Source organism: Triticum dicoccoides, chromosome 2B, assembly GCF_002162155.2.
Source record: "Triticum dicoccoides isolate Atlit2015 ecotype Zavitan chromosome 2B, WEW_v2.0, whole genome shotgun sequence".
NCBI lineage: Eukaryota > Viridiplantae > Streptophyta > Magnoliopsida > Poales > Poaceae > Triticum > Triticum dicoccoides.
In genome coordinates, this window is record NC_041383.1 from 178,478,571 (window position 1) to 178,548,496 (window position 69,926).

Genomic DNA, 69,926 nt, shown 5'->3' on the forward strand with positions numbered 1-69,926 from the left:
TGGATATAGTGTAGTAAAAAAATATTTTCTTTAAAAATAAATAATCTTATGTAAATGTTTCTATAAATGGACCACCATGGCGTATTGGGTTGGCTACGCCACTGGGTTCAACCTTCCTTCCATAGATATAAACTTCTGCACCCAATAAAAATGGAAGATGTTTGGCCAGCAAGGAGCTCAAACTTTTTCTATTTTCATCTAAAAAACTCTTTCTAAATTTTGTAAAGCGAAGTTTGAACAAATTCACCTTTTAGTCATGGTCAGATCCATCATTAACTCCGACTTACACTACAGAAATCGCAGTCGAAGTCAAGTACCCAGTATTACTCAACTAAGACACAAAATATGCTCGACTTCATATAAGTCGAGTGTTACACTTAGTCTACATGGACCGGCTTACACCAGGCGGCAACTAGGTGTAAGTCAAGTGTAAAACACAGGTGTTCGGTAAAATAGTCGGTTCATGGCTAGCAGTCGATAACGGTCTTGCCATGTGGCACCAACCGTAAGCCGAGTGTCATGTTCTGATCGTTGTCTAATATAGAAGCCAAGTGGTTGTGAGCAGGTGATCGTCTTGCTTGTTGCCGACACACGCGAAGAAATCGACTGTCGGCGGGAGGCGCTCGCCTGCTAGTGTGTTGACAGTTGTATATACTCCGAGTGTCCTACTCTTGCTTATGCGTCCATCAGGAGCTACCGGGACCTGCCACGTCGTGTGTGTAAGCCGAGTGTTTGCCGTTGATGCTCGGTTTACTACTGCACTAGCAGTGCCAAACGGTCATGAGTTGCCTAGATCATACCATGTGTCATAGAAACCGAGTGTTGAACTCGGCTTAGAGCATCTCCAGCCGTTCGGCCTTTCAGGGCGCCCAAAAAGAGCGGCCTGTGGGCAAACCGGCGCTAGATTGACCCCTGGGGTTCGTTTCTCCCCACTTCCCCAGCCACGCCCCTAGGTGCCGGCCCCAAGGCACCCCATATTCAAACTCGTTCGTTCCCGCTCCAAAAAAAAGACACAATCCGGCGATCATCGCAATAGTTCGGCGATTCGGTGCCATAGTTCGGCGATCAAATGAAAGGATACGCAGTAGTTCGGCGCACAAAAAAGGAAGGACGCGGAAGGAATGCATCAAACGTCAAGCTCGACCTCCGGCATCGTCGGCGGCGTATGCGGGCTGGGAGGAGTCGGTGCGGCTTCCGGGCTAGTCGGCGCGGCTTCTGTGCTGCTGGGCGCGGCGGAGGCATCGTCGGTGGGGCTGGGCGTCGCGGAGGCATCGTCAGTCGGGCTGGGTGGCGGCGTCACCGGTATCTGGTTCAGGATGAGGTCTCACTCCGCCAAGAACCACGCCTTGAGCTTCTCGTCACCGCTCTGGAGCATGTCGGCGCCGCCCATCAAGAAAGCCAGGTCGTTGTTCCTCTTTTTCGCAGCGACGTTGGACCGGAGCAAGTCGAGCTTGACGGCGCTGTTCGTCATCAAAGCAGCCCACCTCGCCTCAGTTTTCTCTTCCCACTGGGCGGCCCTGGTCTTGGCGTCGACGAGGCAGTACTCGATGGACTCTTGCACGCGTGCGGCAGCCGACTCGGCGTGTTTCGTCTTCTTGGCCCCTTTGTTGCCGTCCGGGCGCCGTCGGCCGCGCCAGGGGTCGGCGCGTCCGGCCTGTACGTCTCCTTGGCCTTGGCGAGGGTGCGTCGGACACCCGCCCACTTCTCGCACTTGTCGATTCGCTTGAAGACGTGAAGTTACTTGAACTCTACGTCGCTGTTGTCATCGCGGAACATGGCGAACATGCGTAGCAGCTGTGCCGAGGAAAGAACATCAGTCGGCTCAAGCGCACGCGCGGGCGCGCATACGGCGAAAAGCAATAATGAGAACGGCGTGCTATACCTGATCCTCGACGCTGGTGCCGCTCTCCGGGCGAGCCGTGACCTCCTCGATGATCCCATGTGATTTGTTGCACGCCGTTTGGATGAACCCCCAATGGTTCGCCATCGCCTTCGACCCACGCTTCATGTGAACGCCTTTGAAGTAGGGGTCGACGAGCTTGCGCTCGTCAAACTCGGCCTTGATGCGGGCCCAATACGTCTTGATGCTCTGATTCGTGTCGGTGACCGAGTCGAGGCAGACGACCTTCCGCGCTTTGGTGAGGCACTCCTCTTCCTTGGACGCTCACTTGATGCGCGGCTCGCCGGTCTTGGCCGCCGTGTTCTTCTTCTTCTTCTTGCCTTTCCTCGTCGGCGCTGGCTCCTCCTCCTCTTCCTCCTCCTCATCCGGCTCTTCCTCGCCGTAATCGAGCTCGTCGTCCATGTCGCCGAGATCAATTGAGTCGTCTTGGGTAGTGAACCCGGGGGAAGCGGCGGCGGCAGCCGAGCCGGCTGCGATGATGTCTTCCATGTCGGCCTTCGTCGCGTTGGCATCGCCAAGATGCAACGAGGAGGAGGCTTGTGAGTAGAGGCCGCAGCGGAGAGGTGGCGTTGGTGAGGTTGCGTAGTCCAACGGCGAGTACGTGTACCGGGGGTACTGCACGCCGGCGAACGCGGGCGAGGGCGTATGCTGGACTGGGCGCCCATTGGGGAAGGTGATGTTGGGGTTGAAGCCACCGTGGGCGTCGCCATCGGCATAGCCCGGCGACGGCGTGCTCCATGGGTGTGGCGACGACGAGAACCCGGCCGGAGAGCCAATGCTTTGCTGGCTCCAGGCCGCGTATGGGTGCCCATCGGGTGGATTCATCATTGCCGCGCGCGCCACCTCAGCTTGTTCGGCCGCCACGCGCTCCACCTGCTCCGCCGCCACCGTGGCGGCCGCATGCGCCGCTCTCTCCCTGGCCTTCTTGGCCCTGTTGCGCCTGTCGGCGGTGACGGCCTCCCGACGCTGCACATCCACCTTCTAGTTGGCGTTGCTCATGCCCGGGGGCTTGGATGGCTTCCTTTGTTCCGGCTGGGCGACGGCGGCGGTTGTGGGATCCGTCATGGCACAGGGCATCACGTACTTCTTCGGCGGCATGGCGGGCGGAAGGGTAGGGAGGAGGCAGAGTTTGGCGGGAGGAATGGAGAAGAGAGGGAAGCCGTGGGGGGAAGCGGGAGAAAACAGTGGTAAAAGGGCCTCCTCTTGCTGACAGAGCGGCCCCACGCCGTTTTTGGCTTTTGTCGGCGCCCCCAGGCGACTCCCGGTTGCTTGGGTTTGGGGCGGGATCACGGCTCTGGATGTGGCCCAAACCGGCGCTAAACAAGGTCCTGGGGGCGCGACTGGGCCGATTTTCGGCCACCGGCGCTAAAAATTCGCCTCGGAGGGCCTGTTGGGGGTGTGGCTGGAGATGCTCTTACACCTAGAAGTCGAGTGTAATACTCGTCTTTCTCCCCATATGGATTTTTTTGTTTGCTTGTTGAACCATCCCTGCAATTCAGGACATGTATAGATAGCACACATATAAATATACTCATATATTCTAGGAAGCACCATATATCAAATCAAAATAATTAGCATATAACAATCTAATGACCATACCGGCATATCCATACTACCACATATCCATATGCAGACTCATAGAAGCACATATGGATGGTATATTGAAGCAACAACTCGTGACCAACAAGCATGAAAACAAGCATAAGTGACATAAGGAGTTCATGGCCAACAAGCATCCTCTCTGAAACTGGTAGAGACAATTTTACATCTCAGTTTCTTGGCACCTTATCAGGAGGAGTCAATTTTGATTGGCATTGCTTACCCCCAAGAGGAAGATCCGGTGGGATTTTACTTGGGGTGAAGTGTGACACGTTGGAGGTTCAGAATGTTGTCACGGGGGACTTCGCGGTTAAATTTTGAGTCCGATCAAAGGTTGACGGTTTCCAATGGGCACTCGTGGCAGTGTATGGAGCCGCACAGCCTGAGCTCAAACCTGAGTTCTTGGCTGACTTAGTTCGTATTTGTGAAAATGAATAGCTTCCCATCCCGGTGGGGGGAGATTTCAGCATTGTATGACGTCAAGAAGAAAAGAACAATGACGACTTTGACGGCAGATGGTCGTTTATGTTTAACACAATTATTTAAAGCCTAGATCTCAGGGAGATCGAGCTTTCTGGTCGAAAATTTACCTGGGTTAATACCTTGCCAAACCAACATATGAGAAGTTGGATCGGGTTCTTACCAGCGTGGAATGGCAGCAGAAGTTCCCCTTGGTGACGGTCTAGGCGTTATCAAGAGGGATATCTGACCATACCCCATTACTTGTTGACTCTGGGGAGGCAACTCACGTGGGAAATAAGAATATCTTCTCTTCTGAATTAGCATGGTTTGAGAGAGAGAGGGTTTCCGGGATCTGATAGCAACAGAGTGGACAAAAGATTCAGGAGGGAGATCGAGCATAGAAAGATGGCAGACTAAGATTAGGCATTTACGTCAGTTCCTACGCGGTTGGGCCAAACATCTGAGTGGTGTTTATAGGGCTGAGAAGGAAATGCTCCTTAACCTTATTAGTACCTTATATCTAAAAGCCGAGTCATCAATTTTAGATCACAGAGAGCTGGAAGCTAAAGTGGAGGCGGAACTAAGACTGAAAGCACTGCTTCGAGAGGAAGAGTTGAAGTGGGCTCTCAGAGCTAAAGTTCGAAAGGTCGTCCAAGGGGACGACAATACTCAATTCTTTCATATGATTGCAAATTGCAAGCATAGGAAAAAGAAAATATTTCAGCTAGAGCAAGATGAGGGGACGATTGTGGGTCAGGATAACCTCAAATTGTACATCACCAATTATTACAAATAATTGTTGGGGCTCCTGAAGATAGTTTTGTATCCTTAGACGAGTCGAGGGTTGACGATATACCTCAACTTGTGACGGATGAGAACGAGATCTTAACCGCCCAGCGATATACCTCAACTTGTGACGGATGAGAACGAGATCTTAACCGCCCAGCGATATACCTCAACTTGCGATGGATGAGAACGAGATCTTAACCGCCCAGTTTTCAGAGAAAGAGGTGTTTGACGCTATTTCACAGATGAAGAATAATAGAGCTCCTGGACCGGATGGATTTCCGGCTAAGTTTTATAAAAGATGTTGGCATATTATTAAGGGTGATTTGCTTCCAATGTTCCATTATTTGTTCTCGGGGCATTTGCAGTTATTTCACTTGAATTTCGGAATGATAACTCTGCTCCCTAAGAAAACAGATGCGGTACAGATTGAACAGTTCTGACCGATATGTTTTCTCAATGTCGGTTTTAAAATCTTCACCAAGGTAGGGACGAATAGGCTAACACAGATGGCACATAGTGTTGTACAGCCATCTCAAATAGCCTTCATGCCGGATAGAAACATCCTAGAAGGGGTTGTGGTCCTTCATGAAACGCTTCATGAGATCCACACACAAAAACTAGATGGAGTAGTTTTTAAGGTGGACTTTGAGAAGGCGTACAATAAAGTTAAATGGACATTTCTTTAGCAGGCCTTGCGGATGAAAGGATTTAATCAGTGCTGGAGACAACAAGTAGACTCCTTCATGCAAAAAGGCAGTGTCGGAATCAAAGTCAATGATGCATAGGTCATTATTTCCAGACACATAAGGGTCTAAGACAGGGAGACCCAATGTCCGCTATTTTGTTCAACATAGTAGTGGACATGTTGACGATTCTAATAGGGAGAGCTAAAGATAATGGCCAGGTAGGTGGGCTCGTTCTGCATCTAGTAGACGGAGGAGTGTCCATCCTACAATATGCTGATGATACTATCATCTTTATGGAGCATGATCTGGCGAAAGCAAGAAACATGAAGCTTCTGTTATGCCTATTTGAGTAGTTATCGGGACTTAAGATTAACTTCCATAAGAGTGAATTGTTCTGCTTTGGGAGAGCTAAAGAGGAACAAGAAGATTATAAACAACTGTTTGGTTGTGAATTGGGGTCGATGTCGTTTACCTATTTTGGTATACCGATTCACCATCGCAAGCTTTCCAATAGCGAATGGAAGTGTACTGAGGATCGACTTGAAAAGAAACTTAGTTGCTGGAAGGGCAAACTAATGTCATATGGAGGAAAACTAATTCTTATTAATTCTGTGCTCACGAGTATGCCAATGTTTCTTTTGTCCTTCTTCAAAGTCCCAGTTGGGGTTCGGAAAAGACTGGACTTCTATCGATCTCGTTTTTTCTGGTAGAGCGATGAGTTAAAGCGGAAGTACAGACTTGCTAAATGGGATATTATCTGTAGGCCGAAAGACCAAGGTGGGCTTGGAATTGAAAATTTAGAGGTGAAGAACAGATGTCTTCTCAACAAATGGATGTACAAGCTATCTGTAGAGACCGATGCCACTTGGGCCCAGATTCTGCGTAATAAGTACCTACATTCTAAAACCTTGTCTCAAGTGACGGTGAGACCGACCGACTCTCCGTTTTGGATAGGACTGATGAGAGTTAAATCAGCATTCTTCCATAGGGCAAAATTCATTATCGGTAATGGTACTTCCACGAGATTCTGGGAGGACACGTGGCTAGGGGAGACGCCTCTAGCTATCCAATATCCTTCTCTCTATAATATTGTTCAATGTAGAGATGCTTACATTACAACAGTACTACAGTCCATTCCCCTCAATATTCAATTCAGGAGGACTTTAGCGGCAAACCGTTGGGAAGTTTGGCTCCATCTTGTGAGAAGATTGATGGATGTTAACCTCTCTCAATAGCCAGACCAGTTGCACTGGAAACTTACTTAGAATGGAGTGTTTTCGATAAAATCCATGTATATGGATATTATTAATTCTGGCTTGATCCCTTAATATTTGCATATTTGGAAAGTCAAGGTGCCCTTAAAAATTAAAGTATTTATGTGGTTTGTTCACAAGCAAGTCATTCTAACTAAGGACAATTTGGCTAAGCGTAACTCGACAGGATCACGAAGATGTAGTTTCTGTGATCATGATGAGTCTGTCAAACACCTCTTTCTTGATTGCCCAATGGCAAAAAAAATATGGCGGTTTGTGCACATAGCTTTCAACATTACTCCTTCGAATATCATCCATACGTTATTTGGGACGTGGCTGGATGGAGTATAACCTGAAACCGTGAAACTTATTCGTGTAGGAGTGTGTGGTTTATTATGAGCTATCTGGAATTGCAGGAACGATTTGGTTTTTAACAGAACAACACATACTAATTTCTTGCAGGTTATTTTTTGGGCCACTACACTGCTCCGTATGTGGTCGCTACTCAGTCCAATGGATGCCAGTGAGCGTATGGTTACTGGGTCTATCTATTGGGAGACGGTAGCACGGGCTATCTTCAACCGGTTTGGATGGTGGTCATGTAATAGGATAGGTGTTTAGTTTCCTATCTTTCTTTATTCTGCCGATTGTGGCTATTCCGTTTTCTTTCAGTTAGCTCTTTGTGAGCCTTTTTGTATTTCGAGACCTGATGACTTTTGTTGGACTATTTGCTTTCTAATAAGATGGCCGCATGCATCTTTTTGATGCAGGGGCCGGGGGATAACCTCCTTTTAGAAAAAATGGCCAACAAGCATAAGTAAGATAAAGAGTTCTTGAGCAACAAGCACCACACACTCTCGGAGTAGAGGATGAGCTCCATGGACATGATCTCTTAGATATGCTTAGTCGTAGCATTCATACTTTGCCGGAGCAGCTACAAAAGCATTCTAGTAAACAATTTTAATGGATAATGGTGTTCGGTATGTACTATAGAAAAGAATAAACATTCGCCTCAATGTACTAACCTTGCACACGATAACAACAACACCACAGTTAAGACAAACTGGACGAAGTTCTTCAGCACACTTAACCCGATCTAACATGCACCTTTTCCTATTCCAATATTGCTCTTTGCTCTGAGCATGAACTTAGAGTAATCATCCTTTGCCTCCTCACTAGTGTTAAACCTTTCATAGCAGCTGCCCTTGTAACTATACACTTGTTTATGATACGTCTGCCATGAATCATACACTCCTGGTTACCTCCCTATGTACACCACATACCACTTCATCTACAAAGACAGAAGAACACGATTTCAACAAGCAGGGGAAGCAACACAAGGTTAGAAGAACAGACGGAACATAAGCAATAATGATCCATATACCCAAAAACATCATAGGTTATACTCAAATTCTACTCCCAGTAGACATCAACACAACTACATTCACTACATTGACATCAAACTACCTAGCTAGGATACTCCAAGAATGGAGCTCTACTCAGACTGGTAGTTGATGAAGCCGGTCATCGTGGAGTCAGACCAGGTGGGTCTCTCCCACCCCCACTCCCACCCCTAGCCGCGCCAATATCTATAGAACTGCGGGGAGATGAAGGGGGCATGTGGGTGCAAAATTAAGCCGAGTGTTTCATTTCAGATACTCGGCTTACAGGCAGGCGAGTTTTTTAAAAGTAAAAAGTAAAATTAAAGCCGAGTACGTCGTTAATGGATACTAGACTTCATGGAGAATTTGAGCTCTGGTTGGATGGACACGTGACAGCCAACCAACCACAATGTCGAGGCTCATCTATTAGTCGAGTGTTTTCAACTAGATAAGCCAAGTACTCAATGTAAGTCGAGTGCATTATTAGTTATGATCGGCTTGTATCGTGATATGTCGAGGTTCTCACTGTTGGCGTGTGCTTTTATCTTGGTACTCAGCTTACAGGTGTATAACTAAGTCGAGTATCTGACAAATGGCAGTCGCGTGTGCTGAAACACTCACTACATGTGTTTTTCCCGTAGTGTTAGCAAGTATTCATATGAAGGAGTTTGCCAACTGCTGCCTCCTTTCTAGTTTGTAAGGTCAACACGTATGTTTAGATCAACAATTTAATCACCATAATATGAGGTACATATCACAAAAATATACCATTAAAATTTTGAATGTTTTATTTTCTAACGGTATAAGTTTTGTGATATACAATTTGTATTTCATTGATTGAATTGGCCATCCATTGGTGAACTTGAGACTTACATATTGGAAATATGGGGAGTTGAAATCTCAAGCTAGGATGATGCGTGCGTCTTACCCGAGATGAGCGGCAATATTTACACCTTTTACCGAAGCAAGAGCAGGATTTCGCCCTGAAAAAAAGTAGGAATAAGAATGGTTAGATTGGATCGGTTGAGTCTAAGTTGTCGTGGTTCTATCAGTGCCAATCTGATCACGTTCGGCACAGGATCTACGATAGTTGGTGTAAATGGATATTAATGCAATTATAGATGCCGGTTTCCCACACACCACATATTATTTTACTGTTAGTGTTTGTTCGGGACGGAAGACTTGTGAACCAAACACATATATGGTCTTTAAAATCCGTGTTTGGGTCATAAACAATTTGTCACATCAGGCAGCTACTTTTATCATATCAACAAGTGTTCAAGTTGTTAAGTGGCTTGCTCCGAGCAAGCAAATCACAAGCATATAGCTCCTTTTGTTGCTATATTGACGCATCGTTATTCTTGCACACAACAAGTCGCATCATAGAAATTTTAATTGATGTCTACTTGCCAAATTGGTTGTCTAGGACAACTCAGCTCAAATAAACCATCCTCGGCTATCTCTCTTTTTTTTCCCGAAAATCCTTGGACCATGTTTATGGCTAAACCTTACTTGAGGCACCAAATATGTGCAGAGCACATTGCTGCAGTGGACAGTCTCAGCGAAAATGGGACCAAAACAATAAGTGTAGCTATATGAGATGATTTTTTCCAGAAAACATGCAATCAGATGCTCGGACCGGGTATTCAGGATAAAAATCCTTGTCACATCTATGTATGGCTGAAAGTGAGTATGTTCTTCCTTCTTGAAGACCTTGCCATGCAAGAAGACAATTTAGTGATAGGTATGTTATCATATTCTGTGATGGTTTGTATCATTATTATCCATGTTATACCCTACTACTTGTTAATGATTTTTTTTGGCTATGTTGCCTTGTATCACCTTCAATAATATTAGGATCACATCAAATAATTTGTGCCTAAGTTGCCTTATCACCTCTAACAATGATGCAGGGACGATTGAAAAAGATCATGAAACTTTTCCTTGTCATCCCTAGCCCGGCGTCGCTCCTCCCCGTTGTCCCTGGCCACGAGCTAAGCTGCACCACGAGAGGAGGAGCGCCTATACAGGAAAAGCTCAGGTACATGAATAAGATGTACACATAAAAGTGGATGTCTGGCCACCGTCGCCAATTCCGATGAATCCTTGCGTTCCGGACAACGAAATTGCGCCCCTAGGAGAAGGATGAGGGAAAGAACTCATTCAGATGAGGAAGTGCCCTAGCTATGGCCCAGCGAGGATGAATTTCGCCTATTTTCTCGACTACTTCATCTCATGCCTACATTGCACATGGCGAGTCTCTGTCAAATTAATTACTTTTGCGGAGCATCGTCTATCCTAGGTCCGAGCTAGCTCATGAAATCATCTAGTGGCGCGAAAAGTCGATGTTGTCAATGTCGAAGAAGAAGAAGGAAGATGGAAGAAGAAGGAGAGAGGCTTCCATGTGGGGTATATATAGTTCGTTGGAGGAGTTAAATTTGAGAGTTCGGTTAGGTTAGCATTTTCTTTAACTCCTTAAATTTGAGGAGTTAAAACTTAGGAGTTCCGTTAGAGATGCCCTAAGGGTGTGCGGCTTATTAAGCGAACTGGCACTCTACGGTTGGTGTGAGAGTCCAACACTTAAACGGGGTAAAATTTTGAAATTTTCGTGCTAAGTGAGGTAACTGGATGAACTCTTGTTACATATGGGGTAATTGTTGTTACAAGTGCAAAAGTAATTGATAAAATATGGAGTTCACTCAAAGATGAATATTTTTATATATTGTGCTAAAGGACAGGAAGATATTCTTTTGCTAATTTGCATCAAGATGATGCGAAGATCAAACCTTCAGCCTCTGCCCTTGAGCACACAGCCAACTAAAAGTGTCGAGAGTGAAGTAAAGGTGGCACAAACGGCAGAAAATGAGCACACGGCCAAGTTACATGTAATACACACCGGAAATAATAAAAGGGCTACAAATCTTAACGGATGCCAAATATGAATGACAAATACAATTATATATTCTTTTTTTTTTGAGGGGTACAATTATATATTCTAGTAGTATCCAAAATAGAATTGCAGAGGGTACGATTTCCATGTATGGAAATTTGCTAGACTGTCTCGAGAAATGGTAATCGCAGGCAGCAACCAACAATGACAGAGAATGGAAATGCGTCAAATGCGCCAGCACTTGGTGCCGTCGCCGTAAAAGAGCACCGGCGTGCTGTTGCTCGGCGGCGGGAACCAGAGCCAGCAGTCGTACTTGTAGAAGAAGATGTCCTTGATGAACAACACCTTGTACATGAGCGTGAGCGACACGGTGACCCTCAGGTGCACCGTCCCCGCCGCGCGCTCCCTCTCCAGCTCTGCCACCACACCGGAGTCCACGGTCACCACGCCATTGAACGCTGGATGTAACACCTGCATGCACTCAATCAGGTTTAGCTCCTCTAGCTAGCTAAGCCACCCACAACTAATAACCTATCAAGTCAGGGGTCGTGTAGTGTACGTACAATTGTGTTCTTGGGTCCCTGGCGGAAGCTCGGGAGCGCGTCGTCGGTGGGGCCAAGCCTGGTACCGTTGTAGTACATGGATGCCGCGACGTCCAGGTAGAGGATTGAGACGCGCTGCGTGTTCCGGAGGCTGAGGTCGACGGCGAGGTCATACCGGAGACTGTCGTTGGTGATGTGGAAGGTGGCGAGGACGGCGGAGTCCGTGCGTGGGTGGAAGCGATCCGGGCGGTAGATGAGCCAATAGATGAGGAAGGTGGCAGTAATCGGGGCCCACATCTCCACGCAACACAATCCGCAGCTGAAGCAGCATTTCAAGCAAAAGAAAAGATCCGTGAACTTTTTTTTCAAATTCTTGAAGTGCTCTTTTAGGCCACCCTTGCTTGCAAATCTCGCCGGTTGTCTGTTCTTGCTGCTCCGAGTCCTCACTCCCCATGGTTGCCGCGGCCTGTGCTTGCTGGTCGCCTTGCTCCATCGTGGTTGAGGGCAGAGACGGCATGTCGACACCGACGGGGGTCGAGGTGGCCATGGCGTAGAACCCCCGTCACGATGCGCCGCGGTGGTAGCGGCAGGCTGGTGGTCGATCTCTAAATATGTCTGTAGTACTCGTGTACTGTATGTGGAGGTGGGGGTGGGGGTGGGGGGTGCTGTTGTTACCTTAATCAGGTGGAGATAGATAAGATGTATATATAGATTTCTTTTTTTTTTCAAATAGATGTATATATATAGACTAATGGGCAAGTCCATTTGTTTATCCATTTCTGAGGTGTAAATTAGCTTGATCGGTAACAGCATCGATCGAGATCTATATATAGTCCTCCACGTCCACCAATACTAAGCACAGCGATGGAAAACCAAGTTTAGCTGTCAAGTCAGGAGTGTATATAGTTAACGAGCACTCGCACCTCCTCAATCAAACCTATCTATATCTCGATTGTTTGTCATAATTGTGCGAGAGTGGAAATGTCTTACCTCGATGTGAGGCGACGTGTTGCGTGTTATATGCAGGGGCGCAGGTTCCCTGGATAGCGCATACATGCGGTTTGAAGAGAATCAGGAGTACAACTTGGAGAGGAAGAATAGAGGAGATAAGGCTAGCTAGTTACAACAGAAAAGAGATAACAAGCCCGGCTCTAACAGCCTCTATATGTATCTACGTTGATCTCCTGCACATATACGCCGCACATATACGCCTTGTTTGACACCCTCCCTTAATCACAACTTCATTAAGTTGAGATTATGCTTGAAGTCTTCAAAACTCCTTACGGGCAAGGCTTTTGTAAACCCATCTGCCACTTGATCCCGTGAGTGAATAAAGCGAATGTCCAAGAGTTTGCCAGCAACTCTTTCCCTGACAAAATGAAAATCTATCTCGATGTGTTTTGTCCTGGCATGAAACACTGGATTCGCAGACAGATAGGTGGCACCAAGGTTATCACACCATAAGCATGGAGCCTGAGAGCTTTTCACACCCAACTCCTTTAAGATAGACTGTACCCATATGATTTCTGCCGTTGCATTGGCCAAGGCCTTGTATTCTGCTTCAGTACTAGACCTGGAGACTGTAGCTTGTTTTCTGGCACACCATGATATGAGATTGGGTCCAAAAAATACTGCAAACCCACCAGTTGAGCGTCTGTCATCCAAGCATCCTGCCCAATCTGAGTCAGAAAAAGCACTGACAAGAGTAGATGGTGACTTGCTGAAATTCAGTCCAACATTCAGAGTGTATTTAACATATCTGACAATGCGCTTGGCAGCAGTCATGTGAACTGTAGTGGGTGCATGCAGAAACTGACATACTTTGTTAACAGCAAAGGAAATGTCTGGCCTGGTCAATGTTAAGTACTGAAGTGCACCTACAAGACTTCTGTATTGTGTACTGTCTTCTGGACTTAGGAGTGTTCCCTCTGCAAGAGATAATTTTTCTGTACTAGAGAGAGGAGTGGGTGTGGGTTTACAACCTTGCAAGCCTGCCTTCCTTACCAAATCTGTTGCATATTTTTCCTGAGAGAGACGTAGCCCATCCTTATGCTGCTTCACCTCAATTCCTAGGAAGTAATGTAATTCTCCTAGATCCTTAAGAGCAAATTCTGCACCTAAGTCCTTCAGGAGTCCTGATATTGCTTCATCAGATGAACTTGTGACAATAATATCATCAACATATATAAGGACAAAAATAGAGGTGTTGAACTTGTTATAAATGAACAAGGAGGTGTCAGATTTGGAAGGAACAAAACCAAGTGTCTGCATCTTTTTACTGAGACGAGAATACCATGCCCTTGGAGCTTGTTTCAGTCCATATAATGCTTTATCCAACTTGCACACATGAGAAGGTGTACGTTTGTTTTCAAACCCAGGAGGTTGTTTCATGTACACTTCCTCTTCCAGAACACCATGGAGGAACGCGTTCTGTACATCTAGCTGGCGAAGGCTCCATCCCCTGGAAACAGCAATAGACAGCACAAGACGAATGGTAGCAGCTTTTACAACTGGACTAAAGGTGTCTTCATAATCTATGCCATACTGTTGTTTGAAACCCTTCGCAACAAGTCTAGCCGTATAACGATCAATGGTTCCGTCAGACTTTCTCTTAATTCTGAATACCCACTTGCAATCAATGAGGTTTTTACCTTGCTGTGGAGGAACCAAATGCCATGTTTTGTTTTTCTCAAGAGCCTTATATTCTTCACACATTGCCTTTTTCCACTTTTCATCAGTGAGAGCTTCTTCAACTGTGTTGGGCTCACCTGGTTCGCCTGTGGAACAAACTAGACCATATTTGATTAGATTTTTATAATTTTTCGGTTGAAGTAAACCTCTCTGTAGCCTTGTGCGTCGTGGCGGTGATGCAGCAGGATCAGCAGCCGCAGAGGATCCCGCAGGAGCCAAGTCAGCGGCGGGACCCGAGGAAGATCCGCCTGCCGCTGCCAGTTCGAGGCGAACAGGATCTTCTGTGGCGGCGGCTGAAGGCGATGGTGAGGAAGGAGGCACAGAAGATCCGGGGCAGCCTGTCGGCTCATCATGAGCCCATGATGGCGCGGGCCCATTAGAATCAGCGGCTAGTCCCGCGTCCGCCTGACGCGTGATGGCGCGCCGCCTGTAGCAGACCGGTTGGTCCGCGAAGCGCTTGCGATCCGGGCCATCATCACGCTGCCGCGTGGCAGCAGGAGATTGGCTCGGGCTGGGAGGCGTGTCTTGTCCTGTCGGGGAAGGCCGCGCGTCATGCCGCGGTTCGCTGGCGCCCGTGCGCCCGACAGCGCCTGGCGCGTCTGGCCCGTCTGTCACAGGCGTGCGGTTGGCGGCTGGAACAGATCCCGAAGACGATCGCCTAGGCGTTTGCAGCTCCGATCCCGAGGGGGATATGCTCCCCAAGCCGCGGCACATGTGATGAGGCTCATTTGAGTTGATTTCTTCGCCATTTTCATCTCTATTTCCATTGTTTTGTGCTCCTGTAACATCACCAGATGACTCATGCGCAGTGTTAAGAGGGTTAGCCAACATATGATCATCACAATTATTAACGCCCCCTTGATCATATCCAGAAAGACTAGGAGGAAGCAGAAGAATTTATTTTTGAAGGAGAGCACCGGCATTAGGATGAAGATCTGAAAAAAGGGAATTTGGTCTCATCGAAGACGACATCTCGTGAGATGTAGACGCGACCAGTGGAAATGTCAAGGCATTTGACACTCTTGTGTTGGGCACTGTACCCAAGAAAGACACATTGCATGGACCTAAACATGAGCTTGCGCTTGTTGTAGGGGCGTAGGTTAGGCCAGCACGCACAGCCAAACACACGAAGTGTAGAGTAGTCTGGTTTAACATGAAGAAGCCGTTCTAATGGAGTTTCATTATTGATGACTCGACTTGGGAGCATGTTAATAATATGAACAGCAGCAAGAAATGCCTCATCCCAAAACTTGAGTGGCATGGACGCATGAGCGAGAACTGCAAGGCCAACTTCAACAATGTGACGGTGTTTGCGTTCGGCCGAGCCATTTTGTTGGTGAGCGTGGGGGCATGACACATGATGGGAGATGCCAAGGGTTTGGAAGAAGGAATTTAACTTCTCGTACTCCCCACCCCAGTCGGATTGGACAGCAATGATTTTTGAGTCAAATTTACGCTCAACAAGTGCTTGGAAATTTTTGAACACTTGAAAGACGTCGGATCTTTTCTTAAGAAGATAGATCCAAGAAAATTTGTTGTAGTCATCAATAAAGCTTACATAATATGTGTGTCTACCAACGGAGCTAGGGGCAGGCCCCCAAACATCAGAAAAAATTAATTGCAATGGCTGAGTAGAAACACTAGTAGAAATTGGATATGGCAATTGATGACTTTTAGCTTGCTGACAAGAATCACAAATAGTTTCAACATTGCGCTCACCAACATACGGGAGCTTATTTCTCCTAAGGAGTTTTTCAACTAAAGCAAAAGAAGCATGTCCTAAACGATCGTGCCATCGTGTTGACGAGAGTTTGACAACACCAAAAGCTTGTTTATTGAGTCTTGTGTGCTCCGGAATCAATGGGTAAAGCCCTCGAACACATCTACTGCGATAGAGAATTCTCCTGTGGCCTGATCCTTGATCAAAAAGAAATATGGATGAAATTCAAGAAAAACATGATTATCAAGGGCAATCCTATGAACAGAAAGGAGACTTTTATTGGCACTAGGAACATGCAAGATTTTCTTAAGATGAATTTTTCTACGGGGAGTGTTAAAAATTGAGTGACCAATGTGGTTTATCCTCATACCTTCACCACTAGCTGTGTGGATTTGGTCCTTGCCGCGGTACTTCTCCTTCATGGTCACTTTCTCAAGTTCATTGGTGATGTGGTTGGTGGCACCACTGTCGACGTACCAGTTGGTGTCGATCCCATAGGAGCCATCCGCAGCAGCAGCAACTTTGTCTTCATCTTGAGAGGAGTCGCCGTCGTCGTCGTAGCGGTACCAGCAGTCTTTGGCCGTATGCCCTAGCTTACCACAGATTTGGCAGCGAGGAGCATCCGGGCGTGACCTGGTGGAACCACCACGGCGGCCCTTGTTGTTGCCAGATGAGGAGCACCCGCCGCCACCGCGAGTGTTGCTGTTGCCGTTGCCGCCGCCAGAGTTCTTGCCCTTGTTGCGCGGTGGCTCGCGCTGATGAGAGGAGCCGCCGCCACGGCCGCGGTAGGCGGCGTTGGCAGACGACTTGAAGCCGCCCGAGGACTGGAACAGCGCCACGCGCTGATCAAAATTGCTCATCATGGAGAAGAGCTCGTCGATGGAGACCGGCGTGACGCGGGCGTCAAGGGCAGACACCAGGGGCTGGTAGTCCATGCCCAGCCCATGGAGAAGATAGGAGACAAGTTCATCATCTGGCAGCGGCTTGCCAGCCGCGGCGAGTTCGTCCGCGAGACCGCGCATGTGGGCGAAGTAGGTGGAGACGGACTGCGTCCCCTTCTGCGCGTTGATGAGGGCCATGCGAATATTGTTCACCCGGCTGAGCGACTGGGATGAGAACATGCCCGCCAGAGTAGCCCAGAGCACGGGCGACGTGGTGATCGCGGTCACCTGCACGAGGACCTCCTTGGACAGGTTGTTGAGCAGGTAACCAAGAACCTGCTGGTCCTCCCTCACCCAGATTGGGTGGAGAGGGTTGGGCGTCGATGACTCCTTCCCGTCTTTGTCCTTGGTGACGAGGAGTCGGGCCGGCTCCGGTGTGGTGCCGTCGGCATAGCCGAAGACACCGGCGCCCCGCAGCTGTGGCACGATCTGGGCGCGCCACAGAACGTAGTTCGTGCGGGTAAGTTTCTCCGTGACCTGCTGGTTGAGGTTTGGGTGGGAGGAGCCGGAGGAAGACATGGCTAGGGCACTAATGGAGATGAGCTAGGCTAGATGAGATTGGAAGAGGAGGCTCTGTATACCATGTGCGAGAGCGGAAACGTCTTACCTCGATGTGAGGCGACGTGTTGCGTGTTATATGCAGGGGCGCAGGTTCCCTGGATAGCGCATACATGCGGTTTGAAGAGAATCAGGAGTACAACTTGGAGAGGAAGAATAGAGGAGATAAGGCTAGCTAGTTACAACAGAAAAGAGATAACAAGCCCGGCTCTAACAGCCTCTATACGTATCTACGTTGATCTCCTGCACATATAGGCCGCACATATACGCCTTGTTTGACAATAATGCGTCCTGACGAAGAGACACGGGATATATTGTGCGCTATCCCAAAGATGTTCAGTATGTGCGTGATTTCGGCTCCCTTATTCAGAGAGCACCGACTCTCTGTATGTACTAATGTACAGGTATGTTTATCTTTGATTTCTAAATGATTGACCATTTTCGTACAGGGGGGGTATACTGGAGGTTGCAATTAAAACATCATACGAAGACGATGGGGAGAAGATGCCGTTGAAGGGCAAGGTGGCCTTGTTCTCCTGCAAGATGATCGTCAACTACTTGTACTCCACGTGGCTCTTGTCGCTCCTCTATGGCATCTACCTCCGCCCGTACGCTGTCCGGCCAAACGTGGACGCCGCCGCCCTCGCGGCCTTTGACCTCGCCCCGGACAACATGCTCCGCTACGACCTCGCCGCCAACATCACCTTCTTCAACGACCACCGGGTCTGGGCCATCCGCTTCAACCACTTCTCCGCGAGCCTCTACTTCAACGGCACCAAGCTCAGCCCGCCCGACGACACCTTCCCAAAGTTCAAGGGCAGACTGCGCCGGCACCGCACCGTGCACCCCGTGCTGCGCGGCCGCGCCAGCAACGTCAGCGCCGCCGTGGCGGAGGAGTTCTCCTGGCAGCGAGCGCAGGGGTGGTTCACCGTCGAACTCAGGCTCAGGGCCACGTTGACTTATCTCGTATGGCCCACACGGCACGTCTACTACTATGAGTACGACTGCTGGCTACCTTTCCCAAGCAACACCACGCTGGCGGTGATCGGCGGCGTCAAGTGCAGCAAGGGCAAACGGTTTGGGCTTTCCTGATTTATCTTGCACAGTATGTCGCGCGGCTAGTTTTTTGGTTTCAATGCTAAGTCAGTACTGTCGGCAATGTATCGCGGTGAAAACAAGCTGCTCATATTATATTTCGGTATTGCTATTTCTAAGATTTCTCGGTCAATTGATTGTTCTTGCTCATGGCTGTGTTGAGTTTTATTCATGATAGTTTATGGTGAACAAGTTCGGGGTTTCTAATTCTCAGTCAATGCTATACTCGTGAGATCTTACGTGAAGATCTGTGCAAATTTTGGTTTCAATTTTTTTTATAAGTCACCCAAACAATTTATACCTTCTATTCATACCTACCAACAAAGTGTTCACTGTGATTTCTATTTCTGTTCACACCAATCAATGTTATTCCAAAAACGAGGTTAATTAGAACCCTGACATCTACCTCGTTACGATTCACACAATCATCTTTATTAAAATTGATGTAAAGCAACAAGGCCAACGATATTCAGCAAGCAGAGATAAGAAAATACGGTATTTCGGTTCTCAAATTTTGTTCAGGGTGATACCCTTTTTTACTACTGAAAACCCCAACTTAGCCAAGTATTTGGCTTTTTGCCGAGTTCATTACATCGGGGAACTCAGCAAAAGTGTTTTTTGTGAAATTCCTAAAAAAAACTACTCGGCAAAAAAGCAAAACTCGGCAAACAGACACTTTGCCAAGGGTCATGGACAAAACTCTCGGCCAAAATGCAAAACTTGGCAAACAGGCCTTTTCATAGTGCTACACTCGGTAAAAGAGCATCTCACTACGATGCACTGTTTTAGCTGTCGAGGTTGCATACGACCTCGAAAAGAAGGTCAGAAAATCAAAGTTGTTCATTTTGACGAGACGGAAATTTTTTATGTTGACAACTATTTTATTTTGGGATTTCTATTTTTATGCCCTAGTTGCTTAGTTCTACTTAGTTTTGCCCCACCCAACTAACATCCCTCACTATTCCCCTCCTCCACTCAGCCCACACTAAAAAATGCCTAAAATGGAGTGTTGTCATCGGGTCAAAGTAGTTGACCGTTATTTGGCTCATATACTGATGCGTGGGACACCCTAGAGCCCATCTGTCAGTGTCAGGTTTATTGGCAAAAAAAGTGTGGAATATAATGATGTAGGATCGAAAGTATGTCTAGAGGAGGGTAATTAGACTACCTGACCAAATAAAACTTAACATTTTCCCAATTTTAGTTGTAGGCAGATTTTAGCAATTCTGACAAGTCAAGTATCACCCTACACATGCAATTCTAAGAGTATAGCAGCGGAAAGTAAAACATTGCACATGTAAGTAAAGGAGGAGTTTGGAGATTTCAAACGCAATGAAGACACGATAATTTTTTGTGTGGTTCCGATAGGTGGTGCTATTGTACATTCATGTTGATGGAGACTTCAACCCACGGAGGGTAACGGTTGCGCGAGTGCATGGAGGGCTCCATCCACGAAGGGTCCACGAAGAAGCAACATTGCCTATTCCACCATGGCTTGCGTCCACGAAGGACTAGCCTCACTCGGGTAGATCTTCACGAAGTAAGCGATCTCCTTGCCCTTACAAACTCCTTGATTCAACTTCACATGGTCTTGGAGGCTCCCAAGTGACACCTAACAAATCTAGGAGGCACTACTCTCCAAAAGGTAATAGATGTTGTGTTGATGATGAACTCCTTACTCTTGTACTTCAAATGATAGTCTCCTCAACTCTCTCTCTCTCTCTCTCTCTCTCTCATAGATTTGGCTTGGGTAGGAGAAGGATTGGAGTGGAAAGAAACTTGAAGAGGCTAGAAATCAAGGTTCAAATGGTAGGAATGGAATCTCTTCTCAACACATGAGTAGGTGGTTCTCTCTCAAAAAATGAATGGTGAAAGTTGTGTTTCGTTCTGATGGCTCTCCTTGAGAGTAAGTGGTGGTGGAGGGATATAAATAGGCAGCACCAAAATCCAACCGTTACAAGTCTTTGACCCAACTCGGTGGCACCGATCTGAAAATCTCGGTGAGACCGACTAGTGCAAAAGACTTGAACGTTAGCATTTTCGGTGAGACCGATTATACCATCTAGGTGGGACCAAAGTGCAATGGCTAGGTGATACGGAGCATCCCCGACTACCCGCACCGACACTCCATCACCACTGCAAGCACCAAGAGGACCAATGACTAGAGCACGTGCACGCAACATCGAGAACGAGGTCACTTCTTTCCTCTCCGAGTTTCGTTCGGTTTCACTTGAGAATGGGATTCTACCTCAAAGAGATACACTATGCGTTCTTAGGTACATTGGAGATCATCGTGAGGAAGCAAGGATGAAGGCCCAAGCACCTGCGGAACAAGAGAAGGAAGAAGAGGTCAAGAAGAATGAAGGCTAGAAGCTCCTGGACACCCCGGGTGCCCGAACGGAAGGACCCCGGGTGCCTAGACTCAAAGACATGGGGAGGTCCGAACCCCCTGGACACCCGGGTGCCCGGCCATCTCGGTCTTGGGTGCCCGGCCTCTGCCTGGGCTGCACCCCAGCCAGCCCCGGGTGCCCGGCCACAAGGCCTCGGGTGCCCGGCCCTCCACCTGGGCCTCACCCAACCTGCCCCGGGTGCCCGGCCAACCGGCCCCGGGTGCCCGGCCCTTGCCCCACCAGCCGCTGGGCGCCACCCCGGGTGCCCGGGCTTGGGACCTCCAGGTGCCCGGCCACACTCCAACAAGCCCCTGATCGGTCCGGGTGCCCGGCCGGTTCCTCCCCGGGTGCCCGGACCCTTCTTCTGTGGCCACGCGTTTTAGGGACTTTTTAGTCCTTTGTACCCCTCTTTCTCCTAGTTTCGTCCCTAGCCTTTATATACTCATCTCCTAGCCCATTTGGAGGGACAGCAAAGTATTTTAGATCACCAAAGAGAGCTTTGCTCCTTGTATCCCCTCCTCTTGGAGATCAAGCCCCCACCTAGGGAAGAATCCTTTGGATTGTCAAGGCCTCCTCTTGGAGAAGATCATCATCAAGACCTCACCTAGTGGGAAGAAATTACCTAGTGCTATTTTCTTTGAAGTGTTCATGTAATCTTGTGGACCTAAAGTATGCTACTCTAGTGGATGTGATATTTGGGTTTGTTTGAGTGTTTTGGTGCCTTGTGTTCTTGAGTGTTCTTCCTCCTTTTTCCCCTCCAAGTGTGAAAAGATCCCCTCTAGGGTTTCACCCTACAACATCTTGGTATCAGAGCAAGGTTGATTCACATCTTGGAGTCCCATCCCCCCATTTGCTAGCTTGATTTTGTTGTTTTTCATCCAAATTCGAAAATCCCCACAAAAATAGCCCCAAAAAAATTTCTTGCAATTTGTTGCATCTTGTGAGATTTGGTTGTTTTGGTCCATGGATTTGATGTTTGGCAAGTGGATCTAGCCCCTCCCCAACAATCCCCACCCTTCCCACCATGAAATCCTTGAAATTTTGCATTTCCCCCAAATTTTCCGCCCAAACCAGAGACCACCGGGTGCCCACACCTCGAACCACCGGGCACCCGTGCCCCCGGGCTGTTTGCCCCAGCCGACCCCGGGCACCCGCACCTTCCACCCCCGGGTACCTGCACCCCCCCCCCCGAATCAGCCCAACTACACCACCAATTTGACCATAACTTCCAACTCCCAAGTCCTTTTTTGTGTTCTTTACCTCGTTTGGAAGCTCTTGACATCCCCCATCCACTCATCTCATTACCACCACCATTAGCCTCCATCCAAAAAATCATCACAAAAACACCCACCTTCCGCATTTGACCGATTTTGAGTTGCAATTTCCGTTTCCTAAGGTGTTTCGGCTACTTAGGAGTGTGTGACATTGTCATCACCATCATCACCTCGGAGTCATATTCACCACTAACCGTAAGAAAGGACGGTAACCTCGACGACACTTACTTCTTACCTTGCTTTTGCATTGATAGCCCGAGCCATTTTATGTTGCTTACCCATCAAGACTAGCAAGTTGAGAATTGCCGGGTCACGCTATTGTGCACCGTAGTGATCGTGTTATCATCTTTGTGCCATAAGTCTCTGTCGTGCATATCTTACATACTTGTCTCATATCATACTCGGCTCGAGCATCAAGCATAGAAAAAAAAGTAAGAAAAGCTTTTAAGCAAAAGAGGAGAAACAAAGAGCTTGTAAGCAATAGCATTGAGCCATTTGCATAGTTATATCATCTTGGTCATCGCATACATAGCATAGTTGGGATTGAAGATGGCACGTTTCTCTCATAGGTTGGTGCACAAGCGTATCTTGCCCATTTGAGCAATCGAGCTAGCGTCTCTCTAGCATTCGCACAACAAGAGCATTTTCCGTGGTTGCACATTTTGAGCTCAATCCTTGGTTGTGCGGATCCCATCTATCTTCCGTGTGTGTGTTCCTAGTGATATCTTTGGGTTTGATCTATTTGCTTTACTTGCATTTTTGTGAACATTCTCAACCTTATTGATATCTTGACTAACATTTGCTTGAAATTTTTGCCACCATCCTAACCGAGCTCCTCCATAAGCCTCTTATTTGTAGGTGTGAGAAACAAACCCGGTTCCAATTCTCCTATTGTGGCATTACCTTGAGTGACACTTGTTACATCCTCAATCCTCGGAAAAGGTAACTTTGGTATTGTTCTCTCATTTTCCTACTCACCCCACTTGGTTATGATGGATAGGCCAAACTCATCGGCGAACCCACTTTTCGAGGAGCAAGGTGATGATTCCGGCTTCGTCTCCAAGAACCACTTCTTCATCGCGCAACGAGCGCTTCATCAAGAAAGCGAAGCATTGGGTGAACGCTTGGAGCAACTCGCCTCCGACCTTCGTCAATCGGAAACAAGGAACCGCGACTACATCAACACCAAGTTCACCACACAAATGGAAGAGCTCCGCAACATGATAGTGCGACGCCCGTCTTCCTCAACCGCTTCTTCAAGACGGCGCCACTCAAGTCACCGTACAAGTCGGCCATCTTCGGACTACTCCTCTTATGATGCAAGTCCTCCACGAGCTCGCTTTCCTCGACGTGATGTTCCTCAAGATCGCCAAGCACAAGAAAATCCGTTCCATGGCAATGGCTTACAAGACCGAGTTCGAGCACGTGAAAGGGTGCGACACCAAGCGCAAGAAGCAATGGAGCAAGAGCAAATACATCCACAAGCGCCACGTCAAGTACCTCAAGAAGATGACGCCATCTGTCAAGCACAAGCACTCAAAGCACAACAAGCACAACGCAAGGCCACTAGAGCCATTGAAGAGCGCAACCGCCAAGTGCAAGAACAAGAGGAAGCTCTTCGCCGTGAGATACAAGAAGAAGCTGCCCGACGTGAAGAGCAACAAGAAAGGCGCAACCAAGTGCATATTCCTCGTCCTCCTCCAAGACAAGAGCGACACCAAGTGGAACAAGTGCTTCAAGACCCTCCTCCACTCCAAGAGCGACATCGCGAGGAACGAGCATTTGAGGACCTTCCTCCACGGCAGGAGCGATATCAAAACCGCTACATGATGAAGAACTCCGCTACGGCAAGCTCAAGTTCACCATGCCCAAGTTCTCCGGAAGCAATGATCCCGAAGAATATCTCTCATGGGCCTTGAAGGTGGACAAGATTTTCCGCCTTCACAACTACGACGAGGAAAAGAAGATCACCATGGCCTCCCTCGAGTTCCAAGACTACGTCCTCATTTGGTGGGAACAAGTGATCGAGCAATGACATACAAGAGGCGAACCACCAATCATAACTTGGGAAGAAATGAAGGAACTCATGAGAACCCGCTTCGTGCCTACTCACTACACCCGTGATCTCTTCAAGAAGTTGCAACTCCTCAAGCAAGGCACGAAGACGGTGGAAGAATACTACCAAGAAATGAGATTGCCATGATACGAGCCAATGTCAAGGAAGACGACGAGCAAACAATGGCATGATTCTTGAACGGCCTCAACCACCCAATCAAGCGGATTGCCGACTTCCAACCATACTCAAACCTTCTCAAGCTAGTTCATCAAGCAACCAAGGCTGAGCGACAAGTGCAAGATGACTTCAAATACGCCAAGTACTCGTCCAAGACCTACGGCTCCTACTCTCAAGCTCCCGCGACTTCGGCACCTCCTACCTCAACTAGAGCATCACCAAGTACCGGCGACAAGTCAAGTTCCAAGCAAGTTGCGCCTTCCTCGACTCGTCCTCCGGCAAGCACCTACAAGTCCAAGACTCCTTCATCTTCGGCACCTACCGATGATCCCGTCAAGACAAGTTCATTCCAGTGCTTCACATGCGGCGGCTGAGGACACAAGTCTTTCCAATGCACCAACAAGCGAACAATGATCTTCAACGATGATGGCACATACGACTCGATGAGTGAAGAAGAAATGGAAGCCATTGAGCATGTGGCCATGCACCGGCGCGTGAACGAAGATGAAGATGGTCAAGTCTTTTGTGACAACGATTCAAGTCCCTCTCTTGTGGTCTCCAAGGTCTTGACGCTCCAACACCACCAAGACGAAGACCAACGGTGCCACATCTTCCACACCAAGGCCAGCATCAATGGGCGCTCCGTCAAGGTCATCATCGATAGAGGTAGTTGTCACAACTTGGCAAGTGAAGAGCTATGTTCCAAGCTGCAATTGGTCAAGAAGAAGCACCCTCGTCCCTACAAGGTGCAATGGCTAAGCGACTCCGGCACCATTCAAGTGGAGCACACGGTGCAAGTTTCTTTCAAGATCGGCGCCTACAAGGACACCTTAGAGTGTGATGTGGTTCCTATGTCCGTGTGCCACCTTCTTTTGGGAATACCTTGGCAATTCGACCGCGACGTCATCCACAACGGATGAACCAACCACTATAGCTTCAAGATGAAAGGCAAGGAGTATGTGCTTCGACCAATGTCACCAAGCCAAGTGATTGCCGACAAGCAAGCTTCCACCCATCGTGGAGATACTAGTGAGAGAGTGCGCCACCAAAAAGAAAGTGAGAGTCACAAGCCAAAATTGAGTGCCTCTTCGCCAAGAGAGAAAAACTTAGTCCTCCTAGCCACAAAAAGAGAGATGAGAGAAGTGTATGAGAACCCATCGAGTGTCATCCACTTCGTCCTCCTATGCAATGATGAGGTGACAAAAACTAACAATCCCAATCCACTTCCTCTAGTGTTTTCCAACTTGTTGCAGGAATTCGAGGATGTCTTTCCCGATGAGCTACCTCCCGGTCTCCCTCCTCTACGTGGCATTGAACATAGGATCGACCTCATCCCCGGCGCACCTCTTCCAAACAAGGCTCCCTATCGCGTCAACCCCGAAGAAACTAAGGAGATCCAACGGCAAGTACAACAACTCATCGACAACGCACATGTACGTGAAATCTTAAGCCCTTGTGTCGTTCCGGTTATACTTGTGCCCAACCAAGATGGTAGTCTTCGCATGTGCTCAGATTGTAGACCCATCAATGCTATCACCGTTCGTTATAGGCATCCCATTCCTTGCCTAGATGATATGCTAGATGAACTTAGTGGCGCCACCATTTTCTCAAAAATTGATCTTAAAAGTGGATATTATCAAATCTGCATACAAGAAGGTGATGAATGGAAAACCGCTTTCAAAACAAAATTTGGCTTGTACGAGTAGCTGGTTATGCCTATGGGTTTATCGGAAGCTCCCGGTACTTTCATGCGTCTTATGCACTTTGTGCTTCGTCCTTACATTGGAGTGTTTGTTGTGGTCTACTTCGATGAGATACTTGTTTTTAGCAAATCCATCAAAGATCATCTAGATCATGTTAGGGCTGTTTTGCACACTCTTCGCAAGGAACGTCTTTATGCCAACATGAAAAAGTGCACATTTGGTGTTGACAAGCTTGTCTTCTTGGGTTTCGTTGTTTCCTCAAAGGGTGTACATGTTGGTGAATCTAAAATTGAAGCAATTAAAACTTGACCCCAACCCACTAATTTGCAACAAGTGCATAGCTTTCTTGGCCTCGCGGGTTTCTATCGTTGCTTTGTGAAAGATTTTAGCACCATGGCCGCACCTTTGCATGCCTTGAGTAAGAAAAATGCTCCTTTTGTTTGAGGACCTTTGCAATCTACCGCTTTTGATGAGCTCAAATCCTTGCTTACTCATGCTCCGATTCTTGCTTTACCCAACTTTGACAAAACTTTTGAGGTTCATTGCGATGCAAGTGGTACCGGAATTGGTGGAGTTTTGATGCAAGAAAAATGAGCTATTGCATATTTTAGTGGAAAACTATCCGGTGCTCAACTCAATTACCCCATCTATGACAAAGAATTGTATGCTTTAGTGTGTGTGTTGCATGTTTGGAGCATTACTTTAGACCGCATGAGTTTGTCATACATACCGATCATGAAACACTTAAATACCTTAAAGGTCAAACCAAGTTGAACAAACGGCATGCTAAATGGAGTGAATTCATTGAATCTTTTCCCTATGTGATCAAGTACATTAAGGGCAAAGAAAATGTTGTGGTGGATGCCCTTTCCCGCAAATGCATGTTACTTACTCAACTTGAATTGAATGTAGTTGGATTTGATCATCTCAAAGATTTGTATGTACGTGATGTGACTTTTGCTACTCCTTATGCTAAGTGTGTGACGCATACTTCTTGGGAACGATATTATATAAAAGATGGTTATCTTATGAGAGCTAACAAACTATGCATTCCCGAATCTTCTCTTCGTTTGTTACTTTTGCAAGAGGCTCACGGAGGTGGACTCATGGGACACTTTGGGCGCGACAAGACTTTTGCCATGCTTTCCAAGAACTATTATTGGCCCAAGATGTTTCGTGATGTCGGCCGCTTCACCAACCGGTGCTCTACAAGTTGCAAAGCTAAGTCATAATCTCAATCCCATGGTTTACCTTTACCTATTCCACATCAACCTTGGGAAGATATTAGCATGGATTTTGTGCTTGGATTACCTAGGACTCAAAATGGCAAGGACTCCGTTTTTGTTGTTGTGGACCGATTCTCAAAAATGGCTCATTTTATCCCATGCAATAAGATAGACGATGCTTCACATGTTGCCAATCTCTTTTGTAGGGAAATCTTGAGGTTGCACGGTGTGCCAAAGACAATTGTGTCGGATCGAGACGTCAAGTTCTTAAGCTACTTCTGGAAGACGCTATGCGCCAAGCTCGGAATCAAGCTACTCTTCTCCATGGCGTATCATCCTCAAACCGATGGCCAAACGGAAGTCACCAACCGGACGCTTGCAACTCTCCTACGCGTGTTGATAAAGAAGAACATCAAGGAGTGGGAGGAGTGCCTACCCATCACCGAGTACGCCTACAACCGTGCAAGACACTCTACCACCGGCAATTCCCCCTTCGAGGTCGTCTACGGTTTCAATCCTTTGTCGCCATTGGACATCCTTCCTCTACCGCTTCAAGAACGAGCAAACATGGACGCAAGTGCAAGATCCGCCTACCTCAAGAAGATGCATGAAGAAACACGTTCCACGATCGAGCGCCAAGTACAATGACTCACCGCCAAGCTCAACATCAACAAGTCTCCGATGGTGTTCCAACCGGGTGATCAAGTATGGATACATCTCCGCAAGGACCGTTTCCCCAAGGAACGCAAGTCCAAGCTACTCCCGAGAGCCGACGGACCATTCAAGGTGCTCGCACGCTACAACGACAACGCCTACAAGGTCGACATCCCACATGACAAGTACAACGTTAGCGACATCTTCAACGTCAAAAACTTGGCCAAGTACCATGGTGGTGAAGAGCACGATCTGTGGTCGGATCTCTCCCAAGGGGGGGAGATGATACGGAGCATCCCTCGACTACCCGCACTGACACACCATCACCAGCGCAAGCACCAAGAGTGCCAATGACTAGAGCATGTGCACACAACATCGAGAACGAGGTCACTTCTTTCCTCTCCGAGTTTCGCTCGGTTTCACTTGAGAATGGGATTCTACCTCAAAGAGATACACTATGCGTTCTTAGGTACATTGGAGATCATCGTGAGGAAGCAAGGATGAAGGCCAAAGCACGCGGAACAAGAGAAGGAAGAAGAGGTCAAGAAGAATGAAGGAAGAAGCTCCTGGACATCCCGGGTGCCCGGACTCGAAGACATGGGGAGGTCCGAACCCCCTGGACACCCCGGGTGCCCGGTCATCTCGGCCCCGGGTGCCTGGCCTCTGCCTAGGCTGCGCCCCAGCCGGCCCTGGGTACCCGGCCCTCCACTTGGGACTCGCCCAGCCTGCCCCAGGTGCCTGGCCAACCGGCCCCGGGTGCCCGGCCCTTGCCCCGCCAGCCGCTGGGCGCCACCCCGGGTGCCCGGCCACACTCCAGCCAGCCCCTGACCGGTCTGGGTGCCCGGCCGGTTCCTCCTTGGGTGGCCGGACCCTTCTTTCATGGCCACACGTTTTAGGGACTTTTTGGTCCTTTGTACCCCTCTTTCTCCTAGTTTCGTCCCTAGCCTTTATATACTCATCTCCTAGCCCATTTGGAGGGACAGCAAAGTATTTTAGATCACCAAAGAGAGCTTTGCTCCTTGTATCCCCTCCTCTTGGAGATCAAGCCCCCACCTAGGAAAGAATCCTTTGGATTGTCAAGGCCTCCTCTTGGAGAAGATCATCATCAAGACCTCACCTAGTGGGAAGAACTTACCTAGTGCTATTTTCCTTGAATTGTTCATGTAATCTTGTGGATCTCAAGTATGCTACTCTAGTGGATGTGATATTTGGGTTTCTTTGAGTGTTTTGGTGCCTTGTGTTCTTGAGTGCTCTTCCTCCTTTTCCCCCTCCAAGTGTGAAAAGATCCCCTCTAGGGTTTCACCCTACAACACTAGGGCAGAGCCGCGTATCGGTAGTTCCGATCGTTTTTTCTCGGTGATTCTGAAATGAAACGACTTCATCACAGAAACTTGGCAATGCCTTCTCGGTGAGACCGAGAACCAATTCGATCAGACCGATATGTAAGGATTTTGGCTGTAGCAGTAGGATGATCATCTCGGTGGGTCCGGAATGAATTGTATCAGTGGGACCGAAATGATGAATTAGGGTTTGGGCAGATGTGATTGTGGGAAAGTAATGGAGGGATTTTGGAGCAATCTCACTAAGCACTTTGAGCAACAACCTCATCAACAATACCTCATCCCCTTTTGATAGTATTGGCTTTCCTAAGGGACTCAATGTGATCTTGGATCACTAAACCAAAAATGTAGAGTCTTGGGGTAGCCAATTCTTGTGCTTCACATTTTGAGGGGTCCACATCCATTAGTCCATGCCATGTCAATCATTGATCTTTTCTGAAATCTATCATCAATGTTCATTAGATCAATGACATATATGTTGTTATTAATTACCAAAACCACCTCGAGATTAGTTGCACTTTCAATCTCTCCCTTTTTGGTAATTGATGACAACATATAGATCAAAGCTTCGAAAAATACATCGTCGCTTTGAGAAGTATGTGATAAGTAAGAGCTGCCCCTAAATTTGTGCATTATTAAAAATTTGTGTTTGAACGCAAATGCACAATCGATTAGGATCATGTGTTACTCTTCCATGCCACATACATCTTGGTGGAGCACTCAAAATGATAAAGTTGCAAAATAATTAGCACTCATCACCAAGCAAACAAGTGAATGATCATACAAGAGCATATGAAATGGATATCCAAGCAAGCATAGCATTAACGTACGGTATGATCAAGCACACAATAACATAGTCTCATACAAGCATCACACAAAAGTATCTCAAAGTACCATGAACCAAATTGTAGCAAAAACTCACAGCAAATCAAGCGAGAAAAAGCAAAGCACTCACTCACTCGAAGCCCTATGATTTATACAAATTCTCCCTCTTTGGCAACAAGTACCAAAAAGTTCAGATAAGTATAGAGTTAAATGTCTCTAAGCTTGATCTCTTTGAAGCTCCTGGAGTGCCGGTGTGTGTCGATGTCGGAGTGGAGATGTGTGCATCTGCAAACGCTTCAGACGATGTCTGCTGAACTGGAGGAGGGGAGATGGCACGGGGCACTGAGGGGGCAACCGAAGGTGTAGCTGCTGGAGCACAGACATTACTAGCAATCACTTGGCAGTTATCATCATCATTTAGAAGCCTTCAGGTTTTCGCAAAGGACAAACAACCGACACGTGTATTTATACCTATTTAATAAAGCAAGGTGTGTTTCGCCAATTTTTTTCATATGTTCATCGCCGATTTTTTTTCTATCCGAGGTGGTACTAAATTCTTATGCGTTCGTCTGCTAGGCCGCGCGCTGTGGCCTAGCGAAACCAGCAGACTTATTTTTCTGCCCACGCAGCTGGAAAAATTCTATTTTCCGCACAGGGTGACAAGTGGTCGGAGCTTCGCACAGGATAACAAATAATGGGATGGTCCATTTTTCTTTGTTTCTGTGTTTTACTTCTATTTTTATTCACCTTCCCCTATCACTTTTTTCCCTTCCAAGTTTATTTTTCTTATAGAACTTATTTCATAAATTCAAAATTCTCAAAAAATGTTCAGAATAAAAAATCAAATTATAGAAAATGTTCAAAATTATAAAAAAATTGTTGCTATTTTGAAAAATATTCAGAACTTCAAAAAATCCCATTTTTTGAAAAAAAATTATTGTTTTTCAAAACTGTTCGAGATTTCTAAAAATAAAATGGAATTTTAAAAAATGCTCCAAATTCAAAAAATATTTGTGTTTTAGTGAAATTTTCACAATTCAAAATAATGTTAAAATATGCATATTTTTTGAAAAATGTTATGAATTTTTAACCCATGTTCCCGTTCTAAAAAATGTTCACAAATTCAAATAATGTTCATGTTTTTACAAAAAAGTTGTTGTTGTCAAAAAATGTTTATGAATTTTAAAAGATGATCATGTTTCGAATTGTGTTCGTGTTTTTTCTAAAAGTGTACATAATTTTAAAAAAATATTTAGGATTTAAAAAATGGTTCATGTTTCCTACAATATTCAGAAACTTTATACCTTAAAATCTCCTCGATCGAAAGGAAAAGTAGATTGAATAATTTATGGCCTTCTCTGCCGTATGATGACATAACAGAACTCTTAAATGCCCTCCATCAATGAATGAAAAAATAACGGATTGATTTCTTCACACCCGGCAAAACCGAGAAGCTAAATGTTCCTTTTTCACATGCACACAGGGCTTTGCTTGCACATATAATCCTCACTAACTTTAAATGCATACTATTTTTTTCTCCCGTTGCAACGCACGGGCATATGTGCTAGTAACAGGTAATACTCAGTAATGAAACACTGCCCGGACACAGGAAGAATCTAGGCTCAAACACAAACTTGACTGCTTCATCTGCCTTCTAGAGTACTGTAACACAGGACCAGGGTTACACGCAGCTGGTAACAGCGCCTGAATACCACCTTAACATAATTACATCTTGCATGTAACAAGTATACACACCTGATAGTCATAGCTATTGCAAGTCTTGCATCCATCCTTCCCCGATTACACTGCAGAACTGTATCAATCAGCACTGAAGAATCACTTCACTCCCTCCTCTCTCTACTCCATGGGACAATCACTTCACTCCCCTACATCAGCGCAGATAGGATTTCCTGATCCAACAGTTACCAGTGTACGACTAATCGTGACCAACAAGGCTGGGTTTCTCTTAGCCTTATATACTGCAGTGCGATGGAAGTAACTTCAGCGAAACCTTCCAGGCCTTCTGCAACCAGGGTTGGATATAATTGGCGGGTAAATACTGGATAGAATTACTTCAAGAAAGTTGTGTCATCATCATCTTCGTCTGTATCTAACTCAAGCCCCTCAGCAGCTAGAAGTCTACTGATCTCATTCATCTTGTCTTCCTCCTCCCTCTTGCGCATAATGTCCCTCTTCCGTAGTACGAGGGTATGTCTTTTTAGAGTTGTGCTGTAGAACTCCATCGATGCCTTCCTTTCCTTGGCGAGTAATCTCCTTTCCTCCTCTGGGTCAACCTGGATCCAGCAGTTCTAAGTAAACCATGGTACGCCATGCAGGATAAGTGTCTTATAATTACCTTCGACCTAGAGAGACGTCGAGCACGAAGCGTCAATTCTCGTTGCTGTTGCTCGGCCCAAGCAGCTACCGCCATGTCGCCACGTTTATCAAAAGCTTTTCGCTTTTTCATTACCCACTCCATCCATGCCTGAGAAGCCTGATTGACGGAAAAGATATTTTTCAGCATTGCAAGAATACCTCATTTCTTTTCACCTCAGCGCTCTCAATTTCAAATTATCATAGTGATATAAGAATTTTATAAATCCTTCTTTGTGTTCTCCTAGTTACACAATAGACAGTATAATGTTTAACTATTTCAATATGATACACGAGAAGTTCCAGATACAATTTGACTTTTATTGACATCCATTGGTTGTTCCTGAATGCCATTATCAGTTCATCACTGGCTCAGTTTAGGAACAATACATTGGATGATAAACCCCACTCCAAGCGCTACCTTTAATAAATTCTTTTTTTGGACTCGTCTTAGAAGAAGAAAATGGTCAATGTAATTCACATTATGTGGTTAACACTAGTAGACTTACATGAATTCAAGAAAATTAGCAAAATCAATTAACAATCATGCAACTTCCTGCCATGTACCATCAAATCGTCACAATAAATGAAGTAGTTGAGCATGGAAATTCAGACCTTCATTGGATTCACAAAATGCTCTTTATCGTATGCCTTTCTCCTTTCGTCATCGATCAACAGCTCATATGCTGCTTGGATTTTGATGAAACGGGCTTCAGCGGTCTCTCCTTCCTCAAGGGTTCCCTTACCATCATAAACTTTGAGGCAACAAAATAATCAGATAGAACAAATTAGCTTATTATTTGGTTGCATGCAAAATAGCATGAATTTACTTTAAAAGCAGTGTCTGCTGTATTCTGAAGGCAAGAATTTCCCCCATGGTTCATTGTTAGCTGTAGGTAACTACAAACCTATCACAACTTCTGTTTATGCAGTATCGTACACATTTCCCAGTCAATAGCTATGAGTTGAGGAATCAGACAGCTGGCCCACCAAAATCCGGAAGTCTATTATAGTATCAACATGATCTATACACAGTGCAATTGATGTTTTATGACTGAATCCACATCATACAACAATACAATTAAACTTACCGAGTCAATACTTGTATACTAATATGTGAAGCTTACACTACCGCAAACAGAATTCATTCAAACGGTGATGTCTGGAACGCAATGAATAGAACAGCCGCATTGTGTAAATACAGGTAAAGAAGCAAACCATCAGGGTGATAGAACTTGGCCAATCTCCTGTATGCGACCTTTATGGTTTCCTCGTCGGCATCCCTTTCCAGCTCTACAAAACACGAAAACACACATTAGCTTCACAGAGAAAATTCTAAGACCACTCTACCTCCCATCTCACAAGGACACATTATAGTGCTACTAGTATGAGAAACACATAATTTTGGATCGAACTACAGAGCCACCACAACGGCAAGCTCCTCCAACGACCAAATCTAGCAACCAGTTCCCAAATTTCGAGCAATCGAAGCCCAGTAGTATCAAGGGATTTGGCAGGTGAACTGATCAGCGACTTCATGAAAAAGCAAGAAACAGATATGCCAAATCACAATTGCAAATCCATGCAAGCGCTTCTCTCACTAGCATCGTAGGCCATAGCTTCGCCGTACCGAGCGTCTCGTACGGGGACTTCTCCGAGTCCCAGCTCGCGGCGCGCGTGGCCGCCTTCCTCCGCACACCCCCCGCCGCCCTCGCGACCTCGTCGAGCACGAAGGCGGACGGCGCCTTGGACGGGACGCGGAAGCCCACGCGGAGCCGCGGCGCGAACCCGAGCCGCCTGGCGCCGCCTCGGCCGGCGGCGGCGGAAGAGTAGTAGGTGTGGAGGAGGGCGGAGATGGCTCGGAGGCTGCTCATCGCCGGCGACCTGGGGCGCAGGGGTTAGGGGAGAGGGCGAGCCGGAGCTCGGAGCAGCGGGCGGTTGTGTGGTGGAAGCTGGAAGGGAGGGAACGCCTCCCGACGGTGACACGTTGATAAATTCTCTTCTCAAAAATTTATACGCTGCCGGTGGCGTATTTTTTTTTCGTCAGTGACACTTATATTTTGCTAAAATACAAATGAAATGGCATAACTTTTGCAGAAACTCATAAGAAACCCATTTTCCAAATCTTCAGGTCATTTATCAACATTGGCATGATGTTGTTAACACTTTCCGCAAGCAAATACGTACATAATTACTTTACTTTGCAGATGCTTGTGTAGAGAGGTACAGCAACATAGTCTTCAACTGCTGATACAGCAACATTTAATCTATATTTATTCATTGCCAGTAAATGCTATATATACAGGTAGTACATATTTACAAATTACAGGTGCTGTACAGGGGGCAGAGCTGATCAGTTCTACCCTACAATGCCCTTCTCTTCTGCATAACTCATAGGCCATGGTTAGCTTTCTTCTATACATACACAAACCAAAACCATATGATCAGACATCCATCCATCCACCCATCTAGCTGAAGCTTCTTGCGGTGTTCTAAAAGGTTACATTATGCAAGTCATTTCTTTTTAGAACCACTGCGAGCGTAGGTGTGGGCTCTTTCCCACTGCGCGATGTCTTCGATCTGGGAAGGCGGCGGCGGCAGGATCTCACGCTCTACCATATCCCAGCCGTCCACAATGCTGTCGGCTGCTCCACCGTGCTTCGGCGGCTTACCGGTGTACAAGAAACTCGTGTTCGAGTTCAGGAGGAGGTTATCAAGAGAGCTCGGCTGGTTAAAACAGAGATTGTATTAGGCAATGCGATGCGCTGAAAGTAGATCCCATGCAAGCAAAAAAGAACTAAGCGGGAGTTTACCATGATAGCTGTGTGCGTGCTGTCCAACATGCTGCTGTTGGATGAGATGGCCGAACTCGCCTTCCATATTGATCTGTTTAGCTGTTGTGCCTGCTTTTCTGATCTGCAAACAGAATGTAAGGATCATTTAACCATTTTTTACTCAATGTGCCCCCTTTAAACAGGCTTTTATATGCAAACAGTGCTACGACATCTTTAGATGTACATTCCCAGCAGTTGTAAGAAAGATACGAGAATATAATTTGCAAATTTGAGCAGGTTATGGAAGATAGTACGCGCTGTTGAGAACCAGAATACGCTTGCCATTCTCTAAGAACAATATAAATTGTACCTTGAGGCGATATTTGATTCAAGAGCAGCTCGAAGGGTCTTTGAAGATGATAACATATGGAGCATCTTTGCAAATGCATCGAAAGTAGAAAGATTGGGCGGCACATCCAAGCCCAATGAGTTATAGTAGTAGGCAGTGATGGCAGACACACTTGTTTTTAGTAAAGATATCCCTCTTTGCAAGTCTTGATGCCTCTCAATGGAGTGAGAAGATGCGGCTGAGAAGTTGAAGCTATTGCTTCTCTTGGAGTCAAAAAGGGATTTCTGATCCGAGTCCACAGAATCAACACCAAAGTTACCCGAACCACTTTCTGTCCATGAATTTTCCTCGCCAACAGAGCAATTATTTTGCCTGGGCACAAAAAGTGGGTAAACCTTGCTGGAAAAAACAAAAACAATTTCACGTCAATAAAAAATTTAAATGTTAACGAGACAGAGATATGTGGCCTTTTCCTTGAGAGTATACCTCTGGGATTGTCGTGTGCTCCAATAGCTACTCCGCTGCCATACACGGGAACAGGAAGCCTAGTACAAAACATATATAATATATTAGCCGCACAAAGTTACTGGAAAACCAATAGAAAGCTCATGCTGCTACTCATGCTATTAGAAATCCAATCAAGCTTATCTTACAGAATATGTACATACTTTGCATACAAATGACACATGAAGAACCGACGCTGACTATGTATAAGGTTCTACGCTAAGCTTAGACAAGTTATATCCACAGAGATATTCTCGACAAAATAACTACATTTACAGGTCAAGAATGACATTATTATTCATACTCCCTCCATCTTGAATTACTTGTCGCAGAAATGGATGTATCTAGAACTAAAAATACATCTAGATACATGCATTTCTGCGACAAGTAATTCGGGGCGGAGGGAGTACTACATAGAAGTTTATATTGTTTGACCGCCAGGATTGAATGATTGGATCTTCAGATGTAGCATGCTAACTTCAAGAGCAAGCTTATGACAATAGATTAAGGGCACATAGTTGAATCTTACCCCAAAACCGGCTACATGAAGGGCTGGTGCCGATAGGATATGAATTGCAATGCTGAGGACTTGCAACATGTACCTGTCACAATAAGAAAATTATGCTACCCAACATTCAGAACCAAATGCACATGGTATTATTTGCAGACCATTCTCAAACAATCTATCTGGCCCAATAAAACAATATTGCAATAACAAAACATGATAGTCTTGTTGGTCACAACTCAACTGTTAGACTCCATATGTAACTATATTGCCCTGATTTTTTTACTTACATAAATTCTGATTTTTTTTAGAAATGAACAATCTTATATAAGGTATTTACAAGATTAGACAGAATCGGAGGGTGCAATTTACTTAGGACCATGAATCATAAAAGAATGGACATTCATTTAATCATTCTGGTAATCAAGAGCAGTGTTACAGCTAGGTAAATAGGTGAATTGGAGACTAAATATCAGAACAACAAATAAGTAGTAGTTTGAGGAAAGAAGTATACCCCAAGGAAGCTGATAACTCCTCTGATGGAACTGAATGTGGATCGAGACCACGAGGTAGACGAATACCACATATAACATCGTACGGATCACTGTGTCCATCCTTCTTTTCTCCATCTATAATAGCCTAAAAATTGAAAGAAAAAAATGTATATAAATCTGTGTCTATGCATGGTAACTCAGGTGGCATTAATATTAAATTAATCATTTTTATGTGAAAAAATTTAGTAGGTGAATATGCAACAATTAAATTATTAACATATAAAGCTGCTGTGTGAAATCTGTAGAAGTAAATTAGTTACAGTTACATGTTCTAAATATGAGCAAAGTTGAATGCAACTGAAGTTCTCAGCAGCGATCTCAAAATATACATATACAGGAAGAAAACACAAAGTCAGTAAAATAGCCAAGACCGTAATACTTACTCGCCTCATTGGGAACAACCTGCAAAGCTGCTTTACAGCTTTGGACTGCCGTTTGAGACGTTCGGAGGTTGTTGCCATCTGCCACAAAAGTGCAAATATTTCAATTACAGAGAATAGCAGAACAGACAGACACAATAATCACATAAATTATGGATATTGGATAATGAGTAAGAAATGAAGAGGCATGTTAGGACTTACAAGACCCATCTGTGCTGCTTTCATGGCGTTGGTGTGCATCATTGATGAATCGGTTTGCTTCGTTTTTAGCTGAAGATGGTGTAAAAGATACATTCAGGGTCAGTACTTTCTTAGTACTCCCTCCGATCCATATTACTTGTCGCTCAAACGGAGGCATCTAGCACTGAAATACGTCTAGATACATCCGTTTGAGCGACAAGTAATATGGATCGAAGGAAGTGGTGAATTTCACATTTCATCAAAGAGAAACACTGAGAAAGAAATAATTTTACCGTGATAAAAGCCACATTCAATGTACCACTTTTCACCTTGAGATCACTTGATGCCTGCTTGACCTTCATCTTCTCTGCAAACACATTAATTACCACAACTCAGTACCGCAAACTGGCAACTGGTAACAAGATACAATCCGCAAGAGTAAAAGAGATTAACCTAGCGCAGTTCGACTCTTTAACTCGCTGAGTCGATTCCTCAGCTCCTTGGTGTCGTGAGCTTTGCTCAGTTTCCACATCCTCTGCTCCTCCGCTTTCCTCTGCCAGAAATAGACGAAACAGGCCAAAGTTATACTCTGTCTGTACAACTTTTCGTTCCAAACATATAATATTTCTGTACCGTTCTCCAACACCAATTGTAACATGATAAAATGTGAGCTACAAATCACTCTAGGGTCAGGTATGTGCCGGGCAATAGATTCCAGGCCCGAGGCACAAACACATGGAAATTGCCAGACTGAGAGACGGAAACCTAAACTAGTTAGCACTGAATTGGAGGACTGGCGAGTCGGGCACAGCGAGAGCGACGGACCAACCTTGGCCTCGAGGCGCGCGGCGATGCGGGACTGGAGGGTGTCGCGGAGGTTCCTCCTCAGGCGCAGCGTCGCGTGGTACTCGAACAGCCTGCGCAGAGACACACAAAATTCCGACGCGGAGACGGGGGGCGGGCGAGGGTCAGGCCGGGGAGAGGCAGAGCTTCGATCGAATCGGGGATGGACGGACGGCGGGGCGGAGGGGCGTACCTCGTGTTGACGCACGCGGCGCAGCAGGAGGGGAGGTTGGATCCCTCGCAGAGCGCGCAGCTGCTGCTGGTGCTGCCGCCGCTGGCCCGCCGGGAGGTCATCATCTCGCGGCGATTCGAAGGGCGGCGGTCGCGGATTCCTGGTTGCCCGGTGCGCGGTGGCGGTGGCGGCGACGGCGAGGTCGTGGCGGGGGTAAGCCGTTTGCGTGCGTGGGGAAGGGGATGCGGGGTGGAGAAGAGAGGGGGAGAGAGCTAACTTGCGTGGGTGTACAGAGAAAGAGTCGGCGAAGAGGACAAAGCCTTTTCCTGTTACAACTATTATTGGGCCGTGGCCCGTGAAAGAGTACTTTTCTTGGCCCGACATGACTCGTGAAGTTTTTGCCACTGAAATAACAGATTTGCTTTTTGAGTGAGAGGACAATCCCTTTTGCAGACTGCAAATTCACTTGTGATGAAGTTGGTAAATCACCTAAAAGACGTTCATCAATCTTTTTTTCTAGAAGACGTTCATCAATCTGACTTGCTAAAATTGATCGGCTCTGTTTCGCTGCGCAAGCGATAAGGGTGGAGAACCCTAGCCTACACCGGGAAACCACCTCCTCCTTGCCACCGTCGGGACAAAGCCCGTACGGCAGCAGGGTACCTGCCCCATGTGTTTGTCACCCCTGGTCGGCTCATGCTGGTGTTGGCGTGTGGGGCGACGACGAGCAGGAGGCGGCGCGTGGTCGCGGCGTGGCGCTGTGGGAGTGCTCCATCCGCGGTGCTTGTACAACGGTAACGAGCATGTTCTCCTTTCCCTAAACACTAGTCTAATGACAACATATATCTAGATAAAATGGAAAAACTAAAATTTTGAGATAAGCCTTATAAACCGAAAAGGAGGGATACACATCCTTTGTGCTACAGTAGTCATATCCCTGGATCGTGGTCGATATGCGTGGCTACTAGGCTATTACAGCCGTGGGACACTGCCATTGCACATTTGAGCATTACTCCCTCCGGAGGGAGTAGTTAATAAAGAGACCAAGTTCCCTCGAAAAGAAATTTCAGAACCATATAGGACTGAAACTAACGATTACATGAGAAATGCTGACTTGATACCGCAACAAGAGGAACCAGCAGGACTCATAAGCATCAAGGGTTCATCAACATACACGCAGCACATTGCCCAACTGATCCAAAGGATGACTGAGTCGGTGATCGAAATCCGCATGTGCATGTTAACAGCTAGGCAGACAAGCGAAAATATAGCTAGCTCAATTTACAATAGGACTGCTCAGTTATCAAGAGTTCAAGGCCAAGACCGTGCAAAGCTTGGCAAAATATCACCTACCATTACAAGCAGTAACCACAGCCTTCATGTTAACTGCTGCAACACCAACGGTCGGACATTGGGAAGAGAATCTGCTGGCCACGCTGGTTTTGCCTGAACAAGAGATGAACAAGGCACCAACATACCAGGCGCGAGCAGGAGGTTTGAGACCCCTACCGTCTCCAATTTCGCCTGCGGCGTGCTGCGAGCTTGGCTGACACCTCCTCCTCCGATAAGGGCAAGTAGTAGATCATCGGAGACGCCTGTGTCCTCCTGAAGAGATCATCAAGTGTCTTGATAGTTGTTTCCGGTTGCTTTGGAGGAGGTGGAAGCACCTCCCTTTCCGGCCTGGGGTTAGATGTGGGATATGACTTTGTATGAGGCTGTGGAGTAGGTGACAGACCCCATGCGGTACCAGCGCCATGGGGAAGCATGGTTTGGTTAGCTTCCGCTTGTTGGAAGGCTACTGCATTTGGAGTTGTATCCTTGCTGAGGGTGGTAGGCGGTGGCGGTGGGGGAGGGTGTTCGATTTTGAGCTTCACCTCAAGTGGATCAACAAATTCGGCAGCTAAGTAACTGCCATTGTTTAGGGGCCATTGGAGGTTGTAAACAGCATTCCTGGTAGCCACAGCTTCATCCACTGAAGAGTACTGTGGATCAGAAATAGGACAAGCAGGCAAGTCAACACCATGACATTATCAAATTTGAAATAGCAGTAAAACAAGTAATGCATCACGAGATTCTTTGAACCAACAATAAGGCACGACAATGCTAACATCTCAGGTTTGCATCCTTCATACAGAGGAATACCTAGCCAAAAATTAATCCCTACCAGGGCCACGTAAAAAAGCACCAGAATATTTATTAGCAGCCACAGGCTAAAGCACAAACTGTTGTTGTTATCATTTAGCAAATTTTAGCTGTAACACATGAAAGGCAAAACTTGGGAAGGCCTGAAAAGGCCATAGAAGGCGCAAACAAATGCTGAAATGCACCTCTAACAATATTCTGCACAGGCAAAATAAGACAATGAAGTTAGCGACATACTGTAACATAGCAGTGGGTCTTGATATCATCCATCCAGAAGCTGCAAACAGATCCAGTTCTACCAAGAAGCTCTTGCACAGCTTTCAAAGTAAATGGGCGCACAAATCGATCAACTCTCAAGGAAGTTGTTGCAGGCTTCTGAGGAAGTGGCACTGAACGATGAATACAGAAGGGAAAAAAATTAGATATGATGTACAGTACACTAGTGAATCTACTTTACTAAAAGAGCCGAGAAACCTCACCTATCTGCTCTTTGTGAGAACCTCCACTTGCTGTTGAATCAGACCTGCCAACAGAATGTTTTAGAGCAGGCCGAACCACAACCTTTGGAGAATCAGAGCTACTTAGTTTTGATGTTTGTTGCTTAAGAATTTTGGGAGTATCCACATGGCGCTGACGTTTGATGGGGTCATCCGCAGCAACTTCTTGGTCTGCATTTAACAGTGAGTTAGAACAAAAACATGACATGATTTCTCCATTTAAACCATTGACAAATTGTTATCAAATTTATTTGAGGAATGTACAATGTGAAACAAAGGCCACAAATCTTACTAAAGGACTGCAAAAAAATTGTCCTATTTCCCAAAACCGTACAAGAGCAGAATATATGAGGTGCAACTGTTTCATGCAAGATTTACCAAAGACAGAAAATCCACAATGACAAAGATTACGCAATGCAGACAATGAACTTTACACATGCACACACTACTGATACATAAAAAAATGTCACAGAAAAAGATATACTCCCTCCGTTCCGAATTACTTGTCGCACGTATGGATGTATCTAGATGTATTTTAGTTCTAAATACATCCATTTCATCGACGAGTAATTTGGAACGGAGGGAGTACTTTAATAGAAAACAAAAACGCTCAAGATATTCATATAGGAAAGGTATACAGGAAATGATCCAACACTGTATGTGTAGGGGTATGAAGACAAACCTCCAAGTTTCCTCTTTTCAGATGAAGTTACTAGCTTCTCTTCATGAACAATATCCATTGTCTCCACAGATGAATCATTGGCAACAGTATTAAAGAGGATCACCTCTTTTACCTCTTCATGGTCTGAGGTAACCGCAGTCTTTCCTCCAAGATCATCAGATCTGATAATGGTATCGACATGCTTACTTTCCATCACATCCTCCTCCATCGAGCTCCTGTCTAAATTTAGTTTTTCAGGAAAAGCGCCATCAGGACTGTCCTCTTTCTTGTCCAAGATCATATTGGTTTTAGATTCAATTTCTTGCAACGGGGTCCCATTCTTAGACAACTCTTTGTCATCGTCCAATGCCTGCAAATCATCACCTATGGAGGGAATGTTGCATGGTGGTTTGACCATATCCCTCTTAACCTCTATTTGCAAATCAGAATTGTCAGCATTCAGGTCACCTTTTACATTAGTTGATATATTGTCATGCGGAATCAGAACACACTTGATTTGAGAACCTGGAACAGGATTGGCCTCAGTTACCTGGTCTTTTGTCCCTGCCACGGTTGGTTTGCAGGTACTGTTTGTGCGCCCAGAATCTTCGAGGTCCTTGCCATTCATCAAAGCATTATCACTCAAATCTATCACAGGAATCAGAGTCTCAGCATTTTGTCCTGGTGCAGCTGCAACAGCATCAACATCCAATGGATCAACATGTGACGCACTAGCATCAGGTAGTGATGATACTGCATCTTGCTCTACAATATCAGCATCTAACTTGTCTTTAGCAGAAGTTGCATCCAACTTGACATCAGTACTGGCAACATCACATGGTAGATAATTAGCAATCACTTTCTTGATGGTGCCTTCTTCTGGAGTCTTCTCTGCAATAATCTCACTATGGCGATCAGCTTGTGGAGATGCTTCCTTCACTACATTACTGCCACTTGGAGCTGATTCTAGGTGATCTCCGTTGGCTGCCACTGCGCCACTTGGAGAAATTTCATCAGCTTTTGCCATATCAACAAGAGGAGCATCACTAACTTCAATAGCAGCAACAAGAGTTGTCTGACTAACTTCTTCGTTACTAACTACAGCATCCTGACTAACTTCTGTAGTAGCATCGGCACTTTTCTCACTAGCCTCTGCAACAAGAGTTGTCTGACTAACTTCTTCGGTACTAACTACAGCATCCTGACTGACTTCTGTAGTAGCATCGGCACTTTTCTCACTAACCTCCGCAACAAGAGTTGTCTGACTAACTTCTTCGGTACTAACTACAGCATCCTGAATAACCTCTGTAGTAGCATCGGCATTTTTCTCACTAGCCTCCGCAACAAGAGTTGTCTGACTAACTTCTTCGGTACTAACTACAGCATCCTGAATAACCTCTGTAGTAGCATCGGCACTTTCCTCACTAGCCTCTGTAACAGAACCAACAGGATATCCTTCCAGGGTTGCGACCTGAGAAGGACCTTCATCAACATTTTGTTCCACCGCAGCCTGGCAAACAGATGCATCAGCCGAACCAGGGGCTTCGTCCTCTTTGAGATCATCATCGGGAGGAGATCCACCAACTGGCCCGTCTCCACCAAATATATCACCCTGAAGTTCCTCAAAGAGCCTTTTCACAAGATCATCCTTCAAGCCATCGGTAGGTAAGTTCCTCCTAGAGAGCTCATCCTTCAGTTCCGTGAAGTTCCACTGATCAATTGGCTGATCATTCAGCACAGGATACGTCGACATTGTGGCTGGAAAAATCCTGCAGTCTCATGAAATCAGCTAAACCATTAAACATGAATTTTTTACCAGAATAATGAAACAAAAATGTTAACAAATTTCAATTTATGAAGTAAGCAAAACTGCTTACTTCTTAAGTTGCAGTTACCAAATAATGCAAACTGTCAGAAGACATGAATGCATATGTTCTTGCATTGTAGGGAGTAGGAACTCTGATAGAGTAGCAATTTACATGCTAAACAAAAATATTCTTCAGAGAGATATAGCTACCAGACGATTGGTGGGTAAAATTATAGTCAAGTGAAATGCTCCATGTGCACTGTGCATCTGTGTAATATCTCGTAAGTGTGAAAAACTGTCAATTGCAGTCCTCAAACTGAAAATTCTGGATAGGATAGACCATTCATGCACCATAAAACAAAATTACATGGGCCATTCATGCACACAAACGGCATACCGAAACCACATAATTTATTCCAGAGCATACCGAAGCCACAAGAAACACCCGAACAGAAAAACGACAATGGCCACCATAATCTCCTCTCACAAAGCAGACCTACGACTAAACCCTTCATAAACCCCCCCTCAAATCCAGCGTGTTAATGCCTAACCATCTGCACAATGTCCAAATCGCACGGGCGCATCAAAACCCTAGGAGGCGTGGACGGGCGTGATGAGCTCACCTAGCGACGGCCGCGCAGCGAGATCCCCAAACGGTGCCGGCCCCAGAGCACCCTTCAGCGAGCCTCGAAATTCAGAAACCTGCAGGCATGCAGGCGCACCAGATCAAAACCCCAAGCCACAAAACCCTACTGGAATTTCGCAAAGCACGCGACGGGACGGCGACTGCACGGACCGGCCGCCGCGGACCCGCGGAGACCGCGCGCCCCCCGGAAGGAAACAACCCCTCAAAAAAAGGGAGCGCCGAAAACCTCGCAAAAAAGCCCCAAAAAAATCGCAGCAGAAAGGAGCGGGCGGGAGAATCTAAACTATGACTCCATGGGAGGAGGAGGAGGAGGAGGAGGAGGAGGAGGCGGGAGTGCGGAATCGAGTTTCGCATGATCGGGACCCGTGATTCTACCCGACGGCCGCCGCGGCGTCGATTCCGACGAGGGTTTTGCTTTCGCCCCGCCGCGCCGCGGCCAGAGAGAAGAGAATGTCGTGGTGTTGGCGCTGCAGAGTGCCTCCTTGGTGGGGTCATATGGGCAGTTGCTATCCGGGAAGAGCAGCGGCCAGCTGGTGGTCGATGGTCGCTGACAGGTGGGGCTGCGAATGGGTGAAAACGCCTCTCATATCCTTTAAAAAAATACGCTTTCCCTGTGAGTGGGCGAACTATTGGTTTCCGTTTTCCTGATCTATCTATAATGTTCTCGTGGAAGAGGCAAAACCCTACCGCCCACCCCGCGATTCCCGAATTTTACGAAAATGCCACTCTTCTCCTCCAAATTCGCACCGCTGATCCACCGCCTCCGCCGCCTCTCCACGGCGGCGGCGACCGCCGGCGGCGAGGACCCGAAGCTGTCGCGCATAGCGGACGAGCTCCTGGCGCTCTCCTCGGCCGAGCTGGATGACTACTCGGCCCTCATGCGCCTCAAGCTACGCCTCTCGCTCACCTCCAACCCAGCTGCCGGATTAGGTCCTGGCGCGGCCGGGGACGCGGCCTCCGGGTCGGCGGGGGCCGAGGAGGCCGCGGCGGTGAAGACGGCGTTCGACGTCAAGATCGAGAAGTACGACGCGGCGGCCAAGATCAAGATCATCAAGGAGGTGCGCGCGATGACGGACCTGGGGCTCAAGGAGGCCAAGGAGCTGGTGGAGAAGGCGCCGGTCGTGGTGCGCGCGGGCCTGCCCAAGGAGGAGGCCGAGGCGCTCGCCGCCAAGCTCAAGGCCGCCGGAGCTGCCGTTGCGCTCGAGTGATCCAGAGCCGTAAGGTGTCCCCATTTTCGATTCCTACCGTTCCTAGAGGATGCAACTCTTATGTGTGTGTTAATTTGTTTTGAATTGGAGTTTGTTGGGATTGGAGCAATTAGGTAGGGGTATAAGAAGATGCAGGGTTTGCTTGCATTGTTGTAGCTTATGACTAGCCTCGAAGCATAATCACTGATATATCTTCCTGGATCACGCAATAAGGTGTTTCTGTGTTGTGCTTTATCCTACTGGTATGGATTGAACATTTCAATAGCTACATTGACTAGTGTGAAAGTATACAAAGATGCCATTCTTGTTGGCATTACTGTAGCTGATAGCTGGGATGCCATTCTTGTTGACATTACTGTAGCTAGTGGTTAGAATATGCTAGTTTCAGTTATTTGTTGATCTGGAATGATGCCAATATGAGATGGCATCCAGTCTATGTCAAAAGTACATGAAACATTATCATGAGCACATTGGTGAGGATGAAGCGTAGATTCGTCTGGATGGACAAGATGTGCTCAGTTGCTTGAAATTGATGTTTGTGAAGGTGAAGGTCATATACTTTGCATGATTATTTCCCACGAAACTGAGATGTGTTGTCTGTTTAACGGATGGGCTTTGATTGGGGATGGAGGTATGGGTAGCGAAGTTTCGTAGTAGCGCACTTGAATCTAAGACATCTGATGCCATGGCCAGTATCTAAAATTTAGCATTTGTGAACAGTTTGAATAATCAGTCCAAAGACCCATGACTTATATGAGGGTTCTGCTGTGACACAATAAAGCAAGAGATTGTAATCATGAAGATATGTATAATTGATAAAGGTCTCGTTGACCACTTATTTTGATCATAAAATGTTTATCCCTTTATAGGTGTTGACGCGTTGTAGAGTATCGGCATGTAAGAAGTTGTTCAAAGTTGAATGATAAGTCGTTAGCCGTTGTCTGATAATGATTTTTTTTTTTGCGGGAGTTGTCTGATAATGAATTAACCTGAAAGGGAAGAGATTTAGTAGTTAGAAATGGCTAACTGAAAATGTTTCCGTAGAATGTAGATATATGAAGTTTTCCTTTGTAAGAGTTTGGTTGTGTTTTTGTTCTGCTACAAGGCGAGTATTTGAAGCATCTGCATCATTTTGGTGCAGGATGATACACTATCAGCTGAAGCTGATATGTGGACCAGATTGGTTGTATTATCAGCCTATCGGGGAGCTTACAAAACAAAATAGTTGGTACCTTCAAGCATCCACTAGTTGAATCTTCAAAGCTGCTTTCTTAAAGTTGATCACATAGAAACGAACATAAGTTTTGTATGTAGTTATGTAGGGAAATCAGATTTCTTGAATAAGTTGTATGAACAGCATGGAGAACCAAACCTTGTGGCATTTCTTGTAAACTCCCATAATGTGCTTTATAAAACCTCGAAACTAAGAATATTGGCTGAGATTAATCCTTCTGCTGTTCAAACTTTCTGTTAGTAGAATGGTTATTTCAATGGCATATTGTCTATGCTGAAAGTAGGGGCTGGTAGGTGAATATATAAGCTATACATAATCTCTGCAGCAAGAAATGAGCTGCCAATCTGTAACTGTAAGGTCACTTCTGGATGTGAAATCTCAGTAATTAGCAAAAAATTGCATGTTTTAGACTACTTGGCATCAAACATGTCCTTGTAAGAGTTTTAGTTGTATGACTATTATGCTGCAAGGGGAACATTTTAAGTATATGCATCATTTTGGTGCTGGATGATACACTGTCAGGTCTAGAAGCTAGACAGCCTATCAGGGATCTTACAGAACAAAAGAGTTTGTAGATTCAAGCATCCACTAGTGGAATCTTCAAAGCTGATTTTCTTACAGTTGATTTCATACGCAAACATACTTTTTGGATGTCGATATGAATGGGAATCAAATTTCTTGAATAAGTTATATGAACAGCATGGCCTCTGGCATGTCTTGTAAATTCCCATAGTGTATGTTGTAATAGCTCGAAATTAAGAATGTTGAATGAGATTAGTCCTTTTGCTGTTTAAACTTCTTATATTGCTACGATGGTTATTTCAACGGTATATTATGTATGCTTAAAGTAGGGGCTAGTGGGTGAATATTTAGGGGCTGTTTGGATTGGAGCCTGGAGCTGCCAAGCCAAAAATTTGGTAGTTGACCAAGTGCTGGCGCTCCTTTGGATGGCCACCAAATAATTGGCTCGCCCAGGCCGTGGGGGGCTTCCCCAGTTCATTTTCTCGCCAAAGTTGGCAGGGTCGCGGGCGGCTGAAAGCTGCGCCAAAATTTTGGCTTTGCCCACGAATTGGCAGGGCGTCCTGGGGCGTCATCCAAACAGCCTCTTAAGCTACATAGTCTTTGCCGCAAAAATTGAGCTGCCGGTCTGTTAACGTAAGGTAATTTCTGGATGCCAAACCTTAGCAAAAGTTTGCTTGTTTTGGATCACGTAGCATCAGCATGTTCCTGTGAGTATGGCGCTAAGGCCAAGGGTTTGCTATGTTGATCATGAGAGTGTGTGCGCCAGCTATGTTTGATCCATGACACCGGCTTTTACAAGCCATTGTTTGAGATCTCCTTTCACTGGGAATCCATTAAAACTGGCCTGATATTTTTGCAGCATTGTGCTTAGCTCCTTTTCAGTGAGAATTTATTGAAACTGGTTAGACATTGTGCTTTTGTCATGTTAGGTAACATTGCCTACCTGTAGCTGTTCATCTGTGTTGGAGATTTTTTTATTTTTTTGGGCCAGTTTGGTATGAAAAATCTCTAGGTAGCTAGTTTTTTAGTTGGTGCTGCTGTGCTTGTTTTTCTTTTCCGTGGTGTTGTCTCCGGCTGCTATTCTCTATACTAAATCAGAGGTGTATTCTTGTCTTCAGACGATAGAGGCATAGTGATCCGATAGTATCCTTCGTACCGAAATTCAGAGTTGCAAAATTGAACATCTCCGATTTCAGGGTCGCAAAATCAAATATCTCTTATGGAGCCAAACGGGGAACATCATGCAACCTGTATTGTTGTCTTTGTGACATCGCAGTGCAAAAAATTCTGACATCCCAATGCCATGCGTGCCTTGTTAAACAAACTTGTTACGGGGTATAATAAGCGCAAAATGGCGATAGAGTCTAGCACGTAGAATGTACTGTAAATACGAGATTTTCAGTATGTTTGAAATGTTGGAATTTCATCGAAAACAGGCGAGGGTGATCAGTTAGGCCTGTCACTTGTCACCGGGATGCTCCCATGGTCCATTACACTACCATGAACACTGAATTTATCTTATTTTTGTTTCTAGCTACTGCTTTAGATCGAATTAAAATTTGATTTTTATATGCCATGGTGGATGCATGTTCTATCACGAAAATTATAGAACTTCTTAGAGGTGATTTTTGAGTTGGGATACTAACTCAGAATTGATAAAGTTCTAGAAGTAAAATAGTTGTCTCCTCTGAATGCATACTTGCTTTTCTTGACAATGGGTATCTCTCTCTTTACTACTCCCTCTGTAAACTAATAGTATATTTTAGTAATCTAAACGCTCTTATATTAGTTTGCGGAGGGAGTACTATCTTATCTTTTTTTTAGACGTGCCAGCAGGAGCATACTACCTCATAGGTGTCACTTATGCTATATTCAAACTACTAGATGACCTGTTGCGCCCATGGCGCAAAAAGCGCGAGCAAGCCGGGTATTCATAGCATGGATATGTCATTGATTTAGAGACCAACTAAGGTCAAGGACTATTTGAGTAATAGTTACCACACATTTGTAAAAGCGAGAAACATAGAATTGATTTTCTCAACACAGAGGCACTATAAATCCTACGAAACTACAATTAGACCATTTGGAGTACTTCCAGTTCGTACAACCAAGTAGCCGAGTCAGAAAGAATAAGGTGATCACCCGCAAAAAAAAAGAATAAGGTGATGTGAAGCAGATTTCACGGGCCACAAAACAGTACATGACGCAAGTCCTGAACCTAAACTATATTATCAGATAATGCCGGTGGCTGCCTACACCACTATCAGAGGGAGTCTGTACAGTGAGATGGAGCTCCCCAGCTAGTTCCTCAAAGGCAAACACATATGGTGCTCCTGCTCTCATATTTGTCATGCGAAAGAATTGAGCCCAGTTTGTTGCGATGGGAGCTCTGTTGTCGACTCCAATGATAAGCCGAGCAATGACATTGGCGCGTCCGTTTCCAACTTTGATTGGGAAAACAGTATACCCTTCATACATGTGTCTTTTGAGGTATTATTTTGTGAAGTGGAAAAGTACTGCAATAGATAGTAAACATTGTCAAGATGCAGCCTATCAGGATTCTTAGAAAGAACAATGCAAGGACTGGAAGGGATTACTATTCTTTGGCCACTCGCTGCAAATGCCTGCTCAGGCTACATACATAGCAGGCAATGGAAATTTCTTTGCGTCTATTAAGCTGTTCAAACTGTCAACATGTTGTCTATATCATGTACCCTTATTTCCGAACAGGAAACAATATCTAAGCTCATCTATATATACCCGTAACCGCGGGTACCTATTGAATTTAACCTTTAAAAACAAAAATGAGTACGTGAAAAGAAGTAACAAACAATATTCTTTTTCTTTGTATAGATTTACCTTTTTTATATTGGCCTACGATGTACGGACTGTAAAATTATCTGTTTATTTCCGTGTATAAATCAGGCAGTAAGTGACAGGGAGAACGCCAGATCTGAAAGTCCTATCCATCTCCTCTTGTTTCATAGTGACTTCCTGCAAGAAAATGGCAAGGTTGTTATAACTGGTAGCCTGTGGCTGCCTCCAGAGTTTGTCTAATCACGCAGACTTTTTAGGTTAGAAAACTTCACAGCTCCATTTAGAAACCTAAAGGAACCCATGCGCTCTGTCATTCGAATAAACTAACTGAATAGTTTGGGAGAAACGTGCAGTGGACAGAGATACACTTCTTCTCAAAACCGAAGATCACAAGGTAGGTAATCATTTAACCTTACCTTGTGATCTCAATAGAGACTAACATGCACGTTTCTCTGAATAGTCCTACAGGAGACCCAATCAGCTATGAATAAAATTTAATAAAAGCATTTGATAGCATCCAAAAGAAGTAATATAGGTATAATTGGACCACCACCTCTGTTTCGCTAGAACAGAAAAAAAAACTCCAATCTGTGACCAAAAACAATATAAGAAATCAAGAGCGATTGGTATTGATGATTTGGATTTTACAGAGAAAATAAATGTACATATGGCATTCCTGTTCTACAATAGAGAAAAGTGCAACAACCATCCACAAAATAAACAAGCCTCTGGGTGTTAAAAAAAGAGGTTTCTTTTTAACCAGTAGTGTCTTGGCTTTACTACGAAGGTTCAAATACATTGTTGCTGCCACTAACTAACGAAACAAGAGTTGGCATACAAAAACACAATGGTCACTCCACCCTTGTGGAATGAGAACATAAACTAATCCCAAATTTGTACTATCCTTTTTGCATAAGTATGGTCCACCAACCTAAAACCTAGAAAGCTTCACCAAGCATATTGCATAAGCACTTTTTTCTTTTAGCTAATTTCAACAAAGAATATCATTAGTAGTTGACACCGGAGGAAATGCTCACTAACAACCTCAATAGATGCTAACCAAGCCGTATCCACATTCCCTCCATCCTCCTTCATCTGCCACAATCCATATACATCACCAAAAATCACTAAAAATTATCGTGGAACACAAAGAATATCATGTAGAAAGAGACACCATAAAAATGCATTTTATATATCTATATGAATAAAAAATTGCTTTGTTGCACTTTTGTCGAGCAAGTAAAATCAGTAAGAGAAGAAACGTACACATAAATGACAGGGTAAATTTTCTTTTTTCATAGATCAAAATAATAAAGGCAACAAGCAGTAGATTCATGAACTTGTTGCTGCTACACAGACAGAAAATTGAGGCAGCCTACATCAACTGCCCAAGTTGATTGTGAGACTTATGTTATTCCAGAACGTGGTGTGCATGTGCCACCAAAATGGCTCTGACGGATGCCATTGACACCACTACTTGCTAATTATTCCCAAGTTGATTGTGCAGAACATCCCACATAATCTGCAGCCATAAAAAAATAATTGACTGAGTGGAGCCCTTATTATGGGGAAACACAACTTGAAGGCAGCAAACCTTGATATCCATCAGTTGATTCAGTTCTCACACAACAATAGCAAATAGTTTAGAAAGATCTAAAACCTGGAGAGGCAAGAATCACGTGAGTAACTTTGGATTCATATGGTGTGCTGCCCCAATGACTCTGTGTGTAACAATAAAGAGAGGCCGTGGAAGAGAGAGGGGGCACAAAGGGGAGAGGGGAAGTACCTGTGTGTGAAGGGAGGCTGGCCTCGCCGGCGTCCGTCCCTCCCGCTCCAGACCGGGAACGTCGGAGAAGGTGAGGAGAGGTGGGGGACCAGCCTCGCCGGCGTCCGTCCCTGCCGCTCCAGATCGAGAACCTGTGAGGCCCTGCACTGCCGCCTTGGCTCGTCGCCTTGCAGCCTCACCCGCCCCCACTGCCATCGCCAGGGGATGCGGCCGCAGCATTCTCCTCCGGCCAGATGTGACGAGGAGAAAGGATGTGTGAGGAGGAGAGATAGGGGTGGCGGCGGCAGCGGCTCGAGAGGATGAATGGGGGGAAGGAGAGGTGGCGGCGAGGCATGGCTAGGGATGTGGAGCTCGAGAAGGATGCGGGATTGGTGGATATTGGATACGCCCACGATCGCCTCGGTCAAAAAAATTCACTCAACGCACAGGCCACACACACATCACACACTGTCAAGCCGGCCCTGGGAGCGATGGAGGCCCACTCGTCATTCACTTGAGCACGAAAGAGCAGCGTGGGAGAAACCAAGTGGTCCGATTTTTGACAGCAAGGTCAAAAAGCTCCAGCGAGACAGATTGGTCGAGCCAGATTGAAAGCGCGATGCAGATCCCTCGTATGGGCGGGGGACTCGGCTCCCCTGACGTACTGCAGGGCGCAGTTGGGTCACTGACAGGTGGGCCAACTTGCTTTCGGGCCCACCTGTCAGTGGCCCAACTGCGCCCTGCAGTACGTCAGAGGAGCCTCGTCCATGGGCGGGTAGCACAGCGTGTTTTATACTCCCTCCATTCCAAAATATAGTGCGCCCGCGCTTCCCGAGGTTCAACTTTGACCGTAAATTTAACCAACAAGACCAACTGCGACGGAAGAAAAAATTATATAATTGAAAACTTCTTTCGAATACGAATTCACTGATATAATTTTTGCTCCCGCCGCAATCGGTCTTGGTAGTTAAATTTACGGTCAAAGTTGAAGCACGTAGATAGAGGAAGCACTACATTGTGGAATGGAGGGAGTATGTTCCATGTGGATGTGGATTTTTGCGGCCATGGAAGCCCGTGAGCAAGGAGCATGAGTGGACGGTCATCGCCCCCTTAATGAGCAAGTACAAGGAGCTTGTTGACGCCTTCTTATGGTTACCTACCCTCCTTGAGGCGTGTCTTTCTTAGCGAGCTTGTGTTGTTGTTGCCCCTAATTGGTACCTTTTTAATTTGTTTGGTCCTGTCCAAACTAGCTCTTCTTCTTTTTTGTGCTTTTTTTTTGCTGTTGTGAATTTCCAGTTTCCGGATGAGACTTGTTTGTGGTGGTGTTTGCTTTATTTATAAAGATGGGGCAAGAGCATGGTAGGAAAAAATATACGATGACTGAGGATAGCCGAGGATAGAAACAAAAGGAAGGAAGGAAACATAAATAAGGAAGGGCATACCCTGCCCTCTAAGCTAGTCTATATCTCGCTCGTCTCCTTCCGAAGGCATAAGTCATCTACAATCTACTTTACCACCGTAATCACCAAGGATGATTTTCTATCGAAGGTTCTTAGGTTTCGCTCTTTCCAGGGGTACTAGGCAACATAGCACATTACTGACAAAGATGATGTTTTCTCTTGGCCTCCACCATTCCTCTATGGTCATGGTCGAGGATCCAATTGTTGCCATCTCATGGTAAGAACTTTGGAACAAAAACCAAACATGTCGGACGGACAAGCAAAGGAGCAGCAGATGGACCATCAACTCAGGATCTTGACCGCAGAATTTGCCCATGGGTTCAGTAGGTCACTACCCTCGTAAGCAGTTCGTCCGCCATTCAGTTCTGATTCTTAAGGAGCGGCCACAAATGGAAGGAGACTCTAACCTTTGTGGTCAGGTTGATCGTGCTTCTAGCATCGTTGGTAACCTTTAGGAGATTGATTTAGTGATTGCTAAGGTGCAATGTCATTGCACGTTTGTAGTCGAATAGTCAAAGTTGACTCCACCAAATCAACAGTTATCATCTCATCGAAAGATCGGGTCACCTTCGCCCTATCAGTCCTCGTCCTTGTCCATAGCATCCTTGATAGAAAAAATGAGTTTCTTCCTTGATATATTGAAAAGCAAGGGCGCTATCTCGGCTGGAGAGAGGACATCCACCTAATCATCTTGCCAAAACCTAGCCATATTACCATCATCGATCGTGACACTTGTTGATACGTCTCCAACGTATCTACTTTTCCAAACACTTTTGCCCTTGTTTTGGACTCTAACTTGCATGATTTGAATGAAACTAACCCGGATTGACACTGTTTTCAGCAGAACTGCCATGGTGTTGTTTATTGTGCAGAAAACAAAAGTTCTCGGAATGACCTAAAAATCCACGGAGATAACTTTTGGAAAATATAAAAAATACTGGCGAAAGAATCAAGGCCAGGGGGCCCACACCCTATCCACGAGGGTGGGAGGCGCGCCCCCTCCCCCTGGACGCGTCCCCCTGTCTCGTGGGCCCCCTGATGCTCCACCGACCTCAACTCCAACTCTATATATTCCGTTTCACGGAGAGAAAGTCAGAGAGAAAGTTTCATCGCGTTTTACGATATGGAGCCGCCGCCAAGCCCTAATCTCTCTCGGGAGGGCTGATCTGAAGTCCGTTCGGGGCTCCGAAGAGGGGGATTCGTCACCATCGTCATCATCAACCATCCTCCATCACCATTTTCATGATGCTCACCGCCGTGCGTGAGTAATTCCATCGTAGGCTTGCTGGACGGTGATGGGTTGGATGAGATTTACCATGTAATCAAGTTAGTTTTGTTAGAGTTTGATCCCCAGTATCCACTATGTTCTGAGATTGATGTTGCTATGACTTTGCTATGCTTAATGCTTGTCACTAGGGGCCGAGTGCCATGATTTCAGATCTGAACCTATTATGTTTTCATGAATATATGTGAGTTCTTGATCCTATCTTGCAAGTCTATAGTCACCTATTATGTGTTATCTGACACCCCCGAAGTGACAATAATCGGGATACTTCTCTGTGATGACCGTAGTTTGAGGAGTTCATGTATTCACTATGTGTTAATGCTTTGGTCTGGTACTCTATTAAAAGGAGGCCTTAATATCCCTTAGTTTCCACTAGGACCCCGCTGCCACGGGAGGGTAGGACAAAAGATGGCATGCAAGTTCTTTTCCATAAGCACGTATGACTATATTCGTAATATATGCCTACATTACATTGATGAACTGGAGCTAGTTCTGTGTCACCCTATGTTATAGCTATTACATGAGGAATCGCATCCGGCATAATTATACATCACTGATCCAATGCCTACGAGGTTTTCACATATTGTGTTTCACTTATTTACTTTTCCTTTGCTACTGTTACAATCACTACAAAACTGCTATCTTTACTTTTGCCACTATTACCATTACTATCACACTACTTTACTACTAAATACTTTGCTGCAGATACTAAGTTATCCAGGTGTGGTTGAATTGACAACTCAACTGCTAATACTTGAGAATATTCTTTGGCTCCCCTTGTGTCGAATCAATAACTTTGGGTTGAATACTCTACCCTCGAAAACTATTGCGATCCCCTATACTTATGGGTTATCAAGACTATTTTTGTTGGGGAACATAGTAATTTCAAAAAAATTCCTACGCACACGCAAGATCATGGTGATGGCATATCAACGAGAGGGGAGAGTGTTCGTCCACGTACCCTCGTAGACCGTAAGCGGAAGCGTTAGCACAATGCGGTTGATGTAGTCGTACGTCTTCACGATCCGACCGATCCAAGCACCGAACGTATGGAGCCTCCGAGTTCAGCACACGTTCAGCTCGATGACGATCTCCGGCCTCCGATCCAGCCGAGCTCCGGAGATGAGTTCCGTCAGCACGACGGCGTGGTGACGATGATGATGTTCTACCGGCGCAGGGCTTCGCCTAAACTCCACGATGATATGACCGAGGTGGAATATTGTGGAGGGGGGCACCGCACACGGCTAAGGAACGATCCGTAGATCAACTTGTGTGTCTATGGGGTGCACCCCGCCCCCGTATATAAAGGGGGAGAGGAGGAGGGGCCGGCCTAAGGTGAGGCGCGCCCTAGGAGGGGGAAACCTACTCCAAGTAGGTTTCCCCCTCCCTTTCCTAATCCAAGAAGGAGGGGGAAGGAAGGAGTGGGAGAGGGGGAAGGCAAGGGGGCGCCGCCCCCCCCCTTCCTTGTCCTATTCGGACTCAAGGGGAGGGGGGGCGCCACTTGCCCTGGCCGGCCCCTCTCTTTCTCCAATAGGGCCCATCAAGGCCCATTACTTCCCGGGGGGTTCCGGTAACCCTCCGGTACTCCGATTTTCTCCGAAAACTCCCGGAACACTTCCGGTGTCCGAATATAGTCGTCCAATATATCAATCTTTATGTCTCGACCATTTCGAGACTCCTCGTCATGTCCGTGATCACATCCGGGACTCCGAACAAACTTCGGTACATCAAAACTTATAAACTCATAATAAAACTGTCATCGAAACGTTAAGCGTGCGGACCCTACGGGTTCGAGAACTATGTAGACATGACCTAGAACCATTCTCGGTCAATAACCAATAGCGGGACCTGGATGCCCATATTGGTTCCTACATATTCTATGAAGATCTCTATCGGTCAAACCGCATAACAACATACGTTGTTCCCTTTGTCATCGGTATGTTACTTGCCCGAGATTTGATCGTCGGTATCCAATACCTAGTTCAATCTCATTACCGGCAAGTCTCTTTACTCGTTTTGTAATACATCATCTCATAACTAACTCATTAGTTATAATGCTTGCAAGGCTTAGGTGATGAGTATTACCGAGAGGGCCTAGAGATACCTCTCCGACAATCGGAGTGACAAAACCTAATCTTGAATTATGCCAACCCAACATGTACCTTCGGAAACACCTGTAGAGCACCTTTATAATCACCCAGTTACATTGTGACATTTTGTAGCACACAAAGTGTTCTTCCGGTAAACGGGAGTTGCACAATCTCATAGTTGCAGGAACTTTGTATAAGTCATGAAGAAAGCAATAGCAGTATACTAAATGATCAAGTGCTAGGCTAACGGAATGGGTCATGTAAATCACATCATTCTCCTAATGATGTGATCCCATTAATCAAATGACAACACATGCCTATGGTTAGGAAACATAACCATCTTTGATTAATGAGCTAGTCAAGTAGAGGCATACTACTGACTTATATGTTTGTCTATGTATTCACACATGTATCATGTTTCCGGTTAATACAATTCTAGCATGAATAATAAACATTTATCATGATATGAGGAAATAAATAATAACTTTATTATTGCCTCTAGGGCATATTTCCTTCAGTCTCCCACTTGCACTAGAGTCAATAATCTAGATTACATAGTAATGATTCTAACACCCATGGAGTCTTGGTGCTGATCATGTTTTGCTCGTGAGAGAGGCTTAGTCAACGGGTCTGCAACATTCAGATCCGTATGTATCTTGCAAATCTCTATGTCTCCCACTTGGACTTGGTCCCGAATGGAATTGAAGTGTCTTTTGATGTGCTTGGTCCTCTTGTGAAATCTGGATTCCTTTGCCAAGGCAATTGTACCAGTATTGTCACAGAAGATCTTCATTGGTCCCGATGCACTAGGTATGACACCTAGATCGGAAATGAACTCCTTCATCCAGACTCCTTCATTCGCTGCTTCAGAAGCAGCTATGTACTCCGCTTCACATGTAGATCCCGCCACGACGCTTTGTTTAGAACTGCACCAACTTACAGCTCCACCATTTAATAAAAATACGTATCCGGTTTGCGATTTAGAATCGTCCGGATCAGTGTCAAAGCTTGCATCGACGTAACCATTTACGACTAGCTCTTTGTCACCTCCATATACGAGAAACATATCCTTAGTCCTTTTCAGGTATTTCAGGATGTTCTTGACCGCTGTCCGGTGATCCACTCCTGGATTACTTTGGTACCTTCCTGCCAAGCTTATTGCTAAGCATACGTCAGGTCTGGTACACAGCATTGCATACATGATAGAGCCTATGGCTGAAGCATAGGGAACATTTTTCATTTTCTCTCTATCTTCTGCCGTGGTCGGGCATTGAGTTTGACTCAACTTCACACCTTGTAGCACAGGCAAGAATCCTTTCTTTGCCTGATCCATTTTGAACTTTTTCAAAATTTTGTCAAGCTATGTGCTTTGTGAAAGTCCTATTAAGCGTCTTGATCTATCTCTATAGATCTTAATGCCCAATATGTAAGCAGCTTCACCGAGGTCTTTCATTGAATTTTTTTTATTCAAGTATCCCTTTATACTGTCCAGAAATTCTATATCATTTCCAATTAATAATATGTCATCTACATATAAAACTAGAAATGCTACAAAGCTCCCACTCACTTTCTTGTAAATACAGGCTTCTCCAAAAGTCTGTATAAAACCATATGCTTTGATCACACTATCAAAGCGTTTATTCCAACTCTGAGATGCTTGCACCAGTCCATAAATGGAACGCTGGAGCTTGCACACTTTGTTAGCACCTTTTGGATCAACAAAACCTTCTGGCTGCATCATATACAACTCTTCTTCTAGAAATCCATTCAAGAATGCAGTCTTGACATCCATTTGCCAAATTTCATAATCATGAAATGCAGCAATAGCTAACATGATTCGGACAGACTTAAGCATCGCTACGGGTGAGAAAGTCTCATCGTAGTCAACCCCTTGAACTTGTCGAAAACCTTTTGCAACAAGTCGAGCTTTATAGACAGTCATATTACCATCAGCGTCAGTCTTCTTCTTAAAGATCCATTTATTCTCAATGGCTTGCCGATCATCGGGCAAGTCAACCAAAGTCCATACTTTGTTTTCATACATGGATCCCATCTCAGATTTCATGGCCTCTAGCCATTTTGTGGAATCTGGGCTCATCATCGCTTCCTCATAGTTCGTAGGTTTATCGTGGTCAAGTAACATGACTTCCAGAATAGGATTACCGTACCACTCTGGTGCGGATCTTACTTTGGTAGACCTACGAGGTTCAGCAGAAACTTGATCTGAAGTTTCATGATCAATATCATTAGCTTCCTCATTAATTGGTGTAGTTGTCACAGGAACCGGTTCTCGTGATGAACTACTTTCCAATAAGGGAGTAGATATAGTTATCTCATCAAGTTCTACTTTCCTCCCACTCACTTCTTTCGAGAGAAACTCCTTCTCTAGAAAGGATCCATTCTTAGCAACGAATGTCTTGCCTTCGGATCTGTGATAGAAGGTGTACCCAACAGTCTCTTTTGGGTATCCTATGAAGACACATTTCTCCGATTTGGGTTCGAGCTTATCTGGTTGAAGTTTCTTCACATAAGCATCGCAGCCCCAAACTTTAAGAAACGACAACTTTGGTTTCTTGCCAAACCACAGTTCATAAGGCATCGCCTCAACGGATTTTGATGGTGCCCTATTTAACGTGAATGCGGCCGTCTCTAAAGCATAACCCCAAAACGATAGCGGTAAATCAGTAAGAGACATCATAGATCGCACCATATCAAGTAAAGTACGATTACGACGTTCGGACACACCATTTCGTTGTGGTGTTCCGGGTGGCGTGAGTTGCGAAACTATTCCGCATTGTTTCAAATGTAAACCAAACTCGTAACTCAAATATTCTCCTCCACGATCAGATCGTAGAAACTTTATTTTCTTGTTACGATGATTTTCCACTTCACTCTGAAATTCTTTGAACTTTTCAAATGTTTCAGACTTGTGCTTCATTAAGTAGATATACCCATATCTGCTCAAATCATCTGTGAAGGTGAGAAAATAACGATATCCGCCACGAGCCTCAACATTCATCGGACCACATACATCTGTATGTATGATTTCCAACAAATCTGTTGCTCTCTCCATAGTACCGGAGAATGGTGTTTTAGTCATCTTGCCCATGAGGAACGGTTCGCAAGTACCAAGTGATTCATAATCAAGTGATTCCAGAAGTCCATCAGTATGGAGTTTCTTCATGCGCTTTACACCGATATGACCTAAACGGCAGTGCCACAAATAAGTTGCACTATTATTATCAACTCTGCATCTTTTGGCTTCAACATTATGAATATGTGTATCACTACTATCGAGATTCAATAAAAATAGACCACTCTTCAAGGGTGCGTGACCATAAAAGATATTACTCATATAAATAGAACAACCATTATTCTCTGATTTAAATGAATAACCGTCTCGCATTAAACAAGATCCAGATATAATGTTCATGCTCAACGCTGGCACCAAATAACAATTATTTAGGTCTAAAAGTAATCCCGAAGGTAGATGTAGAGGTAGCATGCCGACCGCGATCACAACGACTTTGGAACCATTTCCCACGCGCATCGTCACCTCGTCCTTGGCCAGTGCTCGCTTATTCCGTAGTCCCTGTTTCGAGTTGCAAATATTAGCAACAGAACCAGTATCAAATACCCAGGTGCTACTACGAGCTCTAGTTAGGTACACATCAATAACATGTATATCACACATACCTTTGTTCACTTTGCCATCCTTCTTATCCGCCAAATACTTGGGGCAGTTCCGCTTCCAGTGACCAATCTGCTTGCAGTCTCAGTTTTAGGCTTAGGTCCAGACTTGGGTTTCTTCTCTTGAGCAGCAACTTGCTTGCCATTCTTTTTGAAGTTCCCCTTCTTCTTCCCTTTGCCCCTTTTCTTGAAACTAGTGGTCTTGTTGACCATCAACACTTGATGCTCCTTCTTGATTTCTACCTCCGCAGCTTTTAGCATTGCGAAGAGCTCGGGAATAGTCTTGTTCATCCCTTGCATATTATAGTTCATCACAAAGCTCTTGTAGCTTGGTGGCAGTGATTGGAGAATTCTGTCAATGACACTATCATCAGGAAGATTAACTCCCAGTTGAATCAAGTGATTATTATACCCAGACATTCTGAGTATGTGTTCACTGACAGAACTATTCTCCTCCATCTTGCAGCTATAGAACTTATTGGAGACTTCATATCTCTCAATCCGGGCATTTGCTTGAAATATTAACTTCAACTCCTGGAACATCTCATATGCTCCATGACGTTCAAAACGTCTTTGAAGACCCGGTTCTAAGCCGTAAAGCATGGCACACTGAACTATAGAGTAGTCATCAGCTTTGCTCTGCCAGACGCTCTTAACGTCGTCAGTTGCATCAGCAGCAGGCCTGCACCCAGCGGTGCTTCCAGGACGTAACTTTTCTGTGCAGCAATGAGGATAATCCTCAGGTTACGGACCCAGTCCGTGTAATTGCTACCATCATCTTTCAACTTTGCTTTCTCAAGGAACGCATTAAAATTCAATGGAACAACAGCACGAGCCATCTATCTACAAACAAACATAGACAAGCAAGATACTACCAGGTACTAAGTTCATGATAAATTTAAGTTCAATTAATCATATTACTTAAGAACTCCCACTTAGACAGAAATCTCTCTAGTCATCTAAGTGATCACGTGATCCAAATCAACTAAACCATAACCGATCATCACGTGAGATGGAGTAGTTTTCAATGGTGAACATCACTATGTTGATCATATCTACTATATGATTCCCGCTCGACCTTTCGGTCTCCGTGTTCCGAGGCCATATCTGCATATGCTAGGCTCGTCAAGTTTAACCTGAGTATTCCGCGTGTGCAAAACTGGCTTGCACCCGTTGTAGATGGACGTAGAGCTTATCACACCCGATCATCACGTGGTGTCTGGGCACGACGAACTTTGGCAACGGTGCATACTCAGGGAGAACACTTCTTGATAATTTTAGTGAGAGATCATCTTAAAATGCTACCGTCAATCAAAGCAAGATAAGATGCATAAAGGATAAACATCACATGCAATCAATATAAGTGATATGATATGGCCATCATCATCTTGTGCTTGTGATCTCCATCTTTGAAGCACCGTCGTGATCACCATCGTCATCGGCGCGACACCTTGATCTCCATCTGTGACGCCCGGGTAATCAATCTACAGTAACCCTCTGGTAATGATGCCACGTCACCTCGATTATTGTTGATAATCTCGCGTTAGTTCAGAACCGATCCAAATTCAAATCTGAATTAAAGTTAAAACAATTAAAATTTTCAAAAGTCAAAACTAAATTGTTCCTAACGTGTCAAATAACCCGTAATAAATGTTGGTGAAGAAATCATCTTCTAATAAAATACTTAAATGCACTAAATAAACTAAAAGAGCGACAAAACAATTATCTGAAATGCTTTTAAAATAATAAGCACATGCAAAACACTTTATTTAAAGTGCCAGAATATTTGGGGCTGTGACCTATTTAATAACACCAAATTAGTTGCCGCTTTTAAATTTTATAAAACTATAGTAAAAGAAAACTAAAAAAAAGAAATAGAATAAAAAAAGAAGAAGAAAGGAAAACAGAACAAGAAAGAAAGAAAGAACCCCCCCCCACTGGGCCACAACCCAGCTGGCCTGTGGGCCAACCAGGCCGGCCCAGCCGGCGCCTATAGCCCCCTGGGGCGACCGAACCCTAGCGACCCCTCCCCACTTTGCTCCGATCCCCACCCCGTTCCCTCATCCTCCTACCCCGCCGCCACCACACAACACACACACACGGGAGAGGAGCTCCCTCCTGTCCGATGCCGCGCCGGCGACTCTGACCACCTCACTGCCCTTCCCCGTCGCCCGGTCATCTCTCCTCCCTCCGTCCTCCCTAGCAGCTCGCCACGCCCCTCTTCCTCCTTGTTGGTCGAGCGCAGCCACCACCTCGCCGTGGCCATGGCCAGCGGCCTTCCCGAGCTGCTCGTGCAGCCCAACGGCTTCCTCGATGTCATCCACGACCTTCTCATGCCCGAGACCGACTGGAGCGGCCCCAAGTCAGCGACATCGACCGGATCCCCGTCGCGTCCACCGGAGCTCCTCCTCGACCCCTGCCGTCACCAACACCGTAGACGCACGCCGCCACGCCGCTGCACCTCGTCACCACGTCGCCGTCGTCTCCGACTTCCTCCTCGACCCCGGCTGCCCCGTGCCCTGCAACCCCTCGTGAGGCCCCCTCCTTCTCCTCTACCCCGCTCTCGCCGCATGCCCCGTGCCGCGTCTAGCGTCATCCTTGTCCCACGCGCCTCGCTCTGCTCCAGCCTGTGGTCGACTTCGTCGGCCAGCGCTCGTGCGCGCGCGTCCCCGTTAGGCCTTGCCCCGCCTTTGCTCCGCGTGCCGCTGCGGCCTCACCGCGCTGCCCACCGGTCTCCGCTGCCTCCCCTGGCCGGCGACCGTGCTGTTGGCCTCGCCTGGGGCGCGCCTGACCAGGATCGGGCGCCCACGCCCATGCGCCCGCGCCCATAACCGCGCCCGAACCGCTAAGGCCTCTGGGCCTATGACGAAAGGGCCCCACCCCAAAACGTTTGTTAAAAAAATGAAATTAATTAAATAATCAGTTAATTAATAACTTAATTAAGTTAATTAATCTAGTTTAATTAAACTTAATTAACCTGATCATTTATCTAACTAATTAAACCTGATTAGTGGTCTCAGCCTATGACATGCAGGACCCACACGTCAATTTGACCAAGTCAACTGACTGTTGACTGCTGACATCACCCTGATGTCATGCTGATGTCATTATGGCATTTCCTAATTAAATTAATTCTGTTAATTCTAAAAATGAATTAAAACTTTAAAAATTAATATTAAATAATCTGTAACTCGGATGGAGAAACTTTGTACATGAAAGTTGTTCAGAACGACGAGACGATTCCGGATACGCAACCCGTTCGTCCTCCACACCCCCCTAACCTATCGAACTCACAACTTTCCCCCTCCGACTCCTCTGCCCGAAAACACGGAACACCGGGAATACTTTCCCGGATGTTTTCCCCCTTCGCCGACATCACCTCATACTGCGTTAGGACACACCTAGCACCGCTCATTGTCACGTCACGCATCGTCGTGTTTATGTTTGCATTGTATTCATTGTTTCTTCCCCCTCTTATCTCCGGTAGACTACGAGACCGACGCTGCTGCTGCCCAGTTCGACTACGGAGTTGACGGCCCCTCTCTCTTGCCAGAGCAACCAGGCAAGCCCCCCCCCTTGATCACCAGATATCGCCTATTCTACTCTATACTTCTTGCATTAGAGTAGCGTAGCATGTTACTGCTTTCTGATTATACCTATCCTGATGCATAGCCTGTCCTTGATACTACTGTTGTTACATTTACCTGCAATCCTATATGCTTAGTATAGGATGCTAGTATTTTCATCTGTGGCCCTACATTCTTGTCCGTCTGCCGTGCTATACTATTGGGCCGTGATCACTCGGGAGGTGATCACGGGTATATACTATATACTTTATACATGATACATGTGGAGACTAAAGTCGGGTCGGCTGGTGGAGCACCCGCGAGTGGATCCTTGTGGCGGAGCGGCAGGGCAGGTTGAGACCGCCTAGGAGAGAGGTGGGCCTGGCCCTGTTCGGCGTTCGCGGATACTTAACACGCTTAACGAGACCTTGGTATTTGATCTGAGTTGGCTACGAGCCTATACGCACTAACCATCTACGTGGGAGTAGTTATAGGTATCCCGGCGTCGTGGTATCAGCCGAAGCACTTCAGACGTCAGCGATGGAGCGGCGCGCGCCGGATTGGACTGGAACTCCTGCTAGGCTAGGTCTGCTTCTGGCCGCCCTCGCAACGTGCAGGTGTGCTATGGGCGATGGGCCCAGACCCCTGTGCGCTTAGGTTTAGACCGGCGTGCTGGCCTCTCTGTTGTGCCTAGGTGGGGCTGTGATGTGTTGATCTTCCGCGGCCGGGCATGACCCAGGAAAGTGTGTCCGGCCAAATGGGATCGAGCGTGTTGGGTAAGTTGGTGCACCCCTGCAGGGAAGTTAATCTATTCGAATAGCCGTGATCTTCGGTAACAGGACGACTTGGAGTTCTACCTTGACCTTATGACAACTAGAACTGGATACTTAATAAAACACACCCTTCCAAGTTCCACAGACAACCCGGTGATCGCTTTTTCACAGGGCGACGAGGGGAGGATCACCGGGTAGGATTATGCTATGCGATGCTACTGGAGATGCTACTTGGAGATGCTACTTGGAGGACTTCAATCTACTCTCTTCTACATGCTGCAAGACGGAGGCTGCCAGAAGCGTAGTCTTCGACAGGATTAGCTATCCCCTTTTTATTCTGGCATTCTGCAGTTCAGTCCACTGATATGGCCCTTTACACATATATCCATGCATATGTAGTGTAGCTCCTTGCTTGCGAGTACTTTGGATGAGTACTCACGGTTGCTTTTCTCCCTCTTTTCCCCCTTTCCCTTTTACCTGGTTGTCGCAACCAGATGCTGGAGCCCTGGAGCCAGACGCCACCGTTGATGATGATTCCTACTACACTGGAGGTGCCTACTACTACATGCAGGCCGCTGACGACGACCAGGAGTAGTTAGGAGGATCCCAGGTAGGAGGCCTGCGCCTCTTTCGATTTGTATCCCAGTTTGTGCTAGCCTTCTTAAGGCAAACTTGTTTAACTTATGTCTGTTCTCAGATATTGTTGCTTCCGCTGACTCGTCTATGATCGAGCACTTGTATTCGAGCCCTCGAGGCCCCTGGCTTGTATTATGATGCTTGTATGACTTATTTATGTTTTAGAGTTGTGTTGTGATATCTTCCCGTGAGTCCGTGATCTTGATCGCACACATTTGCGTGCATGATTGGTGTACGATTGAATCGGGGGCGTCACAAGTTGGTATCAGAGCCGACTGCCTGTAGGAATCCCCCTTTCCAACTCCTTGGCCGAAGTTGAGTCTAGTCGTTGAAAAACTTTTACTAACATGGCTGTGTGGCTTACGGGCCCACGTCGCCATTGGATGGTATTAGGATCTTTTACTCCTTGACCTTTACTCTGGGACTCTGATCTCTCCTCTATTCGGGTTAAATGAATTTTTCTAAATCTAACATTAGGATCTCGTTATCACTTTCACCCGGAGGGCCCCTTATTACTGATGATCGTCTGCTGCACCAGAAGACCCTGAAGATGCTCTCCGCTATTAACTCGAGAACTTGTGTTCATCGCTTTTGCAATTCCCCTTCCATCGTAAACCCTTATGGATAACTACTTGCAGTTGTTATTCTTACATTCATCCCCAGTTGGTCTTGTTATTACAAGATACCCCGTAACACTCGTCGTTGTTTGATAATCCTTTGAGCTTACTGCCCTGCTGTTCTTTGTCACCTGAATACCCCTACAGTTAATTCTCGCACTTATCGAGTATCCGCTCATCCCCCAGTTGATCATGTGTTTCACAAAAGTCTTTGAAATACCATTCGATCTTCTGAAAATCCTCAGCAACCTATTGCTCTGGAATTTCTTGTTTGCTTTCATTATGATTAATCCCATAAGTCTGGTAATCTTATTGGCATCCATTGTCATTATCTTTTGAGTCCGTTGATTCAATATGTTGCGAATGCTTGCAATCCTCAATCAGATCCTAGAATCCATCCTCCCGGCTCAGACGCCATTTTTAAACATGAGCTGGGTCTCGACCAATCAAGTTGTCGTTGATTGTAACCCTCTATGTCTCTTCGGCTATCCAGCTACGATCAGAGCGTCTGCTTCTGATCCTTTGTTTTGGAAATCATAATTCTTTTTTTATCTAAGCATCGAATTATTCAGATGTTCCATAATATGATGTCCGTGCATTCTTTCTTCCTCTGATTGAGTACCGATACTCACACCAGCTCCGTTGTGGATCGCCCGATCCATTGTTGGATTTTATCCGACAGTGTCCTTCATATTCAATCACCTTGTGAGTTCTTCCCCTGATACATAGTGCCTCCGGTAAATTGTATCATCTGCTTCGCCAACCATGCTCTACTTTTGAGCTGGTGGTATTTACTATTGAAGTTTGTGGTATATGTTCGTAAGATGCCCTGATGGGTTGAACCTATGCCTTCCTTACTATGTGTGAACTCGGAAGTTTTCACGGGTCATACTCATCTGGTATTTCACCAGGTAAAACTTTCAACACTAATGCCTTTATCAAAGCGAGGAGTGAATGGAAGGTTATACATTGAAGAAGTGGGAGTCGACCTTGAACTTTGTGTTCATGCCCATGGACACGATGTAGATCCTATCCTGGAAGCTTCTTGTAATAATAGCTATTTCCTTGATATAATATCCTTTGGTTTCGTTGAATTGATCCTTTGCAATCATGGTTCCGACCATATGTTCTTCTTTGATCCAATTCCCGGGCAAGTTTAAGCACTTGTCTTCTGTGGATCAATACCCCAGTCCAACCCTTACTTTGATCTACCGTCGAGTATTACCCCCCTGGTATCTCGAGATTATCACAAAACTTCATAACTTCTTATGAGTTCTCCATCAAGTGCTACCTTCCCACTGATTCCAATTTTTCACGGGCTCTGAGTTATTAAACACTCATAGACACCGATAACTGAACCGAGTCCGCACTGCGGTTCAACAACTCTTCAGTAAGCTTCTATAAGTACGAGTTTGTACCCGATCACGCCATTCCTAGCCTGTTTGGCTATATCATTGTCGTGGTGATTCTAACTGTGCTACCTGGTCCTTCTTCCCAGAGCACAATTTTTTGACGATGAGCTAAGCTTACGTCGATCTTTCCTCATCATATCATTTCGCTTTGGATAGCAAGCTTGCTTTGGAGTTTGTGTCGTACCCTCGGTTCCATTAACCTTTCGCTTCATCATTCCTTTGACTTGATGTCATCGCCGATCTATTACATCTTCGTGGAGCCTCTCGACAAAATTTGTCGTGATCATCATCAACATCTTGACTCCTCCCTGGATATCAATTGAATTCATGATGAAAAATACCATCCTTGCCCTCGATGATTTGTGTTGTCATCGACCATTTTAATGCCTCCCCTCCAACACAAACTTGTTCGTGTTCTGTGTTATACCTTGAGTTCCTTGCTATCCAGCCTTTGTTCGTAATTACCTTGGAGTATTACCATCTCTTTTGTCAAGAATGTGGTGAGAATTTCACCACCTCTTAAGAATTCTTGATATAATAATACTTCTCGCCATCTCCGTTCATTCCTTGGACCCCGTATTGTTTTTTTACTGGAATACCGACAATTGAGCTATGACGTGTGAATTCAAAACTTCTAGCAACCCTATTGCTTTGGAGTGAATGGGCGATAGTTTCATTCTAAGTCTTCCGATAATTGAATCACCATTCTAACATTGGTCGTGCAACCCAGCCCATATTTCGGGTGCACCTTTCAACCAATGTTTAATTATGTATGTTTTCCCCGAGCATACCTCACTATATCATTTAATCTGACAAAGGTTATCTCCTTGTTCAGATAATCATGGAAATCCTTTTTTTTAATCCCAATGGAAAGTCGCTGAGTCCATCAGCCACCTCTTCACCCTCTCCTTGATTTAATGTGAACTCTTGTTTTGGAACTCTCTTCCATAGTTCGTTCCCCGAGAGTCTTACAATGTGACCTCGTTAATTTGTGTCGCACCTTTTCTTCTCAGGCATCCTGAGCCTGAGGTATCCCAACACCAATCAGATCTAAATCTCGGTCAGATATGATGGTTGGAACATATTTCCAAGAGTTATAACAATGGTCTTTATGTGACCCGGTAAGGTGATGTCGTGCCTAGCACACCTGGCCGGAGGCCCTATTGTTATAGTTTCCTTTGTAACAGAGTTAATCATTTTTCCATGAGGAAACTGAATGCCTGTTTAATGAGTTTATCCTGATGGATCCTTTGTGTATCCAAAATCCGGTTTTTGCTTGAAGACCATGTCAATGCTATCTCGAAGCATGTCTGTGGTACTCCGATTTTCAACAAGAACATTTAAGGCCCAATGCTAAATGCTTCTTGATCAATTATCCAAACACCGATGTATGGGTAATGTCATGAAAATTTCTCTTCCCTTTCCTAAAGGGGTTTTCTACGTTATATCCCGTCATGAATATCATGCGTTGCTTGCCCTTGGGAAGGATATACCCCCTGATATATGTGTTTAAACACATTTTCCTTTCCATTGTTCTGCTTAATCTGATAATCTTATTTTCCTTTCCATTGGTTGGTTTAACCTTTCTTGAGGTCTATATATTCTAAGCAGTATTATTCTCCCGCTTATGTAAACACCTCGGTGTACAACTCGGTCAGTAAGACCCTGTTACTATTGTTGATGACATTTCAGTAACCACCGATGGACGAGAACTTTGCCTATTGGTCCGCCTCGTTTCAACGAGCAGGAAAATGGTTCTCCTTTTCCCTCGCCTTGGTACCGATGTAGTTGCCGACATAACTGATAGGCTATCCTCTGACATACCTTGCTTGCATGATCATGCAAGACGTCTCCGCCCTTCCTACTTTTAACCCACATGGTGGGCCCATAACCCACAGTTCCACAGGATCGAAACCTGACTCTCCTGTACACCCCTGTTCCTAAAGCTATTCCTCACGCTTGGCTTCGTATGAAATATCACGAGCCACCTTCCTAGTGATCTATTCTGGTATCAGACACAATACTTATTCCCGTTGCTTTGAACCCTTTCGCGCCTTGTAACAGGCATCAAACGATTGCCTGCCCGCTCGAAACTTCCCATGATACCTCCTTACTTTGCTCTCGTTATTTTCTTAAGTTTCAATTCGAGAGTTACTTCCCACCACCTTCCCCGATGTTATTGACCAGATAGTTAACCTGGTTCGTTCCCCCGGAATACCCACCCTTTATTCTTTCGGAAGTACGATGGAATTCCCGAAGAAAGGATGCCGACTTCATCATGATGACCTAAAGCAGAGATATGAATACATCA

The 69,926-nt window shown here is 45.7% G+C and overlaps 6 protein-coding genes and 1 long non-coding RNA gene across 10 annotated transcripts; 2 read left to right on the top strand and 5 right to left on the bottom strand.

Annotated features, from left to right (window-relative positions):
- Positions 1–11,016: 11,016 nt before the first annotated feature.
- On the bottom strand, positions 11,017–12,139 carry LOC119367498 (NDR1/HIN1-like protein 10). The gene is made up of 2 exons (XM_037632989.1): positions 11,525–12,139; positions 11,017–11,432 (listed from the first exon to the last, which is right to left on the bottom strand). Exons 1-2 carry the CDS (start codon positions 11,798–11,800, stop codon positions 11,187–11,189), a joined length of 522 nt encoding a protein of 173 aa, XP_037488886.1. The 5' UTR covers positions 11,801–12,139; the 3' UTR covers positions 11,017–11,186.
- Positions 12,140–17,655: 5,516 nt separating this feature from the next.
- Positions 17,656–18,656, top strand: LOC119367499. Its single transcript, XM_037632990.1, has 2 exons — positions 17,656–17,756; positions 17,863–18,656. Exons 1-2 carry the CDS (start codon positions 17,698–17,700, stop codon positions 18,503–18,505), a joined length of 702 nt encoding a protein of 233 aa, XP_037488887.1. The 5' UTR covers positions 17,656–17,697; the 3' UTR covers positions 18,506–18,656.
- A 12,927-nt stretch (positions 18,657–31,583) lies between these two features.
- Positions 31,584–34,498, bottom strand: LOC119362905 (uncharacterized J domain-containing protein C4H3.01-like). The gene is made up of 5 exons (XM_037628180.1): positions 34,157–34,498; positions 33,745–33,819; positions 33,142–33,281; positions 32,510–32,647; positions 31,584–32,447 (listed from the first exon to the last, which is right to left on the bottom strand). Exons 1-5 carry the CDS (start codon positions 34,398–34,400, stop codon positions 32,223–32,225), a joined length of 822 nt encoding a protein of 273 aa, XP_037484077.1. The 5' UTR covers positions 34,401–34,498; the 3' UTR covers positions 31,584–32,222.
- A 262-nt stretch (positions 34,499–34,760) lies between these two features.
- On the bottom strand, positions 34,761–39,061 carry LOC119362906. Its single transcript, XM_037628181.1, has 12 exons — positions 38,809–39,061; positions 38,602–38,689; positions 38,226–38,325; positions 38,066–38,139; positions 37,794–37,862; positions 37,596–37,673; positions 37,173–37,297; positions 36,683–36,755; positions 36,136–36,194; positions 35,671–36,048; positions 35,340–35,442; positions 34,761–35,253 (listed from the first exon to the last, which is right to left on the bottom strand). The coding sequence occupies exons 1-12, from the start codon at positions 38,910–38,912 to the stop codon at positions 35,041–35,043; spliced, it is 1,464 nt and encodes a 487-aa protein (XP_037484078.1). The 5' UTR covers positions 38,913–39,061; the 3' UTR covers positions 34,761–35,040.
- A 943-nt stretch (positions 39,062–40,004) lies between these two features.
- On the bottom strand, positions 40,005–44,997 carry LOC119362907. The gene is made up of 6 exons (XM_037628182.1): positions 44,916–44,997; positions 44,518–44,596; positions 42,109–43,856; positions 41,409–41,597; positions 41,167–41,318; positions 40,005–40,769 (listed from the first exon to the last, which is right to left on the bottom strand). Exons 3-6 carry the CDS (start codon positions 43,838–43,840, stop codon positions 40,293–40,295), a joined length of 2,550 nt encoding a protein of 849 aa, XP_037484079.1. The 5' UTR covers positions 43,841–43,856; positions 44,518–44,596; positions 44,916–44,997; the 3' UTR covers positions 40,005–40,292.
- Positions 44,998–45,221: 224 nt separating this feature from the next.
- LOC119362908 (50S ribosomal protein L7/L12-like) lies at positions 45,222–47,233 on the top strand. Its single transcript, XM_037628183.1, has 2 exons — positions 45,222–45,762; positions 46,890–47,233. The coding sequence occupies exon 1, from the start codon at positions 45,260–45,262 to the stop codon at positions 45,746–45,748; it is 489 nt and encodes a 162-aa protein (XP_037484080.1). The 5' UTR covers positions 45,222–45,259; the 3' UTR covers positions 45,749–45,762; positions 46,890–47,233.
- A 2,334-nt stretch (positions 47,234–49,567) lies between these two features.
- Positions 49,568–52,446, bottom strand: LOC119362910. 4 transcript variants are annotated; one of them, XR_005173684.1, is made up of 6 exons: positions 52,108–52,446; positions 51,916–51,981; positions 51,701–51,843; positions 51,366–51,416; positions 50,364–50,498; positions 49,568–50,020 (listed from the first exon to the last, which is right to left on the bottom strand). It is a non-coding gene; the product is annotated as an uncharacterized LOC119362910 (long non-coding RNA). The 4 variants fall into 4 exon arrangements; XR_005173681.1 differs by having other exon boundaries at positions 51,588–51,843; XR_005173683.1 differs by lacking the exon at positions 51,916–51,981 and having other exon boundaries at positions 51,588–51,843.
- Between the last annotated feature and the right edge of the window lie 17,480 nt (positions 52,447–69,926).

Excerpts from the sequence above, each read along its gene's own strand:
- LOC119367498 (XM_037632989.1), bottom strand. The coding sequence starts at position 11,800 with ATGTGGGCCCCGATTACTGCCACCTTCCTCATCTATTGGCTCATCTAC. Across the intron at positions 11,433-11,524 it reads AGGGACCCAAGAACACAATT|GTGTTACATCCAGCGTTCAA; the intron begins GTACGTACACTA and ends GAGTGCATGCAG.
- LOC119367499 (XM_037632990.1), top strand. The coding sequence starts at position 17,698 with ATGCGTCCTGACGAAGAGACACGGGATATATTGTGCGCTATCCCAAAG. Across the intron at positions 17,757-17,862 it reads ATCCCAAAGATGTTCAGTAT|GGGGGGTATACTGGAGGTTG; the intron begins GTGCGTGATTTC and ends ATTTTCGTACAG.
- LOC119362905 (XM_037628180.1), bottom strand. The coding sequence starts at position 34,400 with ATGAGCAGCCTCCGAGCCATCTCCGCCCTCCTCCACACCTACTACTCT. Across the intron at positions 33,282-33,744 it reads CAAGTTCTATCACCCTGATG|TTTATGATGGTAAGGGAACC; the intron begins GTTTGCTTCTTT and ends GTTGCCTCAAAG. Across the intron at positions 32,648-33,141 it reads ATTTTGTGAATCCAATGAAG|GCTTCTCAGGCATGGATGGA; the intron begins GTCTGAATTTCC and ends TCCGTCAATCAG.
- LOC119362906 (XM_037628181.1), bottom strand. The coding sequence starts at position 38,912 with ATGATGACCTCCCGGCGGGCCAGCGGCGGCAGCACCAGCAGCAGCTGC. Across the intron at positions 38,140-38,225 it reads AAAGAGTCGAACTGCGCTAG|AGAAGATGAAGGTCAAGCAG; the intron begins GTTAATCTCTTT and ends ATGTGTTTGCAG. Across the intron at positions 36,049-36,135 it reads AGCACACGACAATCCCAGAG|CAAGGTTTACCCACTTTTTG; the intron begins GTATACTCTCAA and ends TGTTTTTTCCAG.
- LOC119362907 (XM_037628182.1), bottom strand. The coding sequence starts at position 43,840 with ATGTCGACGTATCCTGTGCTGAATGATCAGCCAATTGATCAGTGGAAC. Across the intron at positions 41,598-42,108 it reads TGAAAAGAGGAAACTTGGAG|ACCAAGAAGTTGCTGCGGAT; the intron begins GTTTGTCTTCAT and ends TGTTAAATGCAG. Across the intron at positions 41,319-41,408 it reads TTCTCACAAAGAGCAGATAG|TGCCACTTCCTCAGAAGCCT; the intron begins GTGAGGTTTCTC and ends TTCATCGTTCAG.
- LOC119362908 (XM_037628183.1), top strand. The coding sequence starts at position 45,260 with ATGCCACTCTTCTCCTCCAAATTCGCACCGCTGATCCACCGCCTCCGC.